The sequence below is a fragment of the Polyodon spathula genome, chromosome 17 (assembly GCF_017654505.1).
Source record: "Polyodon spathula isolate WHYD16114869_AA chromosome 17, ASM1765450v1, whole genome shotgun sequence".
NCBI lineage: Eukaryota > Metazoa > Chordata > Actinopteri > Acipenseriformes > Polyodontidae > Polyodon > Polyodon spathula.
In genome coordinates this window covers 5738060-5799007 of record NC_054550.1, presented here as the reverse complement: position 1 = coordinate 5799007, position 60948 = coordinate 5738060, and the positions used below count along the sequence as shown (strand labels likewise).

General features: G+C 36.5%; 2 protein-coding genes and 1 non-coding gene across 3 annotated transcripts; 1 reads left to right on the top strand and 2 right to left on the bottom strand.

Annotated features, from left to right (window-relative positions):
* The first annotated feature begins 524 nt into the window (after nt 1–524).
* On the top strand, nt 525–12610 carry LOC121329966 (RNA polymerase-associated protein CTR9 homolog). The gene is made up of 24 exons (XM_041276115.1): nt 525–659; nt 1356–1454; nt 1831–2070; nt 2213–2330; nt 2488–2577; nt 3003–3259; nt 4179–4286; nt 4637–4873; nt 5409–5498; nt 5635–5763; nt 7347–7530; nt 7745–7833; nt 8037–8222; nt 8342–8429; nt 8544–8692; nt 8928–9044; nt 9163–9308; nt 9410–9481; nt 9808–9943; nt 10440–10586; nt 10866–11017; nt 11221–11314; nt 11516–11619; nt 11756–12610. Exons 1-24 carry the CDS (start codon nt 615–617, stop codon nt 12162–12164), a joined length of 3486 nt encoding a protein of 1161 aa, XP_041132049.1. The 5' UTR covers nt 525–614; the 3' UTR covers nt 12165–12610.
* Nucleotides 12611–19708: 7098 nt separating this feature from the next.
* On the bottom strand, nt 19709–30851 carry LOC121330097 (eukaryotic translation initiation factor 4 gamma 2-like). Its single transcript, XM_041276370.1, has 22 exons — nt 30814–30851; nt 29786–29893; nt 28105–28170; nt 27657–27782; nt 27177–27279; nt 26809–26940; nt 26637–26703; nt 26389–26540; nt 26040–26150; nt 24632–24715; nt 24455–24553; nt 24200–24341; nt 23869–24032; nt 23486–23599; nt 23064–23192; nt 22698–22799; nt 22399–22614; nt 21869–22127; nt 21446–21650; nt 20915–21123; nt 20657–20778; nt 19709–20356 (listed from the first exon to the last, which is right to left on the bottom strand). Exons 1-22 carry the CDS (start codon nt 30849–30851, stop codon nt 20291–20293), a joined length of 2814 nt encoding a protein of 937 aa, XP_041132304.1. The 3' UTR covers nt 19709–20290.
* LOC121330437 lies at nt 23257–23451 on the bottom strand. The gene has a single exon (XR_005951867.1). It is a non-coding gene; the product is annotated as a small nucleolar RNA SNORD97 (small nucleolar RNA).
* Nucleotides 30852–60948: the final 30097 nt, after the last annotated feature.

The following is a 60948-nucleotide window of genomic DNA, read 5'->3' as shown; positions in this document are numbered from 1 at the left end:
ACACCAAACATAAATAAACAGAATAAAAATATGTACATCTGCCTTCTTAAAACATCAGCTTGAACTTTCAATAATTAGGCATGTATATAAAATAAAAGTGTGTGGGGAAACGTGTCATTTTGCCCTGTGTATTATCCAAAACATAACTGTTCTGGACCACAGTGGTCCGTTTTATGTTCCTCATTTTGAGAAACACATTTTCAAGACTTTTTTTTTTTTTTTTTTTGGCAAATAGGCAAATGGCCAAAATGTTCTACTTATAAATAACCAAACATTCTCAAGAATCGCTGCATCTCCTCCAAAAAAATAGAAACGGTGTATCTGATTTAAATAAATTATGCTTGTTTTTTTTCCTACAGCACTACAGTATACTTAACTACTATCTTCTTCAACATGTATTAACTATATGATTTAAAAGCTTCATACTACATAACTATTGCGCGCTTCAAAGCAAACGCACATGTCTCTCTAACCCGTTCTGTCCTCCCGGATGTGTTTACGTTCCTTATCACGTTCCGGTTGAAAGCGGAAGCAGCCTCACGGTGTCTCTCCTGGGCTGTGGAGGGGAGAGTTACCGAGGCGTAGGTGTTGGGATTGGGAGTCGGGTCGCCAACATGTCTCGGGGCTCCATTGAAATCCCCCTTCGGGATACTGACGAGGTAAGGAGCTCTTCCACGTTAAAACGGCTTTGTTTTGATGGTAATTCTAGAGGTATTCGCGCACGTCACAAGATTGGACTCTAGTTGTTTCACGCAGGCCTCTTTGTTTCCGACAGAAACTGTGCTTGTATTTTGACTCGGGTCTGCAGAGATCTAACTGTGCTGTAATGCCAGGTTCTTCTTGTCTGTGTAGTTTATAACAGTCATTGTGCTTCAAGCTTATTTTAATAGAAAGAAAAAAGACCCCCTGGTTTAGGACACTTGGCTTAGCTTTTGTTGTTGATGTACTTTACCACTAACTAAAAAAAAAACAACCTTAAAGCTACAGTGCCCGCAAACATGTAATCTTCTGTATATATTGTTTTGTGCACTCTGCTTTATATGAAAGAAAACTGATTTTGTTTGCAGTACAGTTTGTTTACATTCGCTGTGGTTACCCGCTTCCCCCCTCCCATTAAACCTGCTTGCCAGCTACACCGTGACTTCAGAATTGAATGACTTCATGCCTTGATTTAATATTTTCAGATTAACGTCAATTGCTTCATATCTCAAAAATGGCGATATTGCCTTGAATTTGGGACTATGCAGTTTGGATCTGTTTAACTATCCACAAGAGTACTGTAGTTTTGTCATTGGTCCGAAATGGCAGACTGAAATTTGCAGGCACATTTTTTCTTATGTTTACTTGTCTTGCAGGTCATTGAGCTTGACTTCGATCAGTTACCCGAAGGAGATGAAGTCATCAGTATCCTCAAGCAGGAACACACCCAGCTGCACATATGGATTGCTCTGGCAGTTAGTATTGACCATGATTTATTAAAACATGTCATTACAGTGTTGATCTATTTTGGGATTCTATGTTGGCATTGATTGATGATGCAGAACAGTTGAGTTTGGCACTGACTTTCCAAGATGATTAGAGATTGGTTTAAACTTGTCCAGCCACTCAAAATAGGTGCACTGACAGGTGGATATCTTTCCAAGCCCCAATTATTTCCCCAGGCCCCTGAGTTATGTCATTGATAACTGTACAGAAATGAGTTTCATTCTGCAAAATTGCTTTCTGTATCATTCGAGTTATATTCTAGCTTAATTATGTGCTGTTTGTTTGTATCATCTTAATGATTTTTTTTATGTTCCCCCCCTTATAAATTAATACAATGCAACTCAGCTGGAATATTACAAACAAGGCAAGACAGAGGACTTTGTCAAATTGCTAGAAGCAGCCAGAATAGATGGGAACTTGGACTATAGAGACCATGAGAAAGATCAGATGACGTGTCTGGACACCCTGGCAGCTTACTATGTACAGCAGGCCAGGAAAGAGAAGAACAAAGATGCCAAGAAAGAGCTCATTACCCAGGCCACTTTGCTGTACACAATGGCAGACAAAATTATCATGTATGACCAGGTAAGAAATATTGTTTTCTGCGTTTTTAAAATTAAAAGAACCTCCAACCTGAAAATCGCCCTCATTGTGGTTCCTGTAGGGTCCATACAAATTATGATTTTAAAAAAGGTCTTGTGAATCTTTTGCTTTGCGGTTTCTTTAGAACCACTTGTTGGGACGAGCCTGTTTCTGTCTGCTGGAAGGAGATAAAATGGACCAGGCAGATGCTCAGTTCCATTTTGTTCTTAACCAGTCAACAAATAACATCCCAGCCCTTCTAGGTTAGTCCCATGTCTAAAACCTCATTTTCTTTAATGGCATTTTAATATTTAATAACATTTTACAGATTTGTTAAAGACATTAAATATTTTGTACAGCTTTGACAAAGCTTTGATAAGATTGATTTACTGTTTGAGACTCTGTTTTTGCGATTTATAGGTAAGGCATGCATCTCTTTCAACAAGAAAGACTACAGAGGTGCTTTGGCGTACTATAAGAAGGCACTACGTACCAATCCCGGTTGCCCAGGTAAAAAAAAAGCTAATTCTTCTTGTGTGTGCAAATCTATGTAGTATGTCTTTTATTACAACAACAATACAGAGTTTTAATATATTAGACAAGGACAATAAACAACTTTAGGTTAATTTAACTACATCCTTTTCTTGTTATGCAGAGGCTTTCTAACGCCCATTAGTCCTGTATCTACTCTTGGGTTTCAAAACTTTTATTAAGTTTGTTATAGAAATTATCAGCAGTCATGCCTCTGTTAAATCTGCTCTGAACTGATTGCATCTGAGTTTGTAGGTTTTCTGTCAGGAGTTATTCATGCAGCTCTAGGGAATACAAAATATTTAACATGATCTCTTAAACATCTGGTTTAATTATGGGCATTTCTGAAACTTGACAGGATCAGTGTAAGTCCCTTATTTTAAATCAAAATTCTTTCTTCCCAGCTGAGGTGCGGTTAGGTATGGCCCACTGCTTTGTGAAGCTCAGCAAACTGGAGAAAGCTCGCCTGGCATTCGGCAGAGCTCTGGAACTCAATTCAAAGTGTGTGGGTGCTTTAGTTGGATTAGCTGTTCTCGAACTAAACAGCAAAGAAGCAGATTCTATCAAAAATGGTGTCCAGCTTCTCTCAAGAGCCTACACCATTGACCCCAGTAATCCCATGGTTTTGAATCATTTGGCTAACCATTTCTTCTTTAAAAAGGTAGGTACCCAATACAGTAGTTTCAGATCACAACACTGTATTTTGCTGGCAGCAGATCAGGACTATAGTGAAACTAGTACTTTAATATTAAAGATGTTTCTGTGAGTCTGTCATGATGCCAAAAATGGAGGACTTCTGACTGTACCCTTTCACCCATGGTCATATTTAATCGCTTAAATTATGCAACTGTTTGTTTCTTAAATATGATGCAAGATACTGTAAAACATTGTTTATAAGCATCATCAAAAAGACTTAAAGCACAGGTCTCTAGTTATTTTTTTTTTTACCCGGAAAAAGCAGAGAAAACTTTTCAATGGCCGATTGAGACCGATAGGAGCCGAATGAAACCGAAAAAATAAAGGGGGGCATATCTCATAGCCCAATGCACTACAGAGATAACACGAACATAACAAAGGTAGCTGCTTCTGCATCCAGCGCTCAAAGAATATCACAGACATTTGCAGAGCTTTTTCAGATGTTATGGTAATAATGACTTGGATCGCATTATTGAGGGGTTTGGTGATAAAACGAGTGATCAGAAAAGGTTGGGGGGAAAAATACAGCGAGCAAGAGGTGGGGCTTGGCTGTAAATAGTGTCCTTTTGCGATTCAATGCCTTTTAAACCAGTTTTACTTTGAAAAAAAATATTTTAAACAGTGTGTGTACAATAAACAGCATGTGTGAAAATAAATTGGACCCGATGCGCCTGACAAGCTCTGATTAAATGGACTGCAAAGAGTTAATTTTGACTAACTTTGTAGAGAAATAATCACTAACTTGCTGTAAATGGCTGCTAATTGTGCTGTACTTTATAAAACAGTGGCATCATTTTTTTCTTAGAAATGAAGAAGCTGCAGATATAAAAAGGTTTGTGGTACATGCCAGCCGTAAACTCATACATTCTCGTGTTATCTTTTAGGATTACAGTAAAGTGCAGCACTTGGCTCTCCATGCCTTTCATAACACAGAGGTGGAAGCTATGCAGGCAGAGAGTTGCTACCAGCTTGCAAGATCTTTCCACGTGCAGGTATGTTTAATATTATGCTTGCTAAAAATAAACTATGTTTTGAGCTGGTATTATTTCAAGGTTTGGTGGAAAATGTACCAATCCAGTGCTCCAGTGTTGTTTTGCTATTTGACCTACACAATTGTAGATGATCCTTGCACAGTAAAATACTAATGGTCTAGTTGTGTATTAATTGGCTTTGTAAATAATCAAGTTGTGACACAAGTTGGGGCCACTGTGGTTCTAAGGATGCCACTCTATTACAGTATTTGGATCAGTAATTTTGCTTTGTTAAACTTTTTATCCTTTCCTTACTTGCATGATTACATTTAGTTTCTAACTGCTTTTTTTTTTTTTTTTTTTTTAAATAGGAAGACTACGATCAGGCTTTTCAGTATTATTACCAGGCAACTCAGTTTGCCTCCTCCACGTTTGTGCTGCCCTTCTTTGGCCTGGGACAGATGTATGTGTATAGACGAGACAAGGAGAATGCAGCGCAGTGCTTTGAAAAGGTTTTGAAAGCTTATCCCAATAACTACGAGACCATGAAGATTCTTGGGTCCCTGTATGCTGCCTCTGAGGACCAGGAAAAGAGAGACATCGCAAAGGTATGCTTGTGCAACTGGTGTCTGTCTCAACACAGTGTTTCATAGCATGATTTATTTTTCTTCCTGCATGTTAGTCTATACTCCATCTAGCCTAGTTCTGTTTTAATTTCTTGCTTGTTTTGCATTAAGAAATGTATTTGCATTAAGAAATGTATAGGGATGATGTCAGTTATATATATATATATATATATATATATATATATATATATACACACACACACACACACACACACACACACACACACACACACACACACAGTAGAACTTTATAATTTACGAACACCAAAGTTACGAACTGACCATTCAGCCGGAAGTATGCAGTCACTCAAACATGCAAGCAATGCAATCAGCAGATATTTTGTACTTAATAACACCCTTTATTCTGAAAGTGCATGTAACTTTGAGTTTTACTGTGTGTGTGTGTGTATGTGTGTGTGTATGTATATATATATATATATATATATATATATATATATATATATATATATATATACACACACACACACTGTATCTAAATGTATTTCTTTTGCTGCAGGGCCATCTGAAGAAAGTATCTGAGCAGTACCCGGATGATGTGGAGGCTTGGATTGAGCTGGCACAAATTCTTGAGCAGACGGATATTCAGGTGACTGCAGTAATTTAATTTTAGAATTGAACCTGTTCTTTTTATAATACCTGACCTGGAAAGCATGCATTTGTAGAAAAGCGCTGCTCATTGTTAAAAGGCAGTAGAACTGACTTGTCTTCCATTTCTCTTACAGGGTGCCCTTTCCGCCTATGGCACAGCCACCCGGATCCTGCAGGAGAAGGTGCAGGCAGACGTACCTCCTGAGATCCTGAACAATCTGGGGGCTCTGCACTTCAGACTTGGAAACTTGGGGGAAGCAAAGGTATGTACTATGTTTGTAGCTATACTTTCAAACACAAGATGGTGCTATTTCCTGCACATTATAAAATATATATACAGTGAAACTCTGATACAAAGTACTGCCTTGGGACCGTAAAAACTGTATGTTATAACCGAGGTATGTAATAACCAGATACATGCACATACCTGCCAAATCAGCACACAAATCAGAACCTAGTACAGCACTAATTAATGTATATATACAATGTATGTAGTATAAAGGTTTATTACAGAAGAAACAATATAAAACAATGTAACATGTAACTAGTACTGTACATTACTATACAATATGTAATATTCTGTATTTTAAATATTTAATGCAGTAATTCTGTGTTGCCTTGGATAGATGGTCAGCTAAATGAACTATAAAAAATAAAAAAAAACATGTAACTAATGTACTGAATAATACTGTACTGTAATTGGTACTAAAACTAATGTACTGAATAATACTGTACTGTAATTGGTATTAAAAAATACAGTACAGTAATAGTACATTATAGAAATTGATAATAAAAATAATGTACAAGTCAATAAATATTACCATACAAACTGTCAGTTCAGGTACAGTACAGCAATCATTGCCTGTATGCTTTCTTTTAGGCTTGGCCACATTAGCGTTTTAGAACCGAGTTATTAGCAAGTTAAAGGGCTTTATTTTGCCTTTTAATTAAATTAAAGAACGTCTTATCCTCCTTTAGATTTTCCCTTTGTGCAAATGCCCATCGAATTTATTTACTGTGGCTTGGGCACTTTTTACCCCCATAAAAATGATTCCCCTTTTGATTACTTAGGCACTTTCTCGTAGTTCCTCTACGTAGTTCTGCTGCTGTGTTCAATGAAAATAAACAACAACATTTACGAGGGGGGAAAAAAAAGAAAGAAGAACGTGTAAACATTACAGTGGTTTCTGGGATACAGTCATCCAGCGAAGTTTTTTTTTTTTTTTTTTTTTTCTTTTCAACAACAGCTGGGTTAAACTAACCCAGTTTCATTACGGCAATTTGGACGCTCTAACACTATTGGGCTAGGGTTCAGGTAAATCTTTTTAGCTTGGTTGTCTATTTTTTTGCTCTAATGTGGGCAGAGACTTAGACGACTGCCTCAGCGACTGCTGCTTTTTAAACTTGAGCTCTTTGACAACATAATTCTGACTGCTTTCGTCCCTTTAAGATTTCTCCAATAACGTACAGTTTGTCCTTAAGTGAAATTGACAATCATTTAGCACTGACCATGATAATACTGCATAAATTACGTAGTAGAGATCAAGGTCAAGTTCATACAGCAAGAAGTAGGCCCACGAGTACGCAATATGCGCAGCACAGACGACGGCGTGCCATCCTGGTGTGTGCGTAATAACGGGAAAGAGTATGTACTAAAAGGAGAATTTAAACAGGATTTAATATGATTTTATTTGGTTCCATGATACTGGTTCTTTATATCAGCGTGTACGTTATATCCCAGGTACGTTGTAAGTTGGTTTGACTGTAGTTCGATACAAGTATAGTTTAGTTGTATTTAGTTGTCAGGTTGTTTTGTTAATGGACTGAATTCTTTGTTTTTTATCAGAAATACTTTTTGGCTTCTCTGGAACGTGCCAAAGCAGAAGGAGAACATGATGAGCATTACTACAATGCAATCTCTGTAACCACTTCCTATAATCTGGCCAGGCTGTATGAAGCCATGAATGAATTCCATGAAGCAGAAAAGCTTTACAAGAATGTCTTGAGGGAGCATCCCAATTATGTGGATTGTAAGTATATCCCACTGATCTGTAAATTTAATTTAGTGGCCTGTTGAGCTCCATTTGAAGAAGTGAATTTACCTGACTTGCTGATTCCTGTATGCGTATAGGGCAAACAGTATTTGACTTGACTTAATCGTAATCAAATGTATTTTTTTACTTATCCTTGGAATGAGGAATTTCAAGAGTCATAAACATCAATTTGTATTTATTTATTTTTCAGGCTATTTACGGCTGGGGGCGATGGCAAGAGACAAGGGGAACTTTTATGAAGCGTCTGACTGGTTCAAAGAGGCTCTACAGATTAACCAGGTATGCTACTATACAGTGTAAATCTCAGAAACACACACATATAAATATTGAGTGACATGTTGACTGTTAGAATAGTCTCTTGTTGGAATGAAATAAGACTTCATATGTGAAATGAATTTGGAATTTTTTTTAATTCTGAGTTGTATTTTCATTAGACTACAGTTAAGTGTATTGAATGCTTACACATTTCTCTCCACCCGTAGGACCATCCAGATGCTTGGTCTCTAATAGGAAATCTTCACTTGGCCAAACAAGAATGGGGTCCAGGCCAGAAGAAGTTTGAGAGGATCCTTAAACAACCTTCCACTCAGAATGACACATACTCCATGTTGGCTCTGGGCAATGTATGGCTTCAGACCCTCCACCAGCCAACCAGAGACAGGGAAAAGGTATAGTGGCTCTGAGATGAAGTTCACATTTGTTTTATGTATTTATCTCTGGAGATCAGATACTGTATATCATGGTCCATGTTTAGTATTTATTTGTCCCCCCCCCCCTTTCTTATTAGGAAAAGCGGCATCAGGATCGTGCTTTGGCCATCTATAAACAAGTGCTGCGAAATGACTCCAAGAACTTGTATGCTGCAAATGGCATAGGTTGGTATACTGTTATCCGCATCTCCTTTGCAATATCCTGAAGGACTTCGCTGAATTGAAATGGTGAAACTTACACTTTTTTTGTATGACCAATCCAACCCCATCTTTTTTTAGGTGCTGTCCTTGCACATAAGGGATATTATCGCGAGGCCCGAGATGTTTTTGCCCAGGTTAGGGAAGCTACAGCAGAGATCAGCGATGTCTGGCTGAACCTGGCACACATCTATGTGGAGCAGAAACAGTACATCAGTGCAGTACAGATGGTAAGTATCTCGCTATTTAGTATGTTTTTGCTGAAGATAAGTTGGCCACGTGTAAAAGTATTTGTGAGACTGATATTTTAGTAAAACATTTTAATAATTAATTATCTGATAATTATCCAAACAAACATTTTCATATAAATGAAGTGTTTTGGGGGTGATTTACAAAAATGTTAATAGATAAATGTTTAGCGATCCCCTTTCTAAATGCAATTCTTTATTGTGTGCTCTTCTAAAGTATGAAAACTGCCTGAAAAAGTTCTACAAACATCAGAACACGGAGGTGCTGCTTTACTTGTCTCGGGCCTTATTCAAATGTGGTAAACTACAGGAGTGCAAGCATACCCTGCTCAAGGTAATTGTCTTTCGGTTATTAGATATCTATTGATGACTTATGTAAAGGGGCTGTTTACTGGGCTCTTACGTAAACAATCAATTTATATTTAAAAACTCTTCTTGAATTTCATTCCCAGGCCCGGCATGTTGCTCCCAATGACACTGTGCTGATGTTTAACGTGGCTTTAGTACTACAGAGACTGGCTACGCTCGTGCTGAAAGACGAGAAGAGTAATCTAAAGGCTGTACTCTGTGCCGTCAAAGAGCTTGAACTAGCCCACAGGTAAACCTGTTGCTTCTGTGCCCTAGAACTGTTTATTAAATGTGCATGCTGATTTTGTGTATTGCTACTTATTCACTGTGCTTTTTTTTCATGGAATGCAGGTACTTTGGTTACCTCAGCAAAGCTGGAGACAAGATGCGATTTGACTTGGTGCTTGCGTCAACTGAAGCCAGGTGGGTATCTCTTTCCTCGTTTTAAAGGAAGAAGCTCAGAATCTTTCAGGAAAGTGGATTATTTAATGGAACTCCTGTTAGATTTAGTTTCAAACTGGGAACAGTTATTTTTCATACTGCAAAATAATTCTACAGTTTAGATGACAATGTTAATTAATTAATTCATAAATAAAAAAATGAAAGATGTGAGCATTATTAGTAGAATTTTGCCCTGGCAACATACATGATACCCTATTTAAATTGCAGTCAGTAAGGGTTCTGTCGTAATATCTCTACGTTGTTGCTATTGTTTCCGTATATGATTTTCTTTTTCCACACTATTTCAGGCAGTGCTCGGATTTGCTCAGCCAGGCGCAGTACCATGTGGCTCGAGCCCGCAAGCAGGATGAAGAGGAGAAGGAGCTTCGTTCTAAACAGGAACAGGAAAGGGAGGTTCTCCGGGCACAGCAGTTCAAACAGATGGTCTGTATCATTCTATACTGTAACTTATTTAGCCTTTTGACAATCTGAGTATTTCAGCTGCTTATTCTGCAATCGATGTAACAGTTTTCATTCCAGAATAGGATTATACGTTTTACTCTTCCATTTCGGAGTGGTGCCATAATTTGCTAAATTGCCACTGGATCAGTCTTGATAGTTATAAGTGTGACTTCTCATATTCTTTATATTGTGATAATTGAATATCCCGGGTCAGCGCAAGAGAGCCCAGGGGAAATATGATAGGCTTTTCAGAGCTGATGATTGATGTGTCATGACGCTGTTTTTTCTAGTTTTCATGTAGGGTCAAATGTATTTTGAAGGTTTCTAAAACTTGTAACCGCCTCATTTTAAGTGTATGTTTTAATATATATATATATATATATATATATATCTATATATATATATAATATATATATATATATATATATATAATACACACATATGTATCAACAGTGTCCTCCTTTTTTTAAACTTCCAGGAAGATAAGCGTAATAAAGAGGTTGAAGAGCAGAAGAAGCTGCTGGAGCAGAGAGCACAGTACGTGGAGAAGACCAGGAACCTCCTGTCATTTGCAAACGGAGGCAAGGAGATCAAAGAGAAGAAGAGAGGAGGTGGAGGCGGCAGGGTGAGTGCACAACAATGCATCTTTGAGCCTTAGAATGACTACTTTAAGAATACATTGCATGTATTGCTGACACTATCTCCATAACAATTATGAGCACTTTGGGTGAGCAAGAGAACCAGATATGTATCGTATTTAACCATTCGTCCAATTAGTTGTTGAAAAGATCTAGTTCAGATTTGTTACATGGTGAATCTAACCCATGTATTTGCAGAAACAGATGTAAGGCCATAAAAGGATGGCATTTACCTGTGTTTTTTTTGTTTGTTTGTTTTTTTGTAGCGTTCCAAGAAAGCTTCTGAATTTGACGAGTTTGTTAATGATGACTCTGATGAGGATTTGCCTTCAAAGAAGAAAAAGAGAAGGAAGGGAGGCAGTGGAAGTGATCAAGAGGAGGCTGATGATGGAGAGAAGAAACCAAGGAAGAGGAGAAGGTATGAGATAGTGCCCTTGAAAATAGCAATTTTAATGCTGGTCAGGCCATGTTCTAACGTATTATAACAGGTAATAACATTTAATGAAACTTGGTGTAAAGCACTGAGACACTTATTAAATTAGAAGGTAAGGTCTTTGCATTGATCTTGTCACTTTAGTATATGTCGGATGCTGCAACACATTTTTCTATGTTGTTTTTAAGACCACAAAAGGAAGAGGATGGAAGTGATGATGAGGAAGGTTCCTCAAGATCTAAGAAACAACGCAAGCCTAGAGAACGCAAGAGGATTGAGAAGGTTTGTTTTGTCTCAAACATCATAAAGCTTGACAAATTTAGAGAATGGCAACAAGTATCATGCATGATATATAACTTTTTTTTTTAATTGAAAATTTTTGATCAGCATAAAGGCTGTTGCAATGTAATATTCCTTTTTTCACTGCAGAAATAATGCTTGTAATTCTGTGCACAGATCATATAAATCTTATTCATTTTATAGCCTGATCGTATGCCGCCTTCATTGAAAGGGAAGATCAAGTCAAAGGCAATAATTTCCTCTTCAGAGTCTTCAGATGAGGATGGACTTAAAATTGCTGAGGACCGGTAAGACCAAGTTTAGACCCTTAGACCCCAAAAACACTTCTTAAAATTGACTCATTAGAGTTATAACTCCTATTGAATAATGTAATAAATGATTTTGATAAAGCAGGTCTTTTTTTTTTTTTTTTCCAATGTCTAGAAATCCAAGAGATAGTGGATCTGAGGATGACGATGATAATGAACAGTCGCACAGGAAGCGCATTGTGTCAGAGAGCGAGTCTGATGAAGAGAGGAAGAGGTCTGACAGTGAGGCAGCAGGAAGCCCTCAAAGGTCTGGTAGCCAGAGATCTGATGATGATTCTGGCAGCGATCAGCCGGTTAGGAAGAGGAAACAGCAGTCAGACTCAGACCAGTCCGATAACGATTCTGTTCGATCCAAAAAAAGCCGCTCTGGGGGTTCGGATGATGAGTCCCGCCCAGCTTCTCCTGCTGCAGATTCAGACAGGGGCTCTGATAATGAAGCCTCAGCACGGGCGTCCGGAAACGAATCCGAGCCAGAGAGGTCCAATAACGAGGCTTCAGATCGCGGCTCTGATGACAGTGACTGAAAATGTGAAGATGCAAAAAGTTGTACTAAGCTGAGACATGGAGTTTCCTAATTTGGTTTATGGATAATTGTAAACATAGCTGAAAAGGGCATTTCATGTGTTTTCTTTGACTGTAGATGTGCAGCAGCAGCACATAATTCTGGATTTGGTGGGGGGGTTATGGTAATTCTTTAAGTTACATGTTTTAGAATCCTGTGATGCTGTAACAACTTTTTTTTTTGGGGGGGTGGGGGGTTCATATTCTGCATAAAGATAAATAAATAGAAGCAGTATTTTGTAAGAATGTTTAACATCAGGCTTTTTTTTTTTTTTTAATAAAATGTCATTACAGTTTTAGGATTATCAGCATAGTTACAAGAAGCCTCAACTGTAAAGCCCATAATGTGTCTTGCATATTTAGAAGTAAAACCAACATCTGTAGATAATAAAATGTCATCATCAATTAACATATTGGTGTTTATGGGTTTTATAATGTCTGTGAATAGCAGTGTGGGATTTCTCTAACAGCCAACTTATGAGTCTTATGTGTCACTGGTTAGGTGTTGTTTTAAGCTTTTCTAATATGTCGCTAAGCATATACAGAGTAGCCAACTTCATTTCAAGTTTTTTAAGTCAGTTGGTGTCCTATTTTTAGTACAGAGAGGAATCATTGTTTGAAGTTCAATTACAAATAGATTATAAAGATGCATTAACACCCTGAAGTGTTGATTGGGTTGAAATAATCCACAATGGATTTGTTATTGACCCGTGGGAGGAACCTTAGTACTGAAGCTTCAATACAAAGGAGCAGTGCCCAATATCACAACAGACAAAGATTCATGACAGGGCAGACTATTGGCCAACATTCCTACACCATGAGCCATTCATGGACTATGTTTAAAATGGAAGAGTAGTTGAAATGCTATATGAAAAACAGGTGTGCATTTTAGCTGTGTATGTAGGTCAACACATAGAATTGTGCTGTGTGACTGTTGTCAGTCTATTATACCACCCTTGATTATTTGTAGACGGGGAGTTTCAACAGCATTATAATTTCATAAATACCAGCCTTTCTTCTGTTACTTTTAAACGGCATGACTGATCATGTTAAGAGTAGCTTTTCCTGTGTTTTTATGACAGCAGGAAGAGTGAACATGAGTTGAAGGTGACAAACACATTATTTTTTTTTTTTTTTTTTTTTTTAAAGATGATACATTTACATATATAAATACAGATCTAGGAGTCCTGCTTGTTTAGTGTTCTATGACATTAAAATTAGTTGAATGTAATACAAAACAAATACGAGACTCGAAATTCTTTTACATGCAGAGAAAGCGATTGGCAGCTGTAAAATGACAAGTGAAAATTCAGCCACCCAGGGCTGTTTAATGAATTAGCTGAGTAAACATATTTGACACCCATAAAAGGAGGTATAGCATTTTGAGCCAACCTCCGGTTATGCATGCATTTTGAAATAATAACCCGTTTCTTTGGTTATTCATTAATTCATTGAGCTGTGCATGGCTGGAATCGTGAGCTGAAGCTTCTGCCAGTCTGCCTCTGTCCTCTTCAGTCAGCTGGCCACCCCATGTGCCTGGGTGACTGAAACTGACATCTGCAGCCCTTGTCTACCCTGCTCCAGTTTCCCTTAACAACATGTGACCTGCCTGCAGTCAACACAGGAGTCATTCCCACACAGCACAGAGCAACATGTGTTTACTGCTATGGAAGTATCCTACCCTATAACAAGGTCTAGGACACTGTGGTATACAGTGGAGTGGAGGAATTGTGACATGACCATACTTTATGGAATGTGAAAATTTTAATGTACAAACGTGGTAGCCGGTCCAGAAAATTACTCTTGAATATGTGAACATTATAAACAGTGTAACAAAGTTTGAAGCTTAAGTTTCAAATATATATTATATATATAATATATATAATATATATACTTCCTTAATGACTATTTTTAAGGTTCGTAGCAAAACTCAAAAAATGCTAATTCCAAAATATTGATACCCTTTGATGCTATTATAGTATTGTCTATATTAACAAGGTGCTAGAAATTTCAATATGATAATGCAGAACCTAAGCCCCCCTCAGTCTGGAAGAAAGAAGGTTCTTTCACCAATAACAAGTAGAAGAATTGTGAGGAAGGTCAATAACAATCCGAGATTGACTACCAAAGATATTCAAAGTGAATTGTCTGTAAGTGAAACTGGGATTTCCATTTCTACCAGAGGTCAAATATTGCATTGTGAAGGTGTCAATCAAAATCTGATTGAGAATCTTTGTTATGAGTCAAAGAAGGCTGTGCACAAGAGAAGTGCTAGGAATTTGAACAAACTGGAACAATTTTACGTGGAAGAATGGTCAAAAATCAATAATCATGCCAAAAGCTCATTGACAAATATCCTAATCGTTTAAGAGAGGTTATTATTGCTAAAGATGCCTCAACTAGCTATTAATTTAATTTTCATTGTTAGGGTATGAATGCTTTTGAATTAGCATTTTTGGAGTTTTGCAAAAAAAAAAAAAAAAAAAAAAAAAAAAAAAAAAAATGCTGAAATAAATAATCGTAGACATGTTTCTAGTGTAGTGGCAGGATTGAGCTGGCTTCACCCAATCAAAAATTATTTCAGGGAATAATACTCATTACAGAATGCTGTTATATTGATACATGGCAAGACCACTGTTTTTAAGGCATTAAAATTATCTGATCAAATTCAAATCAACATTATTTGTATTTGTTTGCTGGGTTACAATAATATTTTCCTTAGTTATCCAAGTTCAGAAGTGTGTTTTGGTTCTCCCAGTTGAAGCAGAAAGTCCACATCTGCCAGCAGAGGGTGACCTTGTGCTGCAGAGCTGCAGAGGAAGCTGATTTATCCAGATGTGAAGCAGAGAGGAGGCTGGCTTATACCACCCACAGCAATCCAGGGAGGAGAAGGGCCTGGTGGCTGATAATGGCAAGCTAAAGGAGGAAATCCAGCAGATGAAGAGCAGGGTAAAACCAGCTTGCAAAGGGTGCTGAGCTTGTTAACAGCACACCCCCACATACAAGAAGGTTCATTTATTCAACAGGAGTCCTACATCATAAGATGTATGGGCCTATACTGTAATTTCCACTGTGGGCAAAATGCGGGCAAATTGTCCACTCCAAACCATTTATTACATGGGCAATTTACCCAGTGGAAAATTGGACCCTTGTTTCCAAAGCAACCCAGGGCAGCAGCCACAACCATCCTATAATACAAGAATGTTTAATCTGAAAGCATTGGATTTAACTGCTGTATTAGCTACACAATTTCAACCATCCATTGGTTTATGGTAACAAAATCATACGTCTATTTCCCTTCATGTACAGTAAATACTCTGGCTACCTATCATAAATATCATAACAGGGAGTTTTCTTATGTTCAAGTACCATGCTGTAAGTGCACAGACCATTCTCAACACATGTGAAGTACACTCCATTTTGTTCTAATGTAATTCTGATGTATATTTCTGTTGCTGTTGTTTCAGTTAACCGATGACACTGTGTAACAAATTATTATTTTTTTGGTTCCTGGGTAGTAAGTGTTATTTCCTAATTGCTTATGCCTCTGAAGTATAGAAAATGGCTATTATTCCCCACAAACTTTGCTTTTGTGACCAGGACAATGATATTTCAAAATATCACTATTTCCAATGGGAAAACGGGCAGATGTGTCTTTTCGTTCACATAAAAACAACATATGAATCCAAATTAACATGTATTTATACTAAAGTAATACAAAAATGACTACAAAAGATTTAGAAGCGAGTAGTCTGTTGAGATTTACGATTATACTGTCGTTGTTTACACATTTTAGCAAGTTCATGATCTCGTGGGTCCCTTGATTAGTTTTCTCTTGTGGCATGTTGGAATGACACTATCACTGGGTCTGCAACAGACGTAAGCAAAGCCAGAGAACAATTATTATAAACTGCTTTTGAAGTTAACCAGTTACACTGAAAAGCTCAGCAATAACAACTCTGTTTGATCAGTTTTTGTGGTTAGTTTGTTAATGTAGCTGGCTTTTTCCATTGTTAAGAACCCTACTTATAATTACCATGGTGTGCTGGGACAGTTTGTGTACCTAGAGGACATTATTAGCCAGTTGTTTGTTATGATCTCATGACAGTATAAGTGCTAACAGCAAAAAATAAATCTTGGGGTGTTGCCATGGTTACATGAAAAACAAAAAAGTTATTATTTGAATTTGAACTTTATAGCCTAATGTGACCTAAAAAAAAGCAATTAACAGTTAAAACTAGCTGTAAGAAATTAGCTTTCCAGGGGAAGTTAGTTACTTAGTCATTTCTATATGAAACGGATGCCAATTTAAACATTGTATTGAAGAACTCTTCTGTCTTAAAGGCACACATATTTAGAAATTTACTGCTATATCTTCTCTTATTTAGGAAGGAGAGCCAATGTATCTGTCCACACCTACACAGAAACCAAAGAGCCAGAAAGGTAACTGGAATAAATGTATTTCAAAATGGAGGTGGCAAATGTAAACCACAGGGTGTGATCACTTTAATAGGATGTAGAACACCGTCCACACCACTCCCTGCACATTGGTCCAGTCTATGCAAACTGCTTGCTCCTGACTTTGTCTATTGATTGGCGTCTTTCAAATATTACCATCCACTCTGTCAGCAGTCATTCATGACTGTCCATTAATCGCAACATTAATTTCCTTGCATTACAGATTTGAATTTCCTAGTTGCAGTTGGGCACATAAATGCACACAATGGGCAATTCAGACCATTTGTAACTATTGTGCTCTTTATTTCACAAAGTAGTGATGTTGGCAAGTGTCCAGATAATGACAAAGTTTTCAAAATACAAATCTTACCTTATTTTCATCCTGTGTACTGTGCTTTCATGCTGGCATTTGAACTAAGTATTGTCTAGAATTCTACTCTGACATAAGTAGAAAAAAGCACACATTTCCATGATTATAAAAAAATACTAGGTTGAAAAAAATAGCTGCAGATTAGCACATTTTAATTCTCTAAAAGCTTTTTAAAAAAACTAACTTTTTTTCCATTACGAGAGGCCAACAGCAAAACAAAAAATATCACCATGGATACATAACATGGCCAGGAACTCTTGCCATTGTTTTAACATGATGTCTTTATTTTAAGCCTGCCAGTGGTAATGGCAAGCTACCAATTTCTACATTCCTTGCGACACGAACCGGAATCTATTGGTGTTCCAAAGCCTTTTAGTTGACCGGTTGAATTTATTTGCACTGCAGCATTTTGTGAAAATGTGTACTGCCGTCTGCACATTTTTTCAAATACAATTAATATTAAAATTTATTTTTAAAGTTCTGAAGCATTGCACTACATACATCTATACACACACACACACACACACACACATTTTTCCACATGCTGAGAAAAACCTGTTAGTGACATGACTAGTGGTAGCCCCAACAGATTTATTTTTTTATATAACGTATGTAAATGCCATTCTTGCGTCCCCTTAATAAAATAGAATATTATTTTTGCAGACAATGAGTGGACTTGTACATGTTCCAACAACTTCTCCCTCCCTACTCGGACTAATGTAGAGCTGCTACTACCCCTAGTACTCAAGGAAACTCATCTCAGGTACATTTCAGTGAACTTTCACCCATAGAAATTCCTGACATGGTATTGCCTCAAAAAAAAAAAAAAAAAAAAAAAAAAAAAAAATAACACAATAGTGGTGGAATATTTCAGGCTTCCGACTGACGAGGAATATTACATGGATCATATTACTAAGTCTGCACCTTCAACTACTAAAAGAATGTTACTTGGCATGTGGGTGAAAAATGTACCAAAATATTTACCCATTTAAAATACTAAAGCAACTTTACCTAAAATATCATTGTTTTACTGTATTACCCAACAGCAAGACAAAAATAAATAATGCCAATCTTGATTTTTTTCAGGTCCAGATCAACCTGTAAAATATATATATATACTATATATATATATATATACTATATATATATATATATATAATATATATCGTGGTTCTCATAGAGGTAGATTCAGAAGTGCATTTAGGGAGTTAGAATTGCAAGTTAAAGCACAGCCACCAATTGTTGTTACTTGCAAGATACTATGCTAATTTGTGTTTCACCGATACTAAAAGAAATGCATCATACAGTAAACTGTCATTGCCTCAACAAGATATACCTGCCTTAAAAGCATACTAAGGTATGCTTACTTACTGTACCCTTATTTATATAAATACAATATGCAAAGTTCATATATCTTCATACCAGCAGGCATTTACACATAATCCCACTAAAACTGGTTCGCTTCATTTGTGATTCTACAAAATTCAAAACTACTAACAAGTCAAACAGAATGACCCAGCCTCTACTTTAATTGTGTCCCAATCACGCAGCATCTAGTTTTGACAGATGGTAAACTTATTTCTTGCATTTTATTATAATTCCACAGCAGCCAGTTACACACTTTTGCAATGGCGATTGTTTTTGTATAAGGAAAGTAACAGCGCAAGGCTAAGATTGAAATGACAATTCCACAAAAGGCCTCTTCCAAACCTCACCAGTACTTTGTTCTAAAAGTTTACATACAATCTGTTAGTCTTATTGTACCAATAAGCATTATACAGTAAAAATGAACAAAACTGGCTTAATATAATTTGTCACTTCAGTGATACAATTAAATGATTAACTACATACTGCAGGTGTAGCAATAGTGGTACACAATTCTCTCTCAACTTCTGTAACTTACCATAACACTTTAAAAAGGATAACATTTGGAGGTCAATGTACAGATTTAGGGATATTAAAAGAGCACATTAACCTAAATTTTGTTATGTGCAGGGATAACATATCTACCCAAACATATTTCATGATCTATATTTCTAAAAAAAAAAAAAAAAAAAAAAAAAAAAAAAACAATTCAAAATGTAGAAAATATGCAGAAGATGGACTTAATTTTACTGGTAGAATGATATCCAGCTACACCCCTAAGATGTCTAAAATTCATTAGACAAACCGCTTATAAAAGAGAACAATCAATACCCAATCAGTTAGTCTTGACAGTTAATTTTATTTCACCAATTGAGTTAAGACAAGTTTAAAATCCACTTTATTAGATACACATCTTTCTAGGTCATCGATTATAAGCTGTCCATCTGAATTTATGGGCAGAGATTTTAGTTTCAATAGTCCCTGACCATGCAATAACTAAAAAAAAAAAAACTAAAAAAAAAAATTCAAGTATCAATGTTTGATAGATACAGGCATATAAAAAAAAAAAAAAAAAAAAAAAGAAATCTGGGCTTGTGAACAAGACTTGATAAATTAAGGAGGCTTAATTTCAATACTAGAACATAGAAGGGGTCCAATGCAAAAGCTGAATTGATCTCACTAATAAAAGGTTTCCATACATCCACAACAAGCACTTTAGTAAAATACCCTTAATCTCACAATCTGATCATATTTTTGTGCAAGTAAACCAGGTTTTCATTAAAGACTTGTGCACTTGCCCAGGCTTTTGTTTTCAGGACTTGAGGATATTCAAACCCAGCACATAACAAAGCCCATTACTAGGAGGTAGAAATACAGGCAATAACTAATTAAAATGTTTACGGCAGCAAACCAATGATTACAGTTTAGGATTCTTTGTAACAAAGAGGGATTTAAAAAAAAAAAAAAAAAAAAAAAAAAAAAAAAAGTCAGAATATTGCAACGACTCAAGTATTACACCGAACAAAGTGCATTTCTACAGTGTTGCTATTCAGTTTTTAACTCAGAAAGCCGATGTAGAATATGGCAGCAAAATAGGTCCTTGCAATCTACTGCTACTACGAAGAACATATGATGTAGTTATTGCATGCTGCTAATACATTATAAAGTCTTCTACACATTGAAGGTTTTCTAAAACCTTAGATGGAACACTATGTTTAGGATATTGGGGCAGAAACCACTCTACAGACATGTTTCTTTAAATATTGCGAAAACTTTACAGAGGGAATGAATTTTCGCAGTGGTTAGGTTGTGAAAAAAAAAAAAAAAAAAACCCAACAAAAACAGTTAAGTCATAGCAATAGTATATCTGCACTGTTTAAGGCTTTGGCTGGTTCGTCAATCAGCATCATCATCAGATTCTTCTTCCTCTGCAGTTTCCAGCCAGGTTAGCCACTGGTTCACCTGCAGGGGGAAAAAAACCACCCGATTAATTTCCGGGCCAGACTACATTCTTACATTGGTAAAAGATGGAACATAAAATAAACCAGCTCTGACAATATAAAACAGGGGTGTCCAAAGTTGGCCCTTACACCCCTGGTCTTTGCTCCAACCCTGCTTTAGATTGTTTAACTGAACCAAATCAAACATCCACCCAGACCATGAAGTAGCCATTGTATAATTTTACCTGTTAAACTGGAGTGGAATGGCCCTCCAGGACCGTGATTTATAAACCAAAACTGCCACAAACAAAACCATAATTACCTGGAATAATGCTTTACCCTTTCCAGGAAACTCTTGAGAAATATCTTCTTTCCAAGCAAGGAAGGCTTCTTCTTCGATTATCTCCATGTCATAGAAGTGGACAAAATAACGTAGCAACATGCCTACGGTAGAGAAACAAAACTTCATTAGTACAAAAACTACTGTCCAAACTAATTAAACCCACACCCACTCAATTAATGTGTGTCTGTAACTGATATAGATACATATAAATAAATGAAAGCCAGAGAACAATGTTACCTTTTGGAAAACTGCTGTTGCTGCAGTGAACTTGTAGTGCATACAGTGCACTGACCTGCAGATCTACATGATCATGCAGAAACTTCTGCATTACTGGCTTAAAGGCAAGCAGCAGCTGTTTCTCCTGGTCCAGTTGCTCTTTTGAAGGAGCATCTAATTGCTCATCTCCCTCTGATAGACACATCTCATGGGAAATGTACTGCAAAAAGCTGCAACAAGTTTAAATATTAAATAGGTCCAAGGAATACATTCTAAAATTGCTAGCTAGTTAATTACACAACTCTCAAAATACATCCCAAACACTCCAGACAGCTACAGTACTTAAGCCTAGTTACTAATATTAAATGACCCTCTAAAGGCAACCCTCTTGAAATAAAAGCAGCATGCACACTAAATTTTGGATGAATGGGGTGCATACAATAGATAAAATCGCATTCCCTATCACTGAAACCAACTTGAGATTAATTTGAATGCAAACACACATTTTAAAAAGAAATAAGTCAATTAGTATTTTTAGAATGATTTCTTCACCTGGTCATCAGTATATTGACAAAACCCTTATCAGTGTGGAGTTTGGGTGAAATGTTATCTTTGATCCACTTATAGATGGCCTGAGGTGATGGGTCTGCCTTGATTTGCTTCAATAGCTCCTTCTCCAGTTTCAGAAGCGGGAACAGAAAACCAAGTCCTTTTCCGTCTAAAATTTCCAACATACGATCCTTATTCTGGTCAATCTCTGGAGAGGGGAAAAAAAAAATTGTTAAACTACCAATGATGTGGAAACATTAAAAACAGTAAAATAACTAAAAGATTCCCTGCTACTCCCTCTACATGCATACACAGCAGGAATTTACAAATGGTATGCACAAATGCCAGCATCTAGTGTTTGGGATACTTTGCAGTTCTTTTAAGCTATACTCAGTCACTATTTAAATAAAATGTTCAAATCCAAACCTGGCAGCATCTTCTGCATGTTAACCTTGCTTTGCTGGAACAGGTCAGTGAGCCACTCCCGATCCCTCAACTTGGCAGTTTGCTGAAGACAGAGTAGGAAGAGGGGAAAATGGGTGCCATTCTCTAGAGGCTGGGCCAACTCAGCTATATTCACAAGCTCAGCAATAATAGCACGGGCAGCAAACTGGGCCAAGTAAGACTTCACAAGAGGGATGTCCACCTCTAACTTGGGACACTGGTCCAGAACATTTAGGAAGGCCTATTAAAACAAAAAAACACATTAACAAGTTATATAGCTTTCCTATTTTCAAACATTTGCCAAGTATTATCAATCCATTATGGCTAACAATCAAAAAACATTTTAGACATTACACAAACTGAACTGAAAGGGTTACTGTGTCTACTGCTGTATTAAAAGTATTGTGTGCTTCTGGCATATCAGATCAGTCACTCTGAACTTGCCATTATGAAACCATTGCAAAAACACAACTTCCTATACAAAACAGGCATGGGAAAGTGTGCTTATTTACCTGCATGAAGTTATCTCCACTGATCAGTCCCTCATGTCTGAGGGAATGGATCAGAGTGCTGGCATGTTCTTTATCATCGTCAGTTCGATCAAGTGAACAAATAATAATTTTGCTCAACATCTCAGGCAGGAAGTGTTTTGGAGCTTTCATCTCTCTCACACCATTAACAGCATCATTTATAATTTTACTGTTCAGGTACTCTGTTACAATAGTCTCCTGAAAATAAAACAAGACTCGAGTTCAGGCACAAACCCAAGTACAAAGACAGATTAAACACACAACCAAAGTAGTATGCTTACAGTCATTTTAAGTAGTTCTTCTTTTGCAGGAGGCTTCTTATTATTCTTTGCAGGCTTCTCCTGGATTGGAGGTGGGTTAGTTTTGAGACCAAGCTGAGGTGGCTATAGATATATTAAATAAAACAAAAAAATAATATACATATTACACACTTTGCAAGTAGTCCCAGTACATGTAGAACACATTTTAGAACTTGTACATTTTATATTATTGGATACCCCCTCCATTAACCTTAAGACTCCAAGAACTACTGAGCAAAAACAAAATAAATAGCCAGCAAACTCATTTAAACCTGGTTTACTATTAGTTTTAGATAGGTCATTTATTTTTGCATGCAGTCTTTGGAAGAATTGGGAAGCCTGTATTACCTGTCCCAATGGTGGTGTCTGTGTTCGAGGAGGTTGGGCGCTTGGTGGAATCATAGTTGGTATTTGCGGCTGCAACTTTGGCACTTGATTTTTATTAATTAGGAATGACTGGGCAGGTCTTAGACTGATCTAAGGAGAGAAGCACAATATAATTAAGCCAGTCCACTTTTAAAAGCTTTATTGTAAAATAGTAATGCCCTCATATCTCATAATCACGTTCAGCGGATACTAGGTCTTCCAGTTGAAAGAAGTGAAGTTAGGGTGGGGGTAAAGGAAGAGAAGTGGGACTAGGAAAAAGCGGTGAATAAAAGGCTAGAATGAAGAGAAAGAAACTGGTTCTAGTATTTTTCCCCTCACAATAACGCGTCTTTTTATAATCACTGGGCATCTCTGCAAGTTCTCAAATCTCTCTCAGTTCTTACCTCATCTGCATTTAACTGTCCTTTCTTTATGAACCGAGGCTGCATGTCCTTGGACGGAGCTTGCTGCTGGGATGGATGTCCCTGGTTCTGGGCATGATAATGCTGGTTCTGCCCCTGAAACAGATGATATCTTTATACTAAGTGTTTTCAATTTATTTATTTGTATTGTGACTGTACTCAAGTAAATCTGAATTCTAGATAAATGTGTCTGCCAACTACAGCTAGAGATCCCCCTCCCCACCCACTTGTAATGTACATTTCTACTAGTTTTGGGGGAACGAAATCTATGAAGATCACTACATACCTGAAACCAACCATCATACAAGAACCTTACATTCAACCACTTAAAGTAATTTTCATGGAAGCCACCATAAATAACTTACCTGGTTTGATTTCATAAAAGATTTTCCCCCCATTTCAAACTGGGACTGAGGAGCAGGCACAATGTGTCCACCATGGCCATTAAAAAGTTGGTTTGAACGATGACGTCCCATTGTGGGTGAAAACCTATCTTGAATAACTCCTGGACCAGTGCCAATCCCACTGCCTGTGAACAAAGGGGATTCAAGTTTAAAAGGTAGATTTAAAATGCAATTCACTGAACACATGTAGTCTAGGTCAAAAGGCCTTCAAAATGTTAACTGGTAGTTTAGTTGTTAATTTGTAAAATCAGATTAAATGTACACAAAGTTACAACAGTCAACATTCACACACCTGGCATCTGCCCAAACATATCAGCAAGTCCTCCAAGAGTTTCTCTGTCAAGTTTCATCCTGGGTGCCATAAACGGTCCCTCCAGAAAGAAGTCAGTCCTCATTCCTTGTGACATATTTGTGGGAATAAAAACACCCAAATCCTGTGGGGGAGAGAAAGGAAGAACAGGTTTAAGTTTGAGACTTAGTTCAGTTACTCAGATTTACATAAGTCCATTGAACAGTAGAAAATATTAAACTTGAAAACAAAACTCACCTTTACTGCCTCCTGACGAATCTGGATAATCGTCTTTGGTCCATTATCAATAAAAGCTTTGCGAGGAACCCAGTTGTTTTCTCGCAACTCCAAAGTATCCTACAATATATAAATAAGTTAAAAACTAGTTCTATAGCTTATGAATAAAAAGTGGTTTCAATTATACATCAAACTTACCTGCAGCAGGAAACGAATCCTTGCTGGTAATTCCTTGTGTGTCATTAAGGATTTCATACGGGCAAAGTACTGATCCATTAAAGACTAGAACACAAAACAAAAAATAAGATTCAGGGCAAACATTCTTTCAAGAGAAATTCCCAAAAGTGCAACAGTACTCTATACAGTCAGCACTTGCACATCCTACCATATAAAACGTTGACATCAGTGACTGTTAAATGTGTGTGACGCATTTCTGATTATTTCATTTTGTCCCGTTCCTATCCTATCTTTTTTGTGTTCACTGAAAAAACAGACAATAATCAAATACATATGGGAAAGCACTGTTTTAAAATAAGTAGGCTTCTATTTAGATGTACTGTATTGGTACAGTACTATATTCAACAGTAGTAGTATTTTAATTCAGAAAATATCACTTTCCAAAAGAGATGACACGGACTGTAATACAGTACATACTTTTAAATCCGGTAGGTATTGCAGAAGTATGTAAAATTCTTCGTTAACGACCCAACAACAAAATTAAATCAAAATGTTACCCATGCACAGAACTGCGTACAAAGTAAACGGTAATGCAACTTAGCAAAAGAAAAAAAAAAAAAAAAAAAAAAACACACGTTTCCAGAATTAACAGTATCCAAAGTCAGTATTCAAAATTGCAGAATATAGTGCTCGATAAGGCCCTAATGTCAGTTCACTTGACAATGAAAATACACAAAAAACTAAAGACCAGATTTAAAAAAAAAAAGACACAAAAACAGTATTTTAAACTTAAACAATTAACTGTTACATTACCCTAGCTTGCCTCATTCACTTTGTTTTGACTGCACTTCCTCAGGTGAAACGCTGTGTAGCTACACAATACAAGACAGACTGATTTGGCATTAGAGGAGATTTATTTATTTATTTTTTTAAAACGCAGACTGTGATGGATATTCAAACCAATTATAACATTGAACAGATGGGCCTTGTATTGGAAAACTAGTGACGGAGTCGGAAATCGTGTGCGATAGGCAAGTGCATTTATATATAGGGGATTGACTTTATTCTTAATACGCGAAGTGCGACAAAATCACAACAGACACGTATCAGCGTAACGGATATCCGAGTGCTGACTAATCGTTATTTCAGAAAAATGCAGTTCATAGAATTTTTTTTTTTTTTTTTTTTTTTATTGCTGGAGCAATCGGGTCAGTATTTGCATTCATTAAAAAAAAGCTGTGGTTGAAGTTGCATCAGTAAACGCAAGTGCCAATTGTAAGGTTTACTGAAATATTATTAGATTTACATTCAGAATGCTATATAAAAGAATAAAGCTAACAAGCGCACCCCAGAACAGTCTGACAAGCTATGTCTTCAGCTCAGGAATGTGGCTGTAGACACTAAACTCAGCACTTCAGTTATTGCATACCTTGGCTTTTTCATGGTCTAATCTAGGTCCCACTGTTCTCATTATCTGACAGAGGCACTCCAAATCCTCTCCCATATCCTTAAGTTGTACTCTCTTCTTCTTTTCCAAAAGCTGCAATAAAGTGTTACAATGTATTTTACACACAAAGAAATCAGGTACCAACTACCAAGCATTTGATGGTCACTATATACAATTAATAGCTTAATTATACTGCAAAGTTTGGGTGCAGAAAATACTGTTTATTGAAAATTATGATTTTAAATATATACCACAGCAAGAAACAATGCAATTATAAAAGCCTTTGAAATTCACCCAGGAGAGATACATCTGCATAGTCACACAAACTTACTGTTTTGATGCACTTATGAAGGATAGATTCATGGATAAGATCAAGTTTGCCAAGTTCTCCAATAAATTTGATGTTGCCCAGCATCTTGATCTTGGCAATTGCACGCTGCTCCTCTTCATCAGCTGTGAGAGGGTTGTCATGTTTGTCATAGACTGGGGAGGGGAAAGCAAGGTTAACAGCAAGTATTTAAATGTGACACAAGGACCAGAAGGGTGTAATGCAGTAGAAAATTAGACTGCAATGCTTACTTTCAACATTTCTGGTACGATTTTCGAATTCATCTTGAAGCTTAGAAATTAAAAGTCTCCTGAATGTCTGTAAAAAACAAAAGGCTCAGAGTTAATATTTTGCATGAAAATGTACAGACTACAGCAGTTTCGATTCTGTATTTCTATGCTTTTTGTAGATACAGATGCATACCGTGCTTTGCTTTTGAGCTGACTGGACCTCTGGTGACGGGCCATCAAAGTTCGGTGCGTCTTCTGCCAAGCGCAGACATAGCTGAGCATATAGCGAGCTATACTTGGGCTCTTCAAGGGCTTTGTCTACAATCTATGGCAGACAGCAGATAATTAAGACAGTATTCCATTACGTGACTTCCAAATAACACCCCTCAAATGCAGAAAGTCCAATCTGCACCCCTCAATAGATTTGCATCTCTCAGGCATTACCTTCACTATAACTTCCATTCTATTATTGGATTCTGGTGAATCCAAGGTTTCAAAAGATAATGCCTGTGTTTAATCATTTTATGCTATGCAGTAAAGTTAGCTCTAAATTCAACTTACCAGCAAGATGATGGCTTTTAGGACGAGTTTAGTATCTACGCCCACATTCAGGAGCTCAAGGCATAGCTTATCAAACTTTTCTGGGGTGAGCTTGTTTAATATGCTGCAATAAAAAAATTAAAAATAAATAAAAAGAGACCAGAATTAGAATGTTATTCTTACAGACAAAGACAATTCAGCTGTTTATAGATTTTTTATAAACACCGATTAGCTGAACAGGCGCATGACGACAGGAAAGTAGCATAAGCAGTACCCGATTAAGAAGAGATACAGATAACTTTGCAGACCAATGTTTGTGTTTTTTTTAATATAATTGCAATATCACAATGCTATTCATTAAAACACTGACCTAGTTACACTCAAGATCCAATTAAAGCATTATGCTAGGTCCACTACTTTATTTTTAAGTGTCAAACTAAGGAGTTTAAATCCTTATACAGATAAGTGACAATCGTAAATTAAGCACAGGATGATACTTACCCTCTGACTTTCCTAAAGATTGCATCGTGCCGTTCTTTTTCGTTGGAGGAGTTGACATCTCGTCTAGTGCTTCGTGAAGGAGTCCATCTCTGAACGCTAGGCCCTGGGGCTTTCCCCAGGTACTCGCTTTAAAAGAGAAATTCAGAATTTGCAGCACTTATTAAAAAAAACATCAAGTTAAAAATACAGACAATGAAAACTGTTTGAGCCATTCCAGCTATTACTGCAAGTTTAAATAGCCCCACTGTACTAAGTCTTTGCCTTCAACTATAAACCCCCTTCCAAAAATGCAGAACCATTTGAAAATAGTCACCATGTCAAACTGGAAGAAAAAGCCAACTAAAGGCCTACCTTGTACTCAATGTCAATAATGGTAGACATCCACCTAACTAGATATATAAAAGCAGTGTCAACTAGTTCATTGAAAAAATAATAATAATGAACATACCTGTTGCCGACAGTCTTGGGATAGTGCTGAGGCGCACCCCTACCTCCTCCACCGCCCGAAGAAGCACTGCAAGATAAAAAAAAAAAAAAAATGAATCTCAATCCCCCGTAAATTCGTTGTACTCCTATAAATACAAATAAAACACTTCGGGAGAAGTGTGTGAACTTACTGAGAAATTCCCAAATTCTGTGCAAATTCTAACCCACAAGACCACAATAAACAATAAAACTACCAATTATTCTTGGGAGAAAAAAAAAAAAAACCCAAGAGCCAATTACTCTACATTAACATGGAGTGGAAAATATCTACTTTAAGAACTTTATATAACACACTGGCAAGTATCATTTTAAGCCCTTCGCTCAACTCAAACCACATCTACAAATAACAGAGCACCAGCTGGTATCCGAGACTGCGTGCAAGTGACCTTGGAATGGTATTATATCAAATTACACCCGAGGAATATTATGGGGGGGGAAAAAAAAAAATAAGATCTTAAAAAAAATTAAAATGGGCTATGTGACTATGGATTGGGGGGGGGGGGGGGGGGGGGGGGGGGGGGGGTAATACATCTTTTTATTATACAGGAGTAAAGCAAGAGAAGGGACTTCAGGACCAAGCGACAAGTAGACAGCGTACTGGCCAATTTTAGAAAGGGTGGAGATGTAATTTTAGTATCCTAGTCAGATAGCTTAAAATTATCTACAGCTCATAGCTGCAGCATTATAAAGGGAGAGAACCATTTAAACTGTCAAACTACCATATTATAAATACTTCCAAGTTCCAAATCTGCAAACGACGTACTGTGCCAAAAACTAAACATTCATAACCGCCTGAACTTTACCAGGTCCTAAAAATGACTCCAAAAGGTATAGCAAGTTTTTTTACTGTTACTATTTAAACATTAGTGTAACTGGGTCTGGGAAATTCAGTGCTGCCAATGCACTTTACACTGGTCAATTCAAAAGACAGGAAATCAACTTTAGGAGTCAGATCAAGAAGAGAGATTTTAATGTACCTCTGTTTGCAGTCAATTAGGGGCCTGACCGCATCTGACAATTTTAATTCTAACTTAGCGTACATCAGGCCCTGCAGGGCGGTAGTGCTACTGTCCAGATCAAGAATCCCAAGCCTGACGTCCACGAGTATGAGGTTAACAGCTGGTCGTGTGATTGTGTGACAGTCATGCAAAAATTCTATAAAAGAAAACGACATTAACCAGCAACAAACACGGCTGGCATTAGCGTCACTTGACTTCTGCGACGGAAGCAAAACTTTAAAAAAAAAAAAAGGAAAAAAAAAAGAGGAGGATTCAAGTAAATGGAAATATGGCACAACCAAGGCCTCAAATTTCCCTTGAATTAAAGGAAAATCACCACCAGGAGGTAAGTGACCACCTGATCAGGGAAGATTTAAGATCAAGCAGGTTGGTGTAAACTACAGAAAGCAATCTGTAAATCAATCTACACAGTAAATAAAAAAACAAAACAAATCCTTATCAGCTGTCTTCCTTTTCTTCCAAATGCATTACTAACTCATGGTTTTAAACCAAATTAGGTTTATTGTATGTTGATAAGCAATGGCCAAAATCAAACTTAGTAGCACTGACCATATCTACTTATTTGATGACTTAACAGCAAGTTTACAAAGATGCTAAAACTAGTTGGCCAATTACTTCACAAACCTGAAACGAGAAGCACCCCCTTCTGCAATCACACTCTCCACTTTGGCGGCTTGACAACGAAGAATCTTCAAAAGAATAATTTTCAAAGGGTGGGGTGGGGAAAACGAACTGGAAAACAAAGAGCAGGCACACACATTAAAATACTACAATCCACCAATTAAACAATACAATAAACAATGCACACTGACTGCCTCAGGAAACTGATTTACACAATTAGTATTTCCTGAAACTTTATAATCTTGACTACATTCCAGACTTCACAAATCCTTCATACTTCACAATTATGTCCCAGTCTAAAAAGTTGCTTCAAAAGCTGGATCAGGCCCAGTTCCCAACAATCTTAAGTTAAACATCTATACACATGATATTTTAAAGAGAGGGTCGGTCTGACTGTAGATTGCATTACATTTTTAGATAGAATTAGAGATATAGCCGTGTTCCATTTTAATAGAAGAAATTACTTTTGAAACAGGGGTCATGTTCTTATTTATCTACTATGGTTAAGAATGAAGCACAAAGGGAAGTCATTCAATAGACATGTTAAGGAGTTTTGCAATTTAATTATAGAAAGAATCATGTCTGTAAACTGCATAGCAAGAATCAGTTGAAAGCTACTAGTTATATTTAAATATGTTATTAACTTTCTACAGGTAAAGACACACACTATCAGTGTTACCATATACTGTAGATCGTGCTTGTTTACTCTGCATTACAGATAGACTGTTTTCCAGCAGAGCTACTACAATCAGACAAAGACCTGGTCTGTAGATTACACATTTCCTTTGTAATCGTCCATAGGCCGAAATTTGTAGTGCCACAAACACCTGTATAATCCTGCGTTACAATTGGTAACATTGAAGTAACGTTTATTTATTTATTTATTTATTGATTGATTGATGGAAATAAATATGAACGATGTCAAAAACGAATCCAGGCCAATTTAACAGATGACAAGATTTAAAATTAATATACTGGAATAACAGAAAAGAAACAAAAAGAATAACCATGCATTACATTGTATTTTATACGTTTTACCGACAAACTCATCACTTGTTTTGCGGTACATTGTCGGTGTTATTAATGACAATCTTCACGTACCGAGACCATGACCTGTCAAAAATAGCAGACTGTGTTAGAAGTTTACTGGGATATACCAACACTTAACATTAAGCATATGTGTTAATTAGTTATGTAACACATGCATAGCCTGGGACATAAAATATAGCCTAGTTGGACGAGTAATGGGGCAGGTTTTTACTTGACTACCAGCAATACAGGTAAAGCATTGTTCATTTCGCAATCACGACAACTTTGAATAGCGTATTACTGGCCAATATTAACTGTACACAAAAATAAGGAGACCTCTACAAATCTATGTGTATCCGTGGTTTTACTTAAAAAAAAAAAACAACATCCAGGACATTAATGAAAATAAATGTGGCTTTATTATAGAGAGGGAATAGTCTTTTACTAAGTGTTAGACAGACAGACACAGAGACAGAGACAGACAGACAGACAGACAGACAGACAGACACACACACACACACACACACACACAGCAGGATATAGCCATGTACATTAGTCAGGATTGAAAATACTGGTTGAATTTGTACAGATTAAAAAAAAAAAGTCATGTTGTTACCCTCAACGACGCCATTTTCTACAGTATATAAAAGGAAAGAAAAAAGCTAGCAGCCATTTTAGATTAAAGACGACATCTATAATGGAAAAAAAATAAATGTTCTCACCTTTACGAAGACCACTTCAGTTTTTCAGGATTGTTTGGGGTCCAAACAAGGAAAAAAAAAAAGTAATTTAAAAAAAAAAGGTAAACTTAGGACGTATTGACCGAAACCAGAAAACAAAAGATGAAGCGCCTCGCCGATGTACTGCAGAAGAGATTACTTGCTAGTGGTCTACGTCACTCGTGCACGCAAACCTTATTGTCTGAAGCAGGCAGACTAGCGTCATACGTAAGAGCGTTGATCTTCGTTTTCTAGCCAATCGCAGTATAGAAATATTGTATGGGACTACCTGAAAACGCGATGGTCCAATTGGAGAAGACCAGGCTCGGGTGAAGGCCAGCCCCTATTTGAAGACTGGTTGAGGCGGAGCACAGCCGCAGTGCAGGAGTTGATATTCTGAAAAGGAGGTTGCGGGGGAAGTTATTGGGGTAAACGTTAGACATGCTTATGCGGTAAGTGGATTACGTAAAGTGGCGTCTAGTAGTTATGAGGCAAAGAGATTGGATTGTGTGAGATCATATATATATATATATATATATATATATATAATATATATATAGTATTATATTATCTAGATATATATAAACGTATATATTTTTACGGTATATATTACGGTTAAAATTCGATCTGTGTTCCACCGTTGCACTAATAAAATAAGAATATTTATTTTTTTAAGCTGCCTGTCAAAATAAGCAGAACTTTTATATTCTTAGCCAAGTAATACAATCAGAATAAACACGTTTGATTGGGAAAATACTGTATATTTATAATGGAGGACTTTATGTCGCTATGCAGTTCCTTTTTATTTCAGTAATACAATTTGGAAAAACCAATGTATAAGCTGCAATGAAAACTAAACTTAAAAAAAAAAAAAAAAAAAAATCCTATAAAAGGTCACACATTACTGGCATACATATCCTGTCCTGTCCTGTCGGTTTCAAGGGGCTGTATTTAAGAATGTTCAAAATGAGCAGCTCACAATACATTTACTTTAAAATAACGATTTAGCTGTTTTAAAAGACTATTCTTTACACTACCAGGTACCCATATTTTTCTCTGGACAATCTATAATTTCTCATAACTGAAATTCAGGCTTGGGCATGTGTAACAATGTATTGTGATTAGGTGTGCCCTTAAAATGACTTTAGTGTTGCCAGGGGCCATTATGTAACATCTTCGCTGGAATAATCCATAATGTGATTTGTTTTTTTCCTGCAGTTCTAAGCTGCAGTCGGGGATTCATAGTAGTGCCTTAAATTCCTGCAGTCAGCATGCCAATTGCACGCTCCCTCAAAACTTAAGACATCTGTGGCATTGTGTTATGTGACAAAACTGCACATTTTAGAGTGGCCTTTTACTGTCCCCAGCACAAGTTGCACCTGTATAATAATCATGCTGTTTAATCAGCTTCTTGATATACCACACCTGTCAGGAGGATGTAATATCTTGGCAAAGGAGAAATGCTCACTGACAGGGATGTAAACAAATTTGTACACAAAATTTGAGAAAAATAAGCTTTTTGTGTGTGTGGAAAATTTCTGGGATCTTTTATTTCAGCTCATGAAACATGGGACCAACACTTTACATGTTGCTTTTATATTTTTGTTCAGTGTACATTAAAGAGAAGTGCAAGGTTTCATAAACACTTTGCAAACATTGCATTGCCAAAACAAAATAGGTTGTATGTATTATTATTATTATTATTATTGTTATGTTGATTACATTATGGATAGCACATAGAGAAAGGCAATTTAATTGCAAAGTGTTTGACTGCCTGTAGCATAACAGCTGTAAGGTAATACCTGCAGTATTGAGACCTTGCAGTGAAAAGGCATGTACTGGGATGATCAATACTGAAAAAGAAGGAATACCCTTAACTAGGATGTTCACATTTAAAGGGGTCCATAAGCAGCCCAGGATTAAAAAAAAAAAAAAAGTTTAGTAACTGCTCTTTATGCCCCTATAGTTTACATGTATCCAGTCGAGCGGCAAAATCATATTTCTTTAGCGCAAAGGGGAATAAATGTTGCTTTTGATCCATTTTATCAGGCTTCGACGGTATGTAAGTTTTAACAGAAGCTTTCCAGAGGCTGTTTGGAAGTGGGTGGAGGATGCCCTGTCATACAGAGTGTTGTTTGGATGCAGTGGCTGTGCATATCGTTTAGCCATGGCTCTTCTAGGGCGTTTCTTTTGCTCATTTCTTCCGGTCACTGGTTCAAATCTCACCTCTGCCACTGACTGACTCGCTGTGTGACCCTAAGCAAGTCGCTTAACCTCCTTGTGCTTCATCCTGTTAAATCAATGTCCCATTGTAAGTGACTCTGCATATAGTGCACTGTCCACAGCCTACTTCTGTAAAGCGCTTGGTGATGGTGGTCCACTATGAAACGTGGTATATAAAAATAAAGATATTATTATTATTATCATTTCAACAGAGCTGGCCAACTCTTACCTGACCTAAAGTTGTCCTGATCCCCTTTTTTTTTTTTTTTTTATAATCGTCTTTTCTTGTCAGTTTCACTGAACAACTTTCATGGTAAGATCTACTAACAAGTCTAGTTCTAGTACTGCTAACGAGAAAAATACCTGTCATGAAAACGATGCGGAAGAGGTTGGGTATCTGGGTTGAGCACCGTTACTGTATTCTCATGAAGAAGGGTTGGACCATGCATGAGGAAGGCAGATCGGTAATTCTACAATGTGTTTGTTAACCAGAAATGTGGCATGATATCGTCAGTAAGGAACGTGGAACAGGTCTGAATGATTTGGGAGAACGAGAATGCAGAAGAACTGATTAGGTGTCCCCTTAAAAGTTGAATCAAATGTAAAAACTTTTACAATTTACCATTGCTCTGGTAATGTGTTATTATGCCTCAGTATGACACGTTGAAATCCATTTCAGTAGCCTGTGTCCTACTCTCTCTGATTAATAACAGATTTGGATGTGCCGATGCAGTTTCATCATTACCCAGAGGATTGTTTTACTCTGTAGTTCAGCTTGTGCTATTTCTGGACATACAGGACATTGCGTAATGTTTGTGGTGTAAGGGTTCTTGTGAAATGCTGGGCAGAGATAACCTGTAGCCACAAAAAAAAAAATTGAGGTAGAAAAGCAATGTAATCTGTTAATTAAAAAAGCTATTCAGATCATCGGAAAGTTTTGACAATAGTTCAGTGATAATGTATACGTGACACTGGTGTAGCTTAGATCATCTGGCACATTATTTGCAATGTACTATAGTTAACACAAAAACAGAATTAGCTTGAAATACACAAGTGCAGTTACTGTTTTATGCAAGAAATGTAAGTGACACTTCTTTACTAACTGATCCAATGTCCCTCACTTTAAGGTAACATATTGGAAACATCAAAACAACCTACCTTCCAAACATGAGCGGAGTTACTTGACTTCTTACATCAATGACTTACGTCACATCATTGTTTTTTTTGTTTTTTTTTTTGTTGGAAAGCATTAAAAATTATGATAATGTTTTTCGTTTAGATACGAATGAAATTAAGAGGTCAAAGGTAATCAAAAAGGGCTTTTTTCTTTTTGTTTTTAACCAACATCCTTTTCTCGATCACATGGAGTTTGTGTCATCAGCCACCGATGCAAGAAACACCTTCCCAGAATTTGGTCCAGTTGAACTATAGTATGTTTTTACCATGTGTGTCTTTATCCATCGTTGTTCTTTTCACTGTTATTGAGATCTTCAGCTGTTTAGATGAATTGAATAAAGCTGTAACATGGTGGTAATGGTATTTTGTTTTTAAATCGCATTTGAACTTCTGTCTTTTTATATTCTGTTTGCTTGACTGCAGAGAATCAACAGAACATTGATTTCCTGTGTTATCAAACCTATTGACTTCTTGTGTGTGTGTGTGTGTATTGATAATGTTCAAAAAGTGTATCATGTTGTAAAACTATTGTTACATGGTCTAGATATCCAGGTGATTTAACATACTGGGAATTTATCAGTATGGTCACTATAGGAACCGTTATCTTCAGTATAGATGGTTTTTAATGCAGTATTGTCCTTATATAGTAAAATACAGATATCTACATTATTTTTTTCTAGGTTTACCTTCACCAGCAGCTAATGATCCAGTACAATACTTGTTTTCTTTTAGAAAATGTGTCATACTAACCATTATATCTGGTGAGTCACGACAGCCGAGGTTCTGCCATGTATAATTACCTGCAATAATGCGCAGTGACATGCTTAGAAGTGATAAAGGTAAGCCTTTTGTACATTGCTGTTCATACTGCTTCTGACTCTGCCTAGTTACATACACTGTGCAACTGAATGCGAGAAATTTGAGAAATGAGTTGTACATGAAATCCAGCATATCCACATCTTTCATTCATGGTCCATAATTGTGATGTAAATACATAATTGGCAACCAATATGACAACATATTTTCATATTTGAAAAACTAATTGACTATGCAAATCCTTTGATGTATCTGTTATAAGGAACATATTGCATGTATCTTTGCAGTACACTTTTACTGCACTGAATAAGCAATACATTCACATTCATTCTCTACCATAACTTAATTATATTGACCTAGAACAGAACTACCTGTTGGGTATCTCATAATAGCTGTTTATCACAGATTGTGTATTTACTTATCAAACACAACATGAAATATGGGAATGGAGTATGCCTTGTAAACACCAGGTTTGACTGCTTTCTGGGTGTTACATCAATGCCTGGAGCACTGTAGACTCCTGCTCAGCTGGGTTGAATTGACAAAAATTGTCGAGAGATTCTAAATCATGAGAGGGTTATGCGTTAAGTCGGGGAGGAAAATAACAGGAGTAAAATAATGGGACATAAATCCATAAAGGTTTTTTTGTTTTTTTGTTTTTTTCCCCCCCAAATTATTTGCAGTCCTGATAAAAACAAAACTAAATCCCACAAGTGAGAAAAAAAAATGTAAGATACTGCATAATTTAGGAACAATAACAAAGAGAACTCAGTCTGCATCCTACACACTCTGCATACTCGCATGCTGTATAGCAGTTGAATTGCAGCCTGAATTTCATTCTTTTAAAAATGCTCCTGACATTTACCAGTCACACACGAGCCCAAGACCGTTCCAGTCCTTACAAAACACATTTCTTTTAACTTAAACTTGTAAACACAAATGTACGGCTTATAATTATACTGTGGAGTCTTGTAAAATGAGAGCCTTCTATACAGTACTTGGAATGCTATGAATGTTGCTCCTAGGATTCTTGTCCAGAAAACTTGCCACCTAGTGGGCACATGTTGTACTTGTGGCTATAGCAGTGAGCCTGCTTTGGGCTGTAACATTTCCAGTTGCAATTGTAAATTGTATTTCAGTTTGCTTGCATGTACTTGTTTCTATCTATTGTCACCTCTGGTTGTATCTAGCGTTATTTGCCTGTGTTTTTGTGTTAAACTCTAAATGGCTTTCCATGCATCACACATGCACCCAATCAATGCATGACCTTCAGACGATAATATGGGCCTCATTGTGAAAACTTGTTTTTGCAGGCCCGTCATTGAAAAAATAACTCAAATACCTGAAAAATACAAGAGCCAAAAGAAGAATGCATGTACTGGGAGTGCAGCAAGTCTGGGATTAAAAAAACAAGTTGTAGGATTTTTTTTTTTACCATATTTCACCAAAATTGTAGTTGTCTGTTATAGGTTGAACACATCTCAATGTGCACACATACATTTAAAGGTGTTGCATGTTCCTTTCACCCTTTTTAATGTCTCTTCCTGCCACAAGGGGACTCTGTTGTTCAAGGCTGGAACTGCAAGACATGACCTTCAAATGGTCTAAAATACTTTAGCATCATTAGAATTATATAAATATATTTTAAAGATTAGAAAAATATCTCACAAAGCAGAATCTGAGTTCGACATAGCATTACACCGGGCTGTCATTATTATACCATATTTCCTGCAATATGCACAAGATTGGGAATGCGCAGAACCCTGTATTTGAGGGATTTTTTGTAATACATTTTTTTTTTTATTTTTTTACAGTACAGCATTTGGAGACATAATTTAAATATACATATGATTATTTCATAATGGAAGCAATAGCCAATTTTTCAACTTTCCAAATAGGAAAATATGTATAGGTATTTTTATTATGTATTGATATATCAGGTATTAGAAATGCATGGGCTGGTACTGGGTTTCTATACAGTATGGAATAGATAAATACTTTCCACCTTTGTGAGGTGAGTCTCATATTCAAGAGGTGTATTTTCTGCAATTTCACAAGTACTCAGAGTATTGTTTGCTACTAAACTAAACTTGCCTCTTATTCATTTCTTAGAGCTTTATTTAGAAACTGCACTAATGCTCATTTATATTGCAGATATTATGCAATGCGCTCAGCCCCAGCCCCCACAAAGAATGTGCATATGAATGGAGCACCAACCTGGCAATACCGCCAAGAATGAATGATGAGATTTGCTTGTTTTCATTTTTCTTATATTTATTGCCCTTCCAGAGGTTATATCACAGGGCACAGCTGCTCAGGCTCACCTGTGCATTCACCAATGGGGGGAAATCCAATGTAAAAAAAAAAAAAAGAAATCTGATTTTTCATAATGCAAACATCATTATCATATTTACTATATTGAAGTTTCTTGCATTAGCAATTGAAGTGATAAATCTGTTTTGAAACAATTACACCACATTGTATAAGCTAAACATCCGTTTTACTGTCAGTGGCAAACACTGTAATTTAACAAGATTTTCTCTAAATGGGTAATACCATTTTTATATTTAGCTGCCAGATGTCACCAGGTATTGCATCAATCTTCTTGCAAAAAAACAAAAACAACAAAAAAAACAACAAAATATGTTGTCGTATTCCTGTTGATGTACACAACCTTTGTCTACAATTGAGACAAATTCTAAACATATTAGTTTATAAATTGATAGCCTAATACAGAACAAAAGTGATATTTAGCACGTCTGGAAGACTTCCCTGCTACATTTGAGTGCAGCTTTTGGTTGTAAGGAAATGCTATGAACTAATCTCTAGTTCTTTTGTATATAGGCTCTGTCTCAGCTTGCTCTTATGATGTTGGGTGTGGATGCTATTTGGGTGTGGTTCCCTTCAGCGGCTGACATTCTTTTCCACAGCCTTTCTGGCTTCTCTGACCTAATTCTCTTCCCCCAAATTTAAACACATTCTCAGTACACAGGACCCCACCCACTGATTATACAAACCAGAGGTTTTACACATTATTAATTGTAACAATCTCCTTGTCTGAGGGCATCCATCTAATACACTTCAATGCATGAGGACTCAATCTGATTGAATGGGCAGGTCAAGGATACACAGCACTCGTACGTGAGTATCGTGACAGGCTGTACTACTGGAGTGTACCGTAATATGACAGCGGTGCGCCAGGATGACACTATCCATCAGTTAGATGCTGTTTTGAGAACAACAGGGCTGTCTGAATATCAGGATCTTAATCCATCTTTGGGATGAACTTGAGCATTGTCTCCAAACCTGCTGTCATGTTTTGTGTAGGACATTCCATACCTGTTCTCTCAATCTTTATAACAAACATAAGAGACTTGGCATGTGCTTAGCCTTCAGATGAATACAACTTCCTTGGTGTGTTTTCCTTAAACAGTTTGTGCTGAATGTAGATTGCATATTTAATCAAAGGCTGAAAAAAAACATGGTGTAATATTCTGGAGGTAAAGCCTTTACTTTTGTCATGGTTTTTGCTTTACAGAGGTAGGCTGTGAACTGTACATTGTATGCAGTCACTTATAATAGGAGATCACACAGTACATCAGTCAGAGGTGGGATTTGAACTGGTAACCTTCTAGTTACAAGCCCAGGACTATAACCACTGGACCACACTGCATCCTGATGGTAACTACCTTACACATAATACATGGAAAAGCAGCATGGTCGTCAATGCGCAATTAGGTAAAATTAAGATTAAACTTCAATAGCATGAAATATATGTGAGGGAAAGACTCAAGTCCATTTCCTCATTAAGTCAAATTCTGTCCAATTTAACAAATAGCCAACTCCAGAGAAGGACTATTTATTTCCAGTACTACTCTTCTCACCCACACTGTCAATAGACTGCAGTTTGGTGCTCACATGCTACAGCCCCCGGCTCCCTTTTACAGTATAAATCTCAGGCACTGCTATCTTTGGGATGTCCAGGTTTAACACAAGCACTTGATTTCTGTCCTGAAGCTTCCCTTCTGTTCTGCAAACTGTTTTAATCTTTATCTCTAGATCTACTCTAGCAGTCAGGATTAAAGTTGGGATTGGAAACAGTAGCATGCATGGACAAGTGAGGGTGCATATTTTCTGTGTTCTGCATTTGGACTGTGGAACACTTCAGAAACGTAATATTCACAACCAGACATACAGAGGTGCATCAACACTTTGTGAACTGGCATTGATGTAAACCAACATTTACATATCGTGAATTCTGTACTTTAGCCTTCACAAGGCCATATTACAGTGTATGTAAGCGTGAAATTAGGATGCATGTAGCTAATGCATATATCTATTGCTCACTAGATTTCTGGTTGGTTTTATTGTTTTCTGTACAACACACATATGTGTCATACAGAACACAAAAAGTACAGAGGCAAAAGAAAATATGATTAAAGAGGGGCTGGAGGGCAGAATTAATTTTTTTTCTTATTACGATTTTTTTTTTTTATCAGAGTGGCTTGAGGGCACTACATGGCAAAGTAATTCACAGTCTAACTGAAACCAGGAAAAATTGATTATATTGGTATGCTCCCTGGTGAATCATCAATAGTCCCATGGGCTTGTTCTACACCAGCATTCTCCAAGAGCGTAGTGCATCTTCATCTAGTGTCCCTGCGCCAAAGATAAAGGCGACTCAGCAGAAATTCCCATCACACGAACTGCAAGAATAAATGGAACCTGAAGCCGATTTTAAATTAAATGACATGTAAAAAAAAAAAAAACTGTTGATCTATTTATGTGATTGCAATGTAGATTTAAAAAGTTGTCTGGAGTCTTGTTTGGGAGAGCAAATTATAATATACACTGTCTTAAACAGAGGTTAAAAGTGTTGCCTTATAAAATGTGATTCCATAAATAATACAGAAGAATTATTGTGATATTCTAGTGGAGAAATGCACTGGAGAAATCTAAGTGAGTTTTTAACCCCAATCCCCAGCTGGGTACCCTGCCAACATACTTGAATTGCCAATGATGCATATTTTAACTTTTATCAATAACTGTCTGCTATGTACAAAAGCGATCAAAGATACAGAGGTGGGCACTGCAGCTCTACTCTTTCTCAACAAGCAGAGGTAATCGCTTGCAGCAGATTCAGACTTTTTAATGCAGCCCTTGACTCGATTGAGGACTAAGAGCAGAAATATATTGGCTCACAGGTAGAAGCACGTGACAGTTTCTCCTTAACATATGCATTTGGAAACATATTGTGTTCTGATTGGGATCCAAAATGTTGCGAACATCATATGCTGAAAGAACTATAGGACTCTGATATACTGAACCGTGTCTTAGTGGAGCTAATTCAGCAAGCCATTACCTCTCCTTCTAGAGGCTGGGGACCTTTATTAGAGCTGTATTATGATAAATTATACAGTATGTGGGAACTGCCCTATCCAAGGTCCCCCATCTCTCTCTGGTAGGGCTTGTTCAGTCTGGCTCTCTTTAGTCTATTGTACACTCACTGATTCTTGCCTTACACTAACTCCTGGCCAGGTTTCAATTTGGCTTTCCTAATGCCAGCTCAGAGCTCCATCCTAGGTGACATTAACACAAGCCAGTAAGCAAGAGACATGCACATTGTCATAGTTTAAACAAGGCAACCACCAAATGTAATGGTAAATGATGCCTTAAATTACGTGACTGTTGTAAACATAATAGATGTACTCTCTAGCTCGCAAAACCCCCCAAAAAACTAAGAAGCAAATAACAACAAAACAATTTGCTAGTTTACAAAGCTTAGCTTGTCAATTCCAACCAATGCATTTGGGCAGAGATTGTATTGTAATAAATGAAATGTCTGGCACTGCTGAAAATTATACAAACCATAAAGCAGTATTCCCCTTGAGTGCTGTGTGTGACCTTTTTGATGTTTTCATTAAAAAATACATTTGGGAAGGCCAAGTCTTCACACTGTTTGTTAAAATACCTTGAGGGTAAGCCTTTGATTCCAGTTTATTTTTACAAATAGAAAATATTAATGAAACAGCCTGTGGGGCTGTGAAAATTGGAATGTGTAGAGTACAGTGATCAATTCACAGTCTTTGACAGAGCAGACTACTGTCTTAATCCGACTGGACAGTTTTTGCTGAAGTTCAAACTTCTTGGGGCATACGGGATATTACCAAAAGCTTTGAACTTTGAACACAATGTGATAACGCGACATTCTAAATGGCCACATCTAACTGGTTGCTTTCTTTATAGTCTATACAATATCTTCTTAGAGAAAATATTACTAACCGAAGCTCATTGTAAAAACTCCATGCTTTGTGTTTTGATATTGGGATCTAGAACACTATCTGCATCGCTGTGAATTTTTTTTTTTCAAAATGATTACAGTCTATTATCACACCAGATGTAGTTCCAATCCTCTAGGAATGGCACTGTTCATTTGTTATAATCTGTAAGAAATTCAGTGCAACATTCTTCTACCTTTTAAGGTTTTCTCCCAAGGAATATAGCATACGCTGGGTATAATTGCCTTATTGTCAAAGCAGACTCCTACGATTTCATGGTTTGTGTCCAAAAAGCATGTGAAAAAAAAGAAGCACAGAAAGTCCTAGCCATTCATCTGCTGTGTTAAATAAACAACAACAAAAAAAAAACTCCTTTGACTTTTCAGAGGGAAAAATTGGCTGGGTTGGAGAGGTGTGGTTTCAAACTGATGGAGATGCACACATCAAAGAGTTTCTAGAGGAGAAATTCAAAGAAAGAAAAATGATCAAATGAACCCTACCTTCTTTATTCTGTGTGCCTTGTTTCAACTAGCCACCTCTTTGTGTGTGTGTTGTTGAAATCACAAGTTGGTGATAATTTTAACACTGATAGGACGTTTAGCTTTCTTCATACCATTTTTCCAGTTATCATTGTAAGGAATGTTCCCCCAGTTTATTTACTGAGATATCACTGGGTCATATTTTCAAAGCAATTACTCAAATTTTTTAGAAAGGGCAAAAATTCCAAACAAAACTTACAACCAACTTGAGAAAACAAAAGTTAATTAGACTGGAGAAAAATATACTCCATTACAGATACACTTGCCTATTGTTGAGCTTTTATATACATTGGGGGACATGTATCAGGACCGACCGACGCAGCGCTAAACTGGCGGATTGTAAAGTAGCGCTCTGCCTCGGCACACATTTGACCTCATCACGAATGTATTGCAGCATGCAAGGCAGCAGCAGGGCTGGTAGGTGACGTAATCACACACAGACATACGCCCGATATACGCTCCTTGCAAAGGAGCCGGTTCGTTTGTACAGCGGTATCGACGCTATGCGTCAGTGCGAGAGGTCCCGGGTTCGAGATTGCTCTCCGCCTGTGTGTAGATTGCCTCGCCCTGTATGATGTGCCTGCCTGCATTAACCGAGATCGCTACAGTTAACTGGTCCAAAATTAAAGAGGCACTGCGTAGCTCATCTAGAGAGGCAGAAATAACCCATGTCAACTAAATGTTTTGACTTTATATTATGTTATTATTATACGATGGATAAAACCAAATATACATAATGAAAAGGATAACTTAATGAACCAAGTTTATTATAAACTTCTATTAATAGAATCAATTGTGCATAATGAAATAACCAGTTTTATTTCATCCCCAGGGAGATCAAAAAGGGTAATGCGGACCCTAAATACTCTCCCTTCTTCTCAGTACTCTCTCTCTGTTTCTGGGTTGTTCAGGAAGGTTAGGAGCGTGCACTCTCCGTCATAAGAAATATGTTATGACTGCTGCCATAATGCTCCCAAGTAAGTTATTTGTGGACCCTTTGAGAGCTTTAAATCTCATTTTAATATCACAGACTTAATTTCCAAATGAACTCCACCTACAATTTACCCATGCATATGATTAATGTTTGACACGCCTAAAGCACATGGCTCAGGCGCTATGGCCTTAGTGCCATTGCAAACACCTGATACATGACCCCCATTGACTTCATATCACTGATTCATATAACATAGATGAAACAGTGTCATTCAAATTGACGGAGAGATGTAATGTGGGCAAAGGGTCCTATTGTCTTATGTCAGTTTTATTTCATTTGTGAAAATACATTAGCCAGTATCAGTTATTAAACTCGCTAACCACAAGCACAGCTACAAATATTTAGACTGGAAGGAAGAGAATTCAGAAGTGATATTTAGCCTGTGGAATTCAGCAGAGGTAGTGAAAGGGAGTGATTGTTATTTGCTGCAAATTCAATGAGACTTCTCTCTCTCTCTCTCTCTCTCTCTCTCTCTCTCTCTCTCTCTCTCTCTCTCTCTCTCTCTCTCTCTCTGTAAATGGCATTTAAAAGCAAGGCCTCTATCAATAATCTAATCGTTTCAACCCGAAGGATATATATATGTACTGTGCAATAAGGCTTTGATCTCTAAATGCAGACGTGAAACTGGTTTAATGAGAGAAGTCAATAGATTATGCTGACCACATTGACTTTGGTAGAAAAACTGTGAAATATATCTAGCCAGGATTATTATTATTTTTTAAAGGACAGCTTGTCCTTCACATTCTCAAAGAATTTTGAGTTCTTATGTCTACAAAACTCAATACATTTGTGCGTGAAGCTGGATTCAAAAGTCCAATTAAACTATTATCATTTAATTCTTGTTTTATTTATAATTATTAAATAAATTTGTTCTCTTGCTCTCTAACAAATAAATATGGTTTGGCTACATTTTCTTTGAGTTATCACAAACATTTAAAAAAATGAAAAGGTATTTTTACATCACATGATTGCAGCCTTTATGTTCATCAGTAAAATTCAAACTGAAAAGTATTGGAAATGAAAGGTCAGTGGCACAACAGGGTTAAAGGGAGCAAATATATGGTACTGAAGCAAACAAAGGGCTGGAAAATGGATTTCAAAACATATCTCTCTCTGTATCCAGGAGAAACATGTATGTGGGGCTTTAGACTTGAATCAGGTCTTAATTATATTTGTCTTACTTTATCAGCAAGCAGTTCTATTATATTTGATTCCAATTATCTTTGTCTTTTCTTGACTTAAGGAGATTGAAACCATCTCTCTAGCTCCCATGGGAGCCTCCAGAATTCTCAATCTGTCTAACAAAAGGCGGACTTGCACTTTGGAGCCATTATTGGGGTTGATATCATGGTCTTTTGCTGAAAGAATCTCATTTAGAAGAACATACGTGCTGAAAATGAGATCTGACTTCTCCTTTCCCTTTAAGAGAAACTTTGGCATCAAAGGTAATGGTAAAACATTACAGGCGGGAATGCTACATGAGCTATTAGAATGATTAGAAAGGAATAACTTTAAAATCCATTAAAAAAACAATTGCCATGAACTACATTTTGCCTATTTACTAGACATATATCCTACAGTCTGCATTCTGACAACTTCTTTAAAAAATTTGCAGCTACATCTGTGTGTGTTTTTAACATAGGTAAATGTCTTACAAAATCATCAGTAACTTAATTCCATCAGTAGAAGAGTATTATTTGCCCTTTAAAAATGTAATTACCATACGTGATTTCAAGTCATTAAATAATGCTATTTTAAACGTCCATATGTTACCAAAAATAAGAGAGGTACGTCAGCAGTGTTCAATCTGGTTGGAGGTTTTTGGAATACATACAAAACAAAATAAATCATCAAATTTAAAAATAAAAAAAAATACAGTACTATTATTACCATTCATCTAATTTTTTTAATGAACTTCAAGTACCAGAATTACCTTAGAATTGATTAAGCCTTGCTGCCTTGGGGCACGAAGGGGCTGCAAAACACAGGTACCTCTGAAGTGCTGGTTTGAGGAATGGGCAGTGAGGGATGTTTATGACCTCAAGGGAAACTCTGCATGCAAATTAAGATGAATGTTCTGGTTAAAACCTTTTAGTTTATGTAATAAGCTTATGAAGGTTCATTTCCCCTTGATGAATCGTCAAGAGCTGTTAACTGAAAGTTTTTTTTTTTTTTCTGTGCTTAAAAATATCATTTGTCAGGCATCAGAGTTTTTTTTTTTTTTTTTGCGCTAGAATAGAAAGCCCTACGGATAATAATAATTGCATGTTCCTTCAGCCTCTGGTATGTGAGCTTACATCTTTCATATGCTGTAGAACAATGCTAATAAAGCACTGAGCCCTAAAAGCTAAGCCCTGATAATTAGCAACATTGTTCTTGGTCCAGCTCCTTGAGGCAAATAATTAGCTACAGAGACATACCCTGTTCCAGTACCTTAAGGCTCCAGTGGCCCACTCTTAAATCTGCAGGAGGCTTACACTCATCTTACATGGAATGTTTTCCTTCTGAAGCATGTCTAGCTAACAAATGAATTCCATAAATCATGCCTGCTTTGCACTTCCATCTGCTACAAAGGTATCAAATGTGCAGTTTTGAAAGAAACATGTGTTATAGAAAACATGTAAATTCATTTTAAAACAGGATAGCTGGTGCCAGAGTAAGGCATGAATCAAGAATTCAAAATTTTAAAAGGTACTGACAAGTGATTTGTTTCGACGTGAAATCTGAAACAAGGACCAAGGATCAGAAGTGGACATTAGACAAAGGGGCATTCAGAATAGAAAATAGTAAACACTTTTTTTTACACAGAGAATCGTGGGAATCTGGAACCAGCTCCCCAGTAATGTTGTTGAAGCCGACACCCTGGGATACTTCAAGAAGCTGCTTGATGAGATTCTGGGATCAATAAGCTACTAACAACCAAATGAGCAAGATGGGCCGAATGGCCTCCTCTCATTTATAAACTTTCTTAAGTTCTTCTCATGTTCTTAATTGTATGCACTTCCTAGGTCATTTCAACTCAGTGGTCAAAGCATGTGAAAGCATATCAGTCCAAGGGAAAATAGCTGTCTAAGGAAACAAATAGCTACCAACTGAAGGAGAAGGCAGTATGAATCAATGAAAGGGACTGCATCATTTACTGTAGTTCACAATAAATACTGTAACAGTTTGTTTTAGCCTTTATTGTAATGCAGATTTAATCAGAGTGAAAAAAATACACTACATCAGTAAATGTCATTAGCAAGTCAATTAACAAGCTCTTAATGTATTGTTACAGCTTAATTGGATTCGGTACCTTGCACATTTTATTCTTTAATTTATTCAAAATTATTTTTTATTTTGTTAGATTTGAAGCTTACCAGGATGAGCTCCATTTATACATGTTGGTTAACTATTTCAGCTAGAATATTTTATATCATATGAAATAACATAATTATTGGAATTTCCAGCACCTGTGGCTAAAAAACTGATCTGGGGTTCTGTTGTGGAATGCATGATCTTTCTATTGAAAATAACCCTCTCTGTTGAGATTAAACAGTATCCAATAATTCTCATCAGGCTCAAGTTCTCCAATTGTGCATCAATACTAACAAGGCATCTGCGCCATCAATCTTACATTTATGATTGTGCCACTCGTGATTTATCGATATTAGTGATATGATTAAGGGCTAGTCAAATTCAGACTTCAGAAACGATCCGATTCCTTTTAGACGCACGCACACATCCACACTGTCCCGATAGTATGCTGCTGCTGCTGAAAGGTTATCACTCTTATTGTGGTGCCATTTAAATATGCTTCTCTGATCACAAAAGCGATGGGTTGAAGAAATGGGCTTTGGGTGGCTATTATTTAATGTGCTTTACCATACCTCTATGGGCTTTTCAATGCTTAACAATGTTTTACCAGGCTTCACTGTGCTTTTTGTTTACACTTTGCTATGCTTTTACAATGGGAAACTATTAAGTTTATAATTTGATGCAATAAAAAAGAACATTATTAGAGTTTTTTTTTTTGTTCATTGAAAAATAATACTTTAATATGAAACACTTTAAAGGCTTGCTGGTGTAATTAATTAATGTGTCTATACTTTCCCACTGCTTTCTTTCACAAAAGAATAAGAGCATAATATAAACGATTCCTGAACTTTATGCAAATGCAGGTAATTTATTGCTGGCAGTGCATTAGTGAGGAATGCTTTCAGTGATGCAGGTAATAGACATTAGTAAAAAGGTTTTAATGGGAATTAATATAATCTTGTCTTCCTTATAGACTCCATAATGAGATGTCTATAAATTATTAATAATTAATTGGACATTATCTTATCCTCAATAAAATAACATCATACTAATGCATTTATATTGCCCATAATTTATTAATCACTTATATATCGTATCCATAATGTAGCACATCAGCACCCTTTATGGTGAAATTAACTCCAGAATTAACTCCAGAAAGCCCTGTTTGCAATAAAAGAAAGTGTAATGCTGTTATGTTATTTTTTCCTTTCTAATTATGTAAAATATAAAATTGTGGTAATATAAAACAAAACTGTATAGTAAAATGAGTAAACAATAGCCCTATCAGTGGTTATTTGTACCAACAGTAGCCATAGGAGCTAGAAAAAAAATCTGGATTTACAGCTAAATTCTAAATACACAGACTATTAAATATCTTGCTCACCCCACCTTATAGAGGTAGGCTAGTGATGATACCAGTGGCATTAAAGACAACTTTGATTCTTTTAGTGAGGAGCTGACTGCAATAAACTAAGCATGTCTGATTTTGATTCTTATCTCTCGGAATGATACGCTCCACCTGCAGCAGCTCAATCACTCAGACTCTTCATGAAAGTTATTAATGCACACAGCCAAACTCATTTCAAGAGTCAGGCAGAGGAAGTACAGTACAATGCAGAAATAAGGAGAGGATTGAAGGCATTATGGATCATGTTTTTGTGATGCAGCAGAACTCAAGTAAAACCAGTGACACATTCCTTTACAACCAGCAGGTGGGGCTACTGTCATTGTTTCATACATGTAGAGCCGTGTATGGTGCAGAAACTCAGAAGACTGTCACACATTTAACAGGTATGGCGTCCGAACTACATGTGTCACTTGGTAGACATGTGTGTAAGCAATAGTTGGTACCACCAAAAGGTTTGGCAGTAATGAGTCTGAGTCTAGAGCTTTATAATAGACCCCAATATGTATGTACAAACATAACAGACAGTCAACAAGCAGAAAAGACAAGGGTCTATATAAGATAGGGATGTTGTGGGACTTTCACCTTTAATGGAACAAAGGTAGGTTATATTATCTGAACTCTTTTTATGGTCATATTCTTACTTTTTCATGTGCATTGAATCTTATTAGTCCACATGTGCAAGTGTGTTAATGTGAACTCTCCAGTCTTCAGTATGTAATTTAATAAATATTGAAAACAGACATTGTTTCACGCTCATATTAAAAATGTATGTGGCAACAGAGCAGTTCATTTTCTACAAACCCCAATGGGAGTCCCATTGAAGGTATTATTTCATTTCTGGTTATCTGCTGTAGACAAAATCCCCATCTTATTGACAGACCCTTTCAGACCCTGCAAGTCCTGTTAAATCCCCTCCAGCAACAATGCAAGCTAGTGCTGCAAAACTCGAAACCACAGCACTCCCTCCCTGTGCTCTACAAAATGCAGAGAAACCGAGACACCTAGATATTAACATTGTTGTTTATGCGCTGTATAAAAGTTGCTTTGGGATATTTTGTTGCATGGGTATGCAGTTTATTACTTTTTTTAATATAACTATTTTATTGTGCTTCCTCAGGAGGTGAAGCTAGGTTCAACTCTAATACTGACTCACTGAGTTATTACTTACAGGTAAATATAGATGTTTTTTATTGATTTTTGTTTGTAATTATTTATCAAATGAGAATTTTTTCTTAAAGAGAAAATCCATTTAAAACCGTCCCACTTTAATATTCAAGAACCATGTTTTAAAATTAAAAATAAATCCATTAATAAATACATAAGAAAGCAATAATATGTGAGGAAGATGTTTCCAGTATAAGGTACATTCTCTCTCACACACACAGTGTTATGTTGCACCTGAGGATGATAAATCTTTGTGAACAGGAATATTCTACTGAAAACAAATGGTCAATTTAAGCCTTTGGGTAATGCTATGAAAGATACGGCATCTGTTCTATGAAATGTATCAGAACACTTCTTGAGTGATGAAATCTATGGAGGGCTAACGAAACTTCACGAAAGTGAACAATCGGAAACAAGACAAACATCAGGCATTTTGAAAAATGGTAATCGCCTGTCAACGACCAACCAAGGGGTCCCTTCATGTTAAAGATTTGTGAGTCCTTTCAATTATATGTTTTTACTGTTGCACACGTGTTTGCTGACGGGGGTAAGCGCACCCAAGGACTGTCCAGTGGCTCAGAATAAATTGATTTGGTGACACTCTATAATATATAAAACGTTCATATCACATGGTCTGGAAACATAATGAATCTCTTATAGGTTTTGTTTCCCCCCAGTTTAGAAAATGTAGATATGGATAACACAATTATTCCAGTAAATATGTATTATCATCATAGTGTATTGAATAATTTAATGGTATATTTTAAATGGCAGTTATTGAAAATGTTTAGATGCTGCACTTCACGTAGAGCACCATAGATGATATATAAAGTCATATGGAAAGATGCACTTGCTTCCTTACTGAGCATGGAGCAGTCGTTTCTGGAAGTGATGCCAATACTTTACATACTGGGTTTATGTCATAAAAACGTAAAAAGCATTTACGAGTGAGAGAGGCTGTTCCGCCCCTCACAGCGCTTGTGGTTCGTAGTATCTGGTTGATCTCAAGATGTTGGCAAGTCAGGCATTTTACAGTTGTGTTGGTTTATTTTTGTATGTGAAAATAGATACGGCGCTACATCATGAAAACACAACTGTTGTGTGTAGGGTTAAAAACAATATAAAAATAAAGTAAAGGAAACCCTTCACCTCACATATGAAAAATAAATAAACAAATACTTTATTGTTTAAAAAAATAATTAAAAGAATATGCATTTCGGTTTAGCATTGCCTTCATCAGGGTACAAAGCAGACTGGTGCACTTGTAGCCATTTGCATAACAAGCAAATTAGCAATCAATTAGTTAATAAAAATAAAAAATGCAATTGTGTTAGAAAGAGTTACATGATTAAGGATTATAACTTACTCAAAAAGATCCAGTGTCTAGACATTTCTTTAAGCAAGGACATCACATCTCCACTTTTAGATACGTTGGGGATTGAAAAAAAAAATGAAATTAGGACCTAGATAGGAGAGGTGGGATTTATAAATTGGATTAGGAAATGTCACAAACTTTTTTGGATTCTCAACTTCCACAATTTAAAACCAAGAGTTTTAAATTAAGATTTGAGTCTGAAAGATTTCTCTTTTCTTTTTTTGTGTATGTATATAATAATCCTTAATCATGTAACTTTCTTGTACAATATGTATTTTTTTGTAACAACATATTTCTTTATTATATATAATATATATATTATTATTATTATTATTATTATTATTATTATTATTTCTAATAATAATAATATATATAATAATTATTAGTAGTTTATTAAACAATAAGTCACTTTTTTTCGATTTGTCCAGAAACAATTTGTTTACCACCATAGGTACCTAACATAAATTTGTTGAGAATGGTGGTAGTAGGATTTAGTTAAAGTTTCCTGCATCATCCACTGTCATTTCAAAGGAGCCTCTAACTTAAAATCTGGCAGATTTATTATATATATATATATATATATATATATATATATATATATAATATATATATATATATATAGCTGGAATTGGGAAGGGAAAGGTTTGACTTGCTGTTAAAGTCAACTTAAGGTTTGACATTTCAAAAACAAACCACAAGGGATTCCGAAGCATATGCGAGGCATATCTAATGCTGGTCAGGAATCATAAGCAAGATTCTTTTATTAACCCCCGCCCTCCACACACACACGGTGAAACAGATCTCGATGTCAAGGTAGAAATTCAGCAGAAAGAATCCTCATAAAGTGTTTGTGCTGAGTGCTGGAATAGTAGCATTTTCTGCAGCATATGTGCAAAAGTATGGAATACAGCAGAATAAAGTAATACCACTCCGCTCTGTGGAATTACAATTCTGCAGCTGATGCTAAATTAGGGATAAAATAATGTAGAAATTAAAATTCAGTATAGCTCTTTCATTTGTATTATTAGTAATATTGTAGGTTTTGATTGTAGATGCCAATAAATGTACCCCAGGTGTGTATTGCCAGGATTAATCCTGTAATCCTGGACATTCAAATATATAAAGTGTAGCAGAACAAAAGTCCCTTTACCCTGGGATGCTTTCAAATCTGATTCATTTTCAGTCATTCAAAAAAGAAATGGGTGTAAAAGCAATAATTCAGTTACACACAAAACAATCAACATTTGAGTGTTGTCTTTATTAACTGATGCTTTTCATTGCCACAGGGGCAGATATAGCAAATATTTGTGTAGCATACCGAAAACACACTCAACCCATTAGTACCTGATACACTTTTCTTTAAAAAGAATGAGGACACAAGCTGCTTTTATGAAATGTGACACATGAACATTCTATATCAATATTTCTTCACAGAATTATTTTTTAATCCTTCGCTTTGGGTACAAAGTGCAGCATCCTGTTCTGAGGAGAGTCATTCATATTAGACAGGCTCGCAATCAGACCAGTGAAATTTCACACCAGCTGTGAATCTCAGCACATAGAAAATGGAGCTTTATCATCACTATGGGCAGGAAAAGGCTTCAGTTTCTTATTTTATATTACTGCATCACAAAAGCATCTGAAGGGCTATATTTGCAGAATTAACATTTTGCTGATAACAGAAAGAAAGTTGTCATAACAATATAGTTAAGAGAAAATCAAATAACAGGTAGATGCAAGTTACAAATGCTTTAAAAAATTACAAAGTAGACTGTCCTCCAATGAGAACAATGGCACTCAATGGGTCTATGTTAAAGAACATGAAATGCCACGTTACAGCTGACCATGATAAATTTGCACCATTTTGTTTTTACTATGCCTTTCCTATGGTTATATTATAGATTAATCACATTTTTATTGTCCTTGTTAAAAAATAGGGACCCTTATTGGCTGATCTTGATTTTACACATGTTTTTAACCTTGTTATTGTTAGGTGATTATAAGGACCTTCTGTATATGTGTGCACTTTTATAACCAATTTACTGACTGGATGTCCATATGTCTGCCCTCCCATTGCTGTGGCTGCCAGGACTATTCTGAGTATGTATTTAAGATAACACCCCACTAAAGTTGCAGACCAATTTCTTTGAAGAATCTGGGGAGACACCAGCCCAAACACCATCCAGAGAATTTCACATAAATATCTTACAATAAAGATTAAAAACACACCGCGAACCAAGCACAGCAGACTCTCTCTAATCCGAGCCCCTTGTAATCCGAATTAACCTATAATCTGAACCATGATATTATTATAAAATGTATGCGTATCACTAATGGAGAAACTAATATTCAATTTTAGCATCGTGCAGTACATTTTAGCTGTCTATTTTATTGAAATGGCTATTCCTTATTTTTGATAATACAATCACCACACTCAGTAGTTGTTGATAAATCAAAATGGAAAACATTTTTTTTTTTTTATCTTGGACTTCTCTTTATTTTATGCTCTTTTGAGTGGCTCTGGCTGTGAAGCCCATCCTACAGAAAGAAACTTGTCTTGAAACATTTTTAAGTAACATGCTATGAGCAGGATAGCGTAGGTGCAGCTTTTAGGTGGCAATGCAGAGACTGAGAAGCAGAGATGGCAGGTTTAAGCACTAATGCGCGTATTTATTATAATCAAAGAACACAAAATAAAACCTAGCTCTTTCATGAGCACAACTAACACTTTACACAAAGAGGTTCCTAACTATAACCCAAGCAGGTAAGCTGTTTACCAGTACCTCAAAACACATTTATTCAACAAAACACACATTTTCCTGCCTGCTAACACCAGTAGACAGACAAAGAGATGCCTTTGCAGTGCCCTTAAATACCTGGGCTGATTAGAATCAGATTAACTAAATCCCAGCTAATTGCTGGCCAGCTAGACTGAGTGCAGCCTGCTGGGAAATGTAGTTTTTGTCCTGGGCAGCCATCTTAAATAAGGACTACACTTATTTAAAGGCAGACCTCCTGCTCTGCCACACATGCATTGTCAAAGGCAAATGCTTCTGGAAACATGTTTCTAAAGTGGAACCCCAGGTCCGCTCTTGGAAACATCCAGTTTACTCAAAACATGTTGCCTCATATGGGTTTAACATACATTACATAAAGCAAGGATGGCTGTTGCTTTAAAAGAAACAGGGCATGACAGGTTTTACATGTTATGCCAGTTAACATGTCCATTCTTATCCTGGAATGCTTATTTGATTATAGTGGTAAGAAAAGGAATAAATAGCTTTTAATGAATCAAAAGAAGATAAAGGCATAAGAACCCCTTGATTGCAAACGTGGTATTTAGATTTTCTGGCACTTGGCAGATCTTAAAGCACAAAATCCCTTGTAATTAAGAAATAACTGTTGAAAAGGTAAATACTGCCCATTACTGTGTGAATTTTTTCTTCTCTAACTGCTCCTGTTTCAGAGATTTTTATACATGACATGCACACTGAGCATCTCTCCTCTATAGCAGGGACTTTGGTGCTTCTGTAATTGAGAGTTAAACTAAGTATACACATATTTTTATTCAAATAATCACACCCACACACAGTATGTAGTGTACTGTACTGATATTCCATTTTCTGATAGCACAATAGTTCTGTTTCAAGGCAAATTAAACAGGAAGGGATTCAGGCTGGATAAAGAAAGACAGATTTAATTTAATTCTAAGGCCACTTCAACTTTTATTATCAATGTTCCTGCCCTTTAAAATGTCCTGTCACAACAAGCATTTATTTTATTATAAAAGAGCTGTCATCTCGCATTGATTGCATTTGATGCTATTTTTGCAGTAAAAAAAAAAAAAAAAAAGGAATAACCATACAATAACCAGTCATATTTCAGTAACAGCAGAGGTGAGCAGATTTCTGATGAGACTTGCAAAAGTCTATTGTTTGTACTTCTCTAATCTTAGCCAATCTGTGGCTTCCTTTTAGCCAAGTACCACGTGACCCAAGATTTCACTTGGCCATCCATCCCCATGCAGCAAGCAACCCAAAACAACACAGCTGGGAGCATGTACATTTTAAAATGAAATATCTTGATGCATCAGGTATTAAAATGCATATTTATATACAGAACATATCACAAACATTTTGGCTTCAAACAGTAAATATATACTTTTTGTATTAATGTTTTGTACACCTTGATTTACCCATGTATCCCTGGGAATTCAATTTGAGTTGAAAACTTCCATCAAAACAACATTCTTGAAAAGACACAAAAGCTCACATCTTCGATTTTACTTGATCAATATTTTAGCTAGAGAGCAGAGGTGGAGCACTAGCTAAACTTTACTTTGAGATATCTATCTGTGTTGAGGGTACTGGCTGTGGGTAGCAGTCTAGCTGCATTATCACATTACCCAAATACTCAATTTGAAGTTTGGGAAGACCTCTGAGCAGAGCTGGCTGATTAATTTTTCACCCTCTTGAGGATGCATTTCACCCCTAAAATTTGTCGACTTGTTCCACGCTGGCCCGTTCCACGTTATGTGTGTTCCAGTTTGGCGCATGCTCCCCTGCATTGTAATATAGGCTGAACACTTGGGGTAACAGATTTTTTAAGTTATGTAACCAAAAACATCCTAAAGGAACATTTTCTTGATTTAAAATTTTAAAAACGCATAAGGAGTGATTTCCAGTCTTTAATGTTGCTGAAAGCCATGTAACATTGAATGGGCTCACTGGAGTTTTATGGTACAGACACAGATTCAAAGGTTGTTAGTTGGAGACTGCCCAAACTCATGACTAAAGCTGAACATTTATTAGACGACACTGCGTTGTTTCAGTCAGGATTGGCAATTTGGGATTCAACCCCAGGGTTCGGAAGTTAAACAACAGCAGTACCTTTATCATGGATAAAGATATCAAGTCTGCTCTTGGAATACATATTATGAATAATGAATACAATATTTCCCTCCACCAGAATACAAACTAATGATGTCATTCTTTTTGAAGCTCCAGCCATTTCACTGGTTAATAGAATCTTTACAAACCGTGACATTTAACACACCCTTGAGCACTTTCTTCCTTATGAAACCAAATAACACTCAGCCATGTGCCTTGAAGTGCTCGTTTAAAATGGATTTTTCTGAGAGGTTAAAACTATTTGACTGTCATAAAAAAATGAGTTTAGTTTTCAAGTTAGAAAAATCATTGTACTCATGATAATTGCTTCATCTGCATCAAATGGAGTAAAATGGATCCCATATTATTGGAATAAGTGATTCTTATTGTCATTTGTCAAATGTGACTGAATAGATGTACAGTACTTTCTGCCTGTATGCTCGAGTTGCCTATTTTTACAGATAGACTATCATCTCAGGTATGCACTGTAATTTGGTTAGCTGCAGTACTAGGGAAAAATTAAAATAGCATAATGACAGGATACTGAGGAATGGGCGGCTGAAGCATATATAGCTATAGGAAATGTTACATGCTGTCTTAGACTGCTCAATTATAATGTCCATGCACAGAAGAAAGTATTCTAGTTGTCTTTTTAAAGGTTTTCATACACACTTTACCCTCTCAAAGAAAAATCCATCTGAGTTTGCTATATTTCTGTTCTGAATGGGTGGTCTAACCGTATTTGATCAGGGACTAATAGTTTGACCTCAGGGGAATGCACTTTTTCCATTTGTAAGAACTGTCTGTATGTGGAGGTCTGGTGTAACAGTGGGAATATATGAAACTTGTTAGATTTCAAAAGAATTCACTCTAGACTTGCAAGGTTGTAGAGCATACAAAAATGGTGTGTTTAGCACATTAAAAACTATAATCATTTCAGTTAGTTAGTATGCTATTGTAATCTGACATCTAGGCTTACACATACTGTACATTTTTATTGTGTGGAATCGGTTATAACACGTTAGGGTTGTGGCTCCCATTTGCTCCATAATGCCATTACAGTAGCCCTTTTATGCTTGTTATAAGGCGGAACACAAATAACACAGCCTTGTAACTATGGATGCCCACTATAGCGTTATAAAGGGTGAGAACTGGGGAGAGAGAGAGAGAGAGAGAGAGAGAGAGAGAGAGAGAGAGGGAGAGAGAGAGAGGGAGAGGGAGAGAGAGAGAGGGAGAGAGAGAGAGGAGAGAGAGAGAGAGAGAGAGAGAGAGAGAGAGAGAGAGAGAGAGAGAGAGAGAGAGAGAGAGAGGGAGAGGAGAGAGAGAGAGGGAGAGGGAGAGAGGGAGAGGGAGAGAGGGAGCTTTCAGAATTTCAGTGTATTACCTGTTCTGTGTTTTGAGTCATCCACACCCTTTCAAAGGTTTTTTTTTTTTGGACTGTGTGCAATCCAAATAGCTTCATCATTTCAGCTTTTCAAATAAGTATCTTTTGCCAACAAATAATAGGATAATGCACAGCTTTAGCCGTTCCATCACTGTCCCTGTAAATTGTTTAATTATGCAAATAAAGGCAATTCTTGTCTGCCACAGTTTGCAACAACGTGGTTTTATATATTCTTTATATCCCTGTTGACCAATTCAAAGAATTTTGTTTTGTCACAGAATGACTTTGCTTGACTCCAATCAATAAGTGGGACTGAATTCAGCCTGTTAGCTTTTAGTAAATCAAGGCCTTTAATGCCACTTATAAAGGATTTAAAAATCAGATCGCAATGATTTCAGATCCTCTAAGTAGAGACATTTGCAAGCTATAACAGAAAACAAGCCTTTCAGTGGTTCTAGAAAATTATTTTGTCATGAGTTTAAAATTATTCTATGAAAAAAGAGCTAAATCCATTAACATTTTAAACAGATTTCCAAAGGATTTCACAAAGGATCTTGGGACTGCTAGCGTTTCAGGGTAGTTTGGTCCAGCTTGTATTGTTAACAGGATGCAATTGTCATTGTGGTTCTTTTTATTTTGGCAAGTCCAATAAATATATCTTTTTTTTGTTTGGTTATTTACTCTCTGCACAAAGAGCTTGCTGCAATCATTTGGATAACCTTAATTACAATATGAAAACGTTACACTTTGGGACCATTTTACTAATGGCTCAAGTCAGTTTCCCTCATGGTGCTATCATCTTGGTTACTAAATGAGAATAAACGTAAAGAATAGGTCAATGGTGAACTTCAGAAATTTAAAGATACCAAATTGATTTTGTGTCATTAATTGCATGGTAGTCCTGTAATTTCTTCATGTTTTAGATATTCACCCTAAGGATTACATGGAACTGAAATTGTTTATGACTCCGATGTTAGACTATTTCCCTATAATCCAAGGCATGCAGAACGAACAAACATTTTGAATTATCGTGGAAAGTGCAGCTGCACTATTTTGTTACATCAGACAATTATTTCTTTCCCCTCACCATTCAATTCGGCAATATGCCTTCATAAAGATTGGCTTTAATGCCAGCACAAATGGTTGTATTTATTTAATTAACTCAGTATACATTAATAATAGTAACAGAGGAATATAAATGCAGCATTCCAATGACCCCTTCCATTATCTTTTTTTCTATAAAATTGATTGTAAGGCAGACCAACAGGGTTTTGGATTGAAAATACTGATTTGCATATTATTATCATTTCTTTGTTTGCTTGTTTCATATGGTCTGCCGAGGGACGTGAATATATGCACGCTGGAAATACAGAAATTGCCTGTTGTTACAAAAATTGATTCAGACAATGTTCTTTGTTAGATGTTTGACCTTGAACATGTTGCCATATTTCTAATTAGAATGCATTCTCCATTACTGAATAGGTGAAACATCATTTAAATTACAAACGTTTCTCAGTGTATGACAAGCTTTAGCAAGAAACATTTATTAGCAATAAACCTTATTCCTTAACTTCCCTTTAGATAGACATTCTTTTCTTCTTCCTGCGTAAGTAATACATTGAAACACTTTGTTGTAGTATCTTGTAGTAATTACCAATCTAATTCCAACTTACACAAGTAACACAGCATTTATCAATGGTCTTCTTAAATGCTGCCCTGCAGCTGTCTGTAGCTAAGTTATAGACATGCGGTTATGTTGAGTTTTCAGTTGCAGGAGAAGTTGCCACTTTACAGCTTAAACATCTGAAATCTCATGGAGTGGTTAGAGGTAATATTCAATAACTTTTATATTAGAAACGTGTGAAAACTGTTATAGGCAATTAAGAGAAGTCAAAAGCTCTATAACCCTTTAAGATACAAGGGACATGTGTACCACAAAACAGGGTTTAAAAAGTAATGATAGGTTGGATCTGATTATTAGTTTCCTCGTGATACTTGAGTCACTCTCAAAATGTATTTTAAGAAGAAATTGTTTGATCAACGTCTCAATTGCTTGTATACTTAAGGCATAACCACAAATGCAAACAAGCTTAGAGAGTGGTAAAGAGGCTTGCTGGCAGTGTGCATGGTTACCAGTTTGTGTCCAGCCTCTGCCCTGTTACATTGGATTTTAAATGGTAAACAGCACCACAGATTCCCATAGTGCTAATCTATTGAAGAATATTTTTTGTCTAGTGCCTCCATTTTCCATGCTCCATTGTACTGTTGTGAAACAGCTCAAACTTTTACTTTTTTTTATAAGCCACCATGTGTGACATTTAATAGAAACGTACAAAAAAAAAAAAAAAAAAAATTTAAAAAAAAAAAAAAAAAAAAAAAAAAAACTTGCCTGCTAAAAAAAAAAAATTTGATATGCATTCATATTCTTCGACTAGCTATGAAATCCTGCTTGCGCTTGTGTAAATGCTTGTAAGCTGGTGCGTTGATTACATTTTTTACTACTAAGCACTTAAGCTGTTCTCTGGAGGCTTTTTAATAAATGATTCCCTTTTTGTTTTAGGCTACCTCAGTTTTGTTGTGTACTCTCAACCACTCAGGTAAAGCTGTGATCAGCAGTTTGAATCCACGTTTCAGGTATTGAGGGGAACCAAGAGTGTAGTGCAGGAAAGAAATCACTGGAGGTACATTGGCAAACAAAATGTATATAAAGCAAAATAAAACTAGCCAAAGAAGGCAGGGTACAACTGGAACAATGCCAGTTACTGATACACAAGAGTTAAAAAAAAATTAACATATGACTATAAAGTAGAGTTTCATGAAGTTTGGCTTTTTCACAGTCAAGAATTTGAGAAAAGAGGTCATGTAAAAAGTGTGTTTTGATCACTAAGAAAAAAATAATAATAAACCACCCAAAAATGTATATTTTTTGCTGGCTAAACTGATGTTGCTGGAGCCAGAGCCTATAAGGCATCTGTCCATTGTACCAGTGCCAGTCTGTTCAAACAGTTAGCCTTCTGATGAGAACTAACTATCACTGAATCACTATGATTCCTACAGTAAAAGACAAACAGAAAGTGTCATTTACTTAATTTATCTTCATGTCCATTAAAGTGAACTTGAAAAATGCTGGACAACCTCCTTTAGAGGGAAGAGAGTTAAGGAAATATAAAAGCTTGAGATGCCAACCAAGTGGGCATGATTGTTCTTACTTTAAGGATGAACAAAATGTAAATATCTGCCTTGGTTAATGATGTAGTAGCTGGAAATTGGAAATCCAGTTTCCCGCTGTCAAACAGCTGTTAAACATGATAGCATTCTCCTTATGTAAAAACATGTCTTGCTGTAGGGGAAAGTAACTGTCAGAGATTTGTTCATTTGATGACATAGCCAAGAGAAAGCACAAAGAAAGGAAAAGATTAAAGCAATTCGGATTTCCCACCACTTATGGCTGTGTCTCAATCAGTTCTGTGCTTGTAGGCATTGTGGACACTGAAGGATAATTCTAGTTTCTAATATTAAACAATGACTGATCCTTGCTCTGTATACCTCTATGTGCCTAAATAAAAAAAAAAAAAAAAAAAAAAAAAGCAAACAAACAAGCCTTCATTTGTATCAGAAATGCCTTTGTGCTTGTCATATACAGGCACGTAATGTTAATAAGACATTCAGACTGCATGACTCATTAAGGATTCTATATGGAGGCAGGATTCTTCACATGACAGCCTGTGACACAAAGATGACTCGTGTCGCACTAGAAAAGTATTTGCTATGTTAGCTAAAGATGTTCGCACTGTAAGGTTTTTATCACCCCAGAAGAGAGCAGGGAACAGACCATTTTAATACAGCACACCATTTTCTTGGTGTACAAACAGTGA

Excerpts from the sequence above, each read along its gene's own strand:
- LOC121330097 (XM_041276370.1), bottom strand. The coding sequence starts at position 30,851 with ATGTACCGCAAAACAAGTGATGAGTTTGTCGGTAAAAC. Across the intron at positions 26,151-26,388 it reads TTCATAAGTGCATCAAAACA|CTTTTGGAAAAGAAGAAGAG; the intron begins GTAAGTTTGTGT and ends ACTTTATTGCAG. Across the intron at positions 23,193-23,485 it reads GACAGTTAAATGCAGATGAG|ATCAGTCTAAGACCTGCCCA; the intron begins GTAAGAACTGAG and ends TTCTCTCCTTAG.
- LOC121329966 (XM_041276115.1), top strand. The coding sequence starts at position 615 with ATGTCTCGGGGCTCCATTGAAATCCCCCTTCGGGATACTGACGAG. Across the intron at positions 3,260-4,178 it reads ACCATTTCTTCTTTAAAAAG|GATTACAGTAAAGTGCAGCA; the intron begins GTAGGTACCCAA and ends GTTATCTTTTAG. Across the intron at positions 7,834-8,036 it reads AGGCTCTACAGATTAACCAG|GACCATCCAGATGCTTGGTC; the intron begins GTATGCTACTAT and ends CTCCACCCGTAG.